General features: G+C 38.4%; 1 protein-coding gene, 1 long non-coding RNA gene and 1 pseudogene across 2 annotated transcripts; all 3 read right to left on the bottom strand.

Annotated features, from left to right (window-relative positions):
• Positions 1 to 5,715: 5,715 nt before the first annotated feature.
• LOC148803178 (uncharacterized) lies at positions 5,716 to 6,732 on the bottom strand. Its single transcript, XR_016081377.1, has 2 exons — positions 6,202 to 6,732; positions 5,716 to 6,077 (listed from the first exon to the last, which is right to left on the bottom strand). It is a non-coding gene; the product is annotated as an uncharacterized LOC148803178 (long non-coding RNA).
• Positions 6,733 to 34,426: 27,694 nt separating this feature from the next.
• On the bottom strand, positions 34,427 to 53,833 carry LOC148803177 (NADH dehydrogenase [ubiquinone] flavoprotein 1, mitochondrial-like; annotated as a pseudogene).
• A 4,981-nt stretch (positions 53,834 to 58,814) lies between these two features.
• LOC104590883 (uncharacterized) lies at positions 58,815 to 60,607 on the bottom strand. The gene is made up of 2 exons (XM_010249644.2): positions 59,901 to 60,607; positions 58,815 to 59,473 (listed from the first exon to the last, which is right to left on the bottom strand). The coding sequence occupies exons 1-2, from the start codon at positions 60,414 to 60,416 to the stop codon at positions 59,411 to 59,413; spliced, it is 579 nt and encodes a 192-aa protein (XP_010247946.2). The 5' UTR covers positions 60,417 to 60,607; the 3' UTR covers positions 58,815 to 59,410.
• Between the last annotated feature and the right edge of the window lie 11,482 nt (positions 60,608 to 72,089).

Raw genomic sequence — 72,089 nt, 5'->3', positions numbered from 1 at the left:
GTCTAGTCTGCTTGTAAAAGTGACATTCATCTGATGACTTGTCTCTCTTCTTCTTCTTTGGCTTACCTGCCTTCTTCTGAGGCCTCTTCTTACCCTTTCTCTTTCTCTTGCTAGATTTTCCACCTTCAACAAGCATGGCTACTGGCTTATCTTTCTTATTTAGTTCCTCATCCCTCTACAACATATTGATGAGTTCTTGCAAGCTAAAGGTTAGCTTGTTCATGTTATAGTTCATGACAAACTGATTGAAAGACGAGGGTAAAGAGTTTAGGATGGCATCAATTTTGGTGTCATCGTCAAGCTAGGAACCAAGAGGCTCCATTTCAATTATACCCCATTATCTGCATGACATGGTCATAAACTGGTTGGCTTTCGGTCATCCTGGTGGTCATCAACAGTTTAAGGACCTTTTGTCTGGTAGAACGATTCTGCTCTTCAAACATCGTCTTTAGGCTATCCAAAATATCCTTGCATATTTCAATATTATTGAATTGTCTATGGATAGAATTGTTTAAAGAGGCTACGATGTAACATCCGGCAAGATAGTTCTTCTCCTCCCATTCCTGATACTCCCTCCTCCGTGCTTCAGAAGCCTTGTCACTCGGACGTTCCAGTGCTGGGTTCTTGGCAACCTTGTCCAATTTCTCGGATGTGAGCACCAAATTAATGTTACGGTACCAGTTAGTATAATTAGGTCCTTTTAGTTTGTTGTCATCTAACAACTTAGCAAGCTATCCGTGTGCCATTTCTGATAAAATGCAACAATTATTAGTCTACGACCTGAAAATGTATCATGTTATCTTACATAGAATGATCTTTTATCTATGTTCCATCTCCATTTATTTATCTCTGAGATTTCCTTCCTATCTCAGTGATGAGGACATGGTGCATGTCCCTGGAAATGTAGGAAATCACATAGGTGCATGGGGCCAACTGTTTCAGCTGCATAACCCCACCACTTTCTATGAAGGATCAAATATCCACCCATCCAATGAGCTTTCCCTTTCTCCTCCATCAGACAAGATCCATCACCATTTTAGGTTAAACCTTTCTGTCTGGTAAGTGCTGACCCGTCATATTGTGGGCCCCAAGGTACCATGAAAGAGTCTTCTATTTTAGGATAGGCTTCTCCCACCTCGGTATATGATGCACCTATCATCTCATGAAACAATCCTACCGACTACATTAGCAAAATGGATAGCACAATTTTATGGTGCATCTCCACTCACCGATTCAGCCCGCTTTCATGCTAATGACAGAAGGACTTTAGAGAATTAATCCTATGATATTTCTTTTCTCATTGCACTTATATTAATCCAGAGGGAACGAGAAAATCAGTTCCTAGGTCCGATTTAGGCCATACCAAAGTGGCTCCCACTGACTTTCATAAAGTCAGATTCGAATGGGCCCATAATGGGCTAGGGTTCCGTGAGGTTCCTCTTGGGGAGGAAGCTGATCAGGGGCCCATCGGTTATGCCTGTGGTGTTGGATTTAGAATTTTGGGATCTATGTGCCTGTGGTGTTGAATTTCTTTTTTGATGTGAGATAAGGTTCAAGATCAAAATGATCCTAATTGGACAATCGGAACCGGTTAAGGTTTTGGTTCTTAAGATGAAGGGGTAAACTTTGTCAAATTTTAGTGATTTTGGTGTCATCATATTTGGATTTTTGGGTCTTAAGATGGTGTTGGATTTCTTTTTTGAGTTAAGATAAGGTTTAGGATCGAAATGATCCCAATCAGATAATCAAAATCGGTTCCAACTTTGGGTCTTAAGATGAAGGGTAAATGACATTGGGTTTGGGTGATCTTGGTGTCATAAAATCTGGATTTTTGGGCTCTATGTACCTATGGTATTGGATTTCTGATCAAAATGATCCCAACCAGACAATCATAATTGATTTTAGCTTCTAGTTTTAAGATGAAGGGATAAACGATGTTGGATTTTAGTGATTTGGGTGTCATTGGATTTGGATTTTTGGGCTCTACGTACCTATGGTCTTAGATACTTGAGGTCCTAACTTTTATAAGAATCCAAGAATGCCCCCGAGTTAGTTGAGAGATTATTGAAGCATGCTCGAAACTCAAACTACTACAAAAAGACTAAAGAGTGCAAAAATGGGGTGTCTACACATACAATCCTCCTAAGGGATGTGGTAACTTTATCTCTTTTTAAGGTTGGGAGACCCCCTTCTTATTAAAACTTATTGCTTTATTAGAAGAACAAAAGGCAAAAAATAAAATGAGACACCTAAGCAAAAACTTACATTAATGCAAAAGATAAGTTGTTTAATGATCATATTCCTTTCCAAGAAAACATTAAAGCAAAATGTGACTAGAGATTAGTCCAAATGCAACAAAATAAACACAATGAAAGCTTCTAATGAATTAGTTTCTTGGGCATTGGTGGCACCATGTTTGGAATTTCCTTGGTGGGATCAAATACACTCTCATCGATGAGGTCTTGGATAGCAAATTTCAGTGATCAACAATGATTGGTTGCATACCTGGGCCCCTAATGTTAAGTACAGAACACACTTTTGTTGTACTTATAAGGCTTCGGTTCTGGGGGTGATTTCCACGTTAATGGTCGGAGGTATCCCTCTAAAACAAGAAAAGGTGACAGTTGAGCATAAGAACAGGGTAATTGGTGAGTACCATTCTTTCTTTGTTCTAGGGTGGTTGGTTATGGCAAGTTGCTTGGGCTGAAGCAAGTGGTAATACTTGAGGTGTTGGATTAGATGACGAAGATGCACAGAGTGAAGTTGTTGGAGGTGGGATTGATATAACCAATGGTTTTTTGGCAATTACATGTTAGATAGTTTTGTATGCCCTTAGCTTCAATCAGAATGATGTACATTATGAGTTTATTGTAAATGAATAAAAGTACATGTTTGATCCATGTTCCTTTGGTATGTTTTTGTGTAATACCCTTAAACTGGACACTTAATGAGACTCGTGTTTAGAATGTTCACAGTCAGTGGGTCGGTCTGGGGAGACCTATCCTGATAAGGCTAACACTGTTGTGCCACCAAGTCGGTTGGGGTGGCCTGTCTCAGCTGCCAGGGTGAGACCCTAGGCACAAGTGTAGGATTAATTGAATCTTTGAACTGGTCTGGATTTCCAGTATTGCCCTGGACCTTGGAGATTAATGGGCAAAACTGGAAAGTTACACCCGACCCCTAGACTCGATTATGATACTGCACTAGGTGTCGGATTGGGCTGTCTTTGATGTACCAATCAGTGAGATCCTTAGCAGGGGTCAAAACCTGGGTATGTTGGGACAGTCTGAGAATTCATCTGAGTGGGTGATCATAGTGACAAGATCAGCCCCTTTGTCGGACAAAGGTAATGATCGGGGATGCACTCTCACTAATGGAAACCAAGACTGCCGGCAGCCAATTTCAATCGTTGAGATTTGTTTTACAAAGTATTTTTTATATGAGATATAAAAGTATATATATTATGGTTTCTAAAATTTTTGCAAAAGGTTTTAATTCCTGGGTTCCATATAAGCAGAGAGTGCAACACTGTTCCTTGCAGCCGAGGGAGAGGTCCTCTCTTGTCGGGCAGTGTTTGATCATTATGGGCTGAGAGGTTGAGTGTATGACCATTGAGGGCAATACCTGATGGGCTAATCTTGCATCTGCCCACAGTCCCTGGGTGTTACAAGGTGGCTTGGCCCAGGGACCACTTAGGGTAAGTGTTGGGCCCATAGAGCCCATTTAATGGGTTTCAGGGGGTGCACTGTCCATAGCAGTGTATTCGGCTAGGCCTTGTAGCAAAGGCTGGGCCGAACCCATGTGGCTGATGTATAAATCAATGTTTGGGTCCCATGCCATACAAGGAAGCCCAACTGGGCAGCAGTTTGGAAGGCTAAGTGAGCACACAACCTTAATGGGCCTAAAGCCCATTTCGAACTGGGTTGATTTGATCGGTTTAAATGAAGGGCGGATCTAGGATTAAATCAGTTGATAGGATTGGGCCTTGACCCTATCCACTCAGAGAGTCCAAGATCTAAATCTATTTAGATCTAGGAGCCTCCTAATAGGATTAGGAGAGGGCTGATCTAATCTACAAATAAGATAAGGGTTCTTCCTTATCACTTAAAGGGACTACTAATCCAAATATGATTTGGATCAGCAACTCCTAATGGGATTAGGAGCTGATCCCTTTAAGCCTATAAAAGGAGGAGGGGGTGGCAGCCTTTACACACAACAGACAACACAAGAGAGAAAAAGGTCTCTAGTCTTCAGAGCTGAAATCACGGAAGAAAGATTTCTATAATCTCTGCAAAAACTCTTTCTTGTCGCCTCCTTCCTACCGCCACCAGACCTCCAGTTCGATATCCAACTTTCTGGGAAAGATCAAGATTCGATCTTGATATCAGCCCTTTGTGAAAGGACTGATTGGAAGCAGTGCTCACATGCCATCCAGCTATTCTTACGAAGGATCAGGTTCTTGGAGAATGCTGATGATTCTACTCCATCTTGCACTGCGCCATCTTCAGTGGGAGCAGTCTTTGGATCCTTCCTTGGGCGTGAACACCTCAATTGAGAGATAATATTTCTCCGTATCAGGTATACCTCTCTCCTACTTCTTTTGGTTCAGATCTGGTTCAGTTGATGGTTCAAGATTAGTCCTTGAAAATGTGATTTTCTAAATAGGGAATGCGATTCCCAGTTGAAGGGAGAGAAAAATTTTTGAAATTCGCCCCCTTCATTCCGCAAGATTTGGGCGTCCATACGATGGATCTCTCATCCCTTCATTACAGATGCACCAAGTGAGCATACATGAATTGATGGTTTGTGGGATGGGGATGCTATTTGTGGAAGTGGCTTGAAGGTTGCGAGTGTAGGTATGGATATTGCAGATGCATATGGTGGAATTGTTGGAGTTGGGATTGATATGACAAACAGTTTGTTGGCCATTACAAATGCACCAGGTGAACATCTAGGAACCAATGGTTTATGTGATGGAGATGTTATTTGTGGTTGTGGCTTGGAGGTTGTGGATGTGGGTGTAGATGTTGCAAGGGCCGGTAGGAATAAGGGTACACCCAGTGGGGGAGTGTGAGGTGGGTTTGTCCCAATATGAGATATTAGTCAATCCACCTTGGAAACCAAGACAACCATCATTTTTTTAAGCTTGTTAAACTCTGAGTGAGTTACAAACTGATTGTCTACAGGAGAAGACATTTCTCTAAACAAACACTAGACCAAAGAAGTTGAACTTATTATGCAAAACGAAAAATGGATGAAAAAAAGGAGATGAAAAGATGATTTCATAACGACGCCTTTATTAAACAAAACTGAGTAATCCAAGAATTAGGTCACTTTTGCAATTATCTTTATGAAGCATTGGCAGCATGTCTAGAACATTCAGGTTAACCTCATCTTGTTTTAGCTTTTCTTTTACTTCTTCTCTCCCCCTTTTTATCTTAAGGGAGCACCAAACCTCAAGAGTGGAGAATTATATGCATGAAACAAAATATAGGGAAAAGACAGGAACATGCACATGTGTGTGTGCCGTTGGTGGCGTGTATGAAATGCAAGAAGGGATGCAAGGAATTTTTGAACTTTCTAACATTGCGACTGTCCTCTTCAACTCAGACGACAAAGGTAACCAGAAAATCTTGAATCCATTATCACAGTATCATGAAACTAAAACCAAAGAGACAATATGTTTCTAACAGATCCACTCAGCCAAGATGAATAAAAAGAGAAACAAAATAGTATACTTAGTCTAAACAGCAACTAGCAAAACACATCGGATCTTAGCTTCAGATCCCCAAACAAAACAAACATAATGATCCGCTAAGCTACCTTATTCAAATGGAATTAGGATTACAATGATTGAGAAAACTAAAACATAATAAAGCGAATAGTATTTTTATTGGCAATACATCCAGGTTGAAAATCCTAACAAAGAGATACCGAGGGTACTAGCTTTCTCTCTGAGTAGCTAAATGAAAATAAAATCAAGGCACAAGAAGAAAACTGCGGCATGTCTGTGTAGGCTCTGAAGACTTTAAAGAAGCCGATTTGGTAGAGGCTCCATTGCCAGCTTCGACAAACACCTAGATGTTCATTACTCCATAAAAAATGACAAGAAAGAAATAAAAAATAGAGGAAAAGAGTATGAGAAGATGACGTGATAATGTAAGAGGAGATTTTGTTTAAACTTGGTCATGGATCACTTGCCTTAAGTAACAGTTTTATCATTGCTGAAATTTATCCAGGATTGTGTCCAAGAGATTGATGAGAAGGAACGATTCTTTGTGTGTGAATTTTGCCCAATCAGATGAGAAAATATCCCGAGTGATAGCTGCTACTCTGTTTTGCCTAACTGACGAAGAACAGGGAAGGTTGATGAGTTGAGGGAGTTAAAGTTATGAGCCACCTATGTAGATTTTAGGGAATGAGAAGAATTGTGAAAACGGTGAGGGATCATCAAGACTTGAATGGAAACGTGATGGATGTGGCTGTTGTAATGATCGGAGTATAGTGGTAGAAAACGATTCAAAAATGGGTACCAACAAGAAGAAAGGAGGAGAAGAAGAAGAAGAAGAAGAAGAAGAAGAAGAAGAAGAAGAAGAAGAAAAAAGAATGAGATGGAAAAACCGTGGGTGGAGGGGCTACTATAGCCGCACTTTGTTCTTGTCGAGAGTTGGAAGATAAAAGTGCTAAAACTGGATTAGGTCGAATGATAACTTTGCTTTCAATTTATAATAGGTCATAATGATAATCTTGTAAATTTAGGTAAGTTTAGGGAGAGTTTGGTAATTTTGAGAAATTTGGGTTAAATCAGGTCTAAGTGCACCAAACCGGGATTCTGGATGGATAGTGTGAGCATTGGGAAACAGCTAACCTGGGCTGACTTGGAGTCACCACCCATCAGTTACGTGAAATGGAGGTGATGGGACCTTCGAGTATGGCATAAAAAATCATTTTCGTTTGTAGTGACTCCAAAGCCCGAGGCACTAGCTACACTACTCTAGCTAAGAATCAAATGGGAGAGAGAAGGGGTTAGGCACCCCACTCCCAGGTCCAATAGATGGGGCCCATATGGGGTTCCAAAGTAAGCACAAATAACAATTAATTAAGCAAACTAAAAAAAGCAAAGAAAACCACTAGAATAAATTTTTCCTATTTTTATTTTTTATTTTTTTACATTTATTTTTATTGCTATATTTTTATCATTTTTTCTCTTTTTTTTTTGTCTTCTCATGGCATACTACTTGTGTATTTATTATTTAATTGGTCACTAGCCTACTTTTTCTCCTCTAACCTTTCCAAACATGCCAATATATTTGAGGGTAAGTTTCTTAAACTACCCTTATGGTTTAGCTAATTCACTAAGTGTACCCTTACTTTTTAAAAATTGACTGACGCTACCCCTACTGTTTTTGACAATTGACTAATACTTTCCTTTCCATTAGCATCCGTTATCATTCCGTCAAACCCGTATACATGTGAGACCACGTGATGTTTAAAATTCTTTTAAAACCTAACATTACCCCCTCCCTCGTCCCAAATTCCTTTTCAAGAGAACCGGAAAAACATTGTTCATTGTCTCTTCCATTTCTCGGCACAGCGGCGGCGAACCGGTATTGACCCTCTCCACCTCCATCCAGGTCCCTTCCTCGATCTCTCTCTCCCTTCTTTCTCTCTCTTTCCCCCTCTTCTTCTTCGTGAAAATTCTACTAATTTCGTGGACTGTTTGTTTCTGTCTTTGGTTAATCTGAATCTGAAATTTCCCCATGAATCTGCTCAACAAGAAGAGACAAGGTAGAGAATGAAGCTCAACCTTGTCGTCCAACGTCATCAAGTCTCTGCTACTCCCCCTATCATAGACAACAAGGTTAAGGACAGTAAAGAGGAGGTTGGAGAGCCAAAGGAAAGTAGGCTAGATAGGGACCATGAGGAAGCCATTCTTGAGGTGAAGGGAAGAGAGATCCATCATATGGATGGCCGAACCCTGCAGAAAGGTAGGGCAAAAATTAAAAAATTTCTCTCTCCCACCTCCTCCTTTTGGATGGCTGAGCCATCCATCATATGGATGGCCAAACCATCCATCATATGGATGGCCAAACCCTGCAGTCACACTATTGCTGTCTTCTCTCTGTATGATTTGAGATCTGATCTCTGGGGTGTTGAGATATGATGGGATGAACTGAATGGTTCGCCCCCTCCTCCTTTTGTAGACTTAAAGAGATCAACTCCTAATCCCATTAGGAGTTTCCTTATTCAAATCCTTATTTGAATCTAGACTCTCTTTAAGTGATAAGGATAAATCCTTATCTTATCTGCAGATTAGATCAACTATCTCCTAATCTCATTAGGAGGTTTCCAGATCCAAATTCAGATCTGGACTCTCTGAGTGGATAGGGATAACTCCCTATCCTATTTGCTGATCCAATCCCAGATCCACCCCTCTCTTAAATTAGTTTAACTAAACCAGTTCGAAATGGGCTTTAGGCCCAATAAGTCTATGTGCTCATTAACCTTCCAAACTGTTGCCCAGTTGGGCTTCTCTGTATGGCGTGGGACCCAAACATTGATCTACACATCAGCCACATGGGTTCAGCCCAGCCTCTGTTACAAGGCTTGGCCGAATTCACTGGAAAGACAGTGAACCCCCTAAAGCCCATCACATGGGCTCTTAATGGGCCCAACACTTACACTAAGTGGTCCCTGGGCCAAGCCACCTTATAAAAACCCAGGGACTGTGGGCAGATGCAAGATTAGCCCATCAGGTATTACCCTCAATGGTCTTATACTTAACCTCTCAGCCCATAATGATCAAACACTGCCCGACAGTGTTGCACTCTCTACTCATAGGGATCCCGGGAATTAAAACCTTTTGCAAACATTTTGAAACCATAATATATATATATATGTATGTATATCCGTATATAAATATATTTTGCAAAACAAATTTCAACGATGGAAATCGGCTTCCGGCAGTCTTGGTTTCCATCAGAGAGAGTGCATCCTCGATCATTACCTTTGTCCGACAAATGGGCTGATCTTGTCACTATGATCACCCACTCAGATGAATTCTCGGATTGTCCCAACATACCGAGGTTTTGACCCCCGCTAAGGATCTCACTGATTGGCATATCAATGACAGCCCAATCCGACACCTAGTGCAGTATCATAATCGAGTCTAGAGGTCAGGTGTAACTTTCCAGTTTTGCCCATCAATCTCCAAGGTCTAGGGCAATACTGGAAATCTGGTCCGGTTCAGGTTTTCAAGTAAACCTACACTGCATGTACCTCGGGTCTCACTCTGGCAGCTGAGACAGGCTACCCCAACACTTGGCGGCACATCAGTGTCAGCCTTGGCAGGATAAATCTCCCTAGACTTATCCAACGGCTGTGAACATTCTAAACTAACACGAGTCTCATAAGTGTCTAGTTTAAGGGTATTACATAGAAACACACCATTATAACATGAATCAAATATGTACTTTATTCATTTACAATAAATGTCATAATGTACATCAATCTGATTGGAGCTAAGGGCATACACTGTCTAACAGCTCCCACTTGCACTTAGGTCCAATCTGGTATAAGCCGGAGTCCCAAACTTTCCACGTGTTTCTCAAACACTTTCTGTGTGAGTGGCTTATTCAATGGGTCTGCTACATTCTCCACTGACGCTACCTTCTGATTCAGGACGTCCCCTCTACCAACAATCTCCCACAGTACGTGGTACTTCCTCTCGATGTGCTTCGACTTCGAGTGGGCCCGTGGCTCCTTAGCCTGAGCGATAGCTCCATTGTTGTCACCCAACAACAGGATGGGTGATGTGCTGGATGGAACTACTCCCAATTCATGAATGAACTTTTTCATGCACACAGCTTCTTTGGCAGCTTCACTTGCGGCAATGTATTCGGCATCGGTTATGGAATCTGCCGTGGACCCCTATTTGCTGCTTTTCCAACAAACAACACTAATATTGCATCAGATCGAATACCTATACATTCAGTCTAATAAAAATAAAAAAAAATTATTTATAGACCAGAATGTAAAAATCTGCAAATCGCAGGTATCTTGCGCTAATCAAGATTTCGATCTCCATTTGTATGAACAGCCCATAAATCAAGAAAATAATAAAGAACAATTCTAAATAAATTCCAGATTTATAAAAATTAATTTCAGATCATTCCCCTTTATCTGGGAACCGATTTCCCAGAAAAACCCTAATCTGTGCAAATCGGGTAGAACGCCTTCTGCCCATTTGAGCAAGTTCAGATCTAGTCTATTTTGGTTCAAGATTTGAACCATGGCTTTGATACCACTAAAGCGATGAGAGATCCATCATATGGATGGCCGAACCCTGCGGGAAGGTAGGGCAAAATTTCAAAAATTTCTCTCTCTCCCACCTGGGAATCACATTCCATGTTTTAGAAAAACTGCATTTTTCAATGATCAATCTTGAACCAAGAACTAAACCAGATCTGAACCAAAATAGTAGGAGAGGGATATACCTGATACGAAGAAACAATATCATCCAATGAAGGTGTTCACGCCCAAAGAAGTCTCCAAAGACTGCTCCCACTGAAGATGACACAGTGTAGGGTGGAGAAGAATCAGCAGTGTTCTTCCCAAGAAGCGAACCCTTCTAACAGGAATTTGATGGAGGCTGTGAGCACGACTTCAGATCAGCCTTTCTCCAAAGACTGATATCAAGAACTATGCTTAATTGCTCCTACAAAACTGTGGATCGAACTGGCAGTAGGCGGCAACTGGAGGAGAACGTAGGGAGAAGATGGCACAGTCACACTATTGCTGTATTCTCTCTGTATGATCTGAGATCTGATCTCTGGGGTGTTGGGATATGATGGGATGAACTAAATGGTTCGCCCCCTCCTCCTTTTATAGACTTAAAGAGATAAGCTCCTAATCCCATTAGGAGTTTCCTGATTCAAATCCTTATTTGAATTTGGACTCTCTTTAAGTGATAAGGATAAATCCTTATCTTATCTACAAATTAGATCAGCTCTCTCCTAATCTCATTAGGAGGTTTCCAGATCCCAATTCAGATCTAGACTCTCTGAGTGGATAGGGATAACTCCCTATCCTATCTGCTAATCCAATCCCAGATCCGCCCCTCTCTTTAATTAGTCTAACTAAACCAGTTTGAAATGGGCTTTAGGCCCAATAAGTCTATGTGCTCATTAACCTTCCAAACTGCTGCCCAGTTGGGCTTCTCTATATGGCATGGGACCCAAACATTGATCTACACATCAGCCACATGGGTTCAGCCCAGCCTCTGTTACAAGGCTTGGCCGAATTCACTGAAAAGACAGTGAACCCCTGAAGCCCATCACATGGGCTCTTAATGGGCCCAACACTTACACTAAGTGGTTCCTGGGCCAAGCCACCTTATAAAAACCTAGGGACTGTGTGCAGATGGAAGATTAGCCCATCAGGTATTACCCTCAATGGTCTTACACTTAACCTCTCAGCCCATAATGATCAAACACTGCCCGACAAGAGAAGACCTCTCCCTCGGTTGCAAGGCACAGTGCTGCACTCTCTACTCACATGGATCCCAGGAATTAAAACCTTTTGCAAACATTTGGAAACCATAATATATATATGTATATCCGTATATAAATATATTTTGCAAAACAAATTAAAACAATTGAAATTGGTTGTCGACAGTCTTGGTTTCCATCAGAGAGAGTGCATCCCTGATCATTACCTTTGTCCGACAAAGGGGCTGATCCTGTCACTATGATCACCCACTCAGATGAATTCTCAGATTGTCCCAACATACCTAGGTTTTGACCCCTGCTAAGGATCTCACTGATTGGCATATCAAAGATAGCCCAATCCGACACCTAGTGCAGTATCATAATCGAGTCTAGGGGTTAGGTGTAACTTTCCCGTTTTGCCCACCAATCTCCAAGGTCAAGGGCAATACTGGAAATCTGGTCCGGTTTAGGGTTTCAAGTAAACCTACACTACATGTACCTCGGGTCTCACCCTAGCAATTGAGACAGGCTACCCCAACACTTAGTGGAACATCAGTGTCAGCCTTGGCAGGATAAATCTCCCCAGACTTATCCAACGGCTGTGAACATTCTAAACTAGGGCATACACTGTCTAACATGGGGATCTTTTGAATCTCTTATACTTTGGATCTCTATTTTAGTCTAGAAGGGAGTGAACTAGGGTGTCACCAACAACAATGGTGACCTCGGCGGCCTCAGAAGTCACAACTGATCCCATCCTGAATTTCATCAACAATCGTCTCTGAGCCCTCTAGAAGAAATACAACCAAATCCTTCAAATGAAGGGCATTTCTCCTAATCTATTGGATTTGTGACACAACAGAATTAGCTAGATAGCAAATAAACCCATAACTCATTCTCAACCAGCATGGACACATGGGGCGGGATTTGCCCCTCCTGGAATGAGAAGCTCAGCCTCCCATTGAGGTGCAATGCAACCTCTTTCTAGAATTAGAACTATAGGAACTGCCAACATTCCAGTCTTGGATTTCACCAGAGATTCTTATCCCATCCATCTCGCATCGCCAACCGAAAAAACTGGGTTTCTTATTTTTATTTTTTTCTAGGTAAGTGAGGTGAGATCACTAAGACTGAGATGAAGTTCCTAAAAATTCTTTCGGTATTGTCCTACTAGTTTCGCTGTTCATCTCTATTTTTGCTCAACCTTAATTCTCATTGAGCTTAAATGTCAAACCTAGAGCTCAAAAAGCTTTGAAATCATTAAGAGGTTTGAAGACGATGAATGTATTTGTCTCTTCCAGTTCTCGACATAGCGGTGGCAAACCGGCATTGACCCTCTCCACCTCCGACCAGGTCCCTTCCCTGATCTCTCTCTCTCTCTCCTCTTCCCTCTCTTCTTCTTCTCTTTCTCCTTCCTCCATCTTCACCTTTGTTCATCGTCTTCTTGACGGTGAACAAAGAACTACCACCGGCGAAACCATATTGGTAGTGTGCAGTGGAGTTGTACAGTTCATCTTTGTTGAAGATGACAGATATAGACCAGAGCGGTACAGTTCTTTCCCCTTTTTCCTATTTTAATTCATGGAAAATAGAACTATTGTAGACCAGAGCTGTATAGTTCTGTTGAAGAAGATGGAGTTGTACAGTTCTGTTTATCTCTGTTGGTAATGCATAGTGGAGTGCAGAGACTAACAATGTTTCTTCGGTTGTGTGCCGGAGTACAAGACCTCTACTACTCCAGTTCAAGCTCTAGTAGGTTCAACACTTGATGCTCCAGGCTCTAGCAGGCTCAATGCTCGACGCTCCAGGCTCCAATAGGGTTCGATGAATTAATGTTTATTTCTGATGAGACTTAGAAGAACCTTATTTTATCCCCTTAATTTCATCCTTTTTACACTACTTTAGCACTTAAATGCACTCATTACTCTTGTATTTCGATTCAGGGCAATAAAGAAGGCAATTGGAAGAAAACAGGCCAATTCGGGTGATTTTGCACAGTTTCGGCGATAGTCAGTGATCTGGGCCTAACTCACAGTTTCGGACTCCGAATTGGGCAATTCAAGAAGCATTAGAAAGAAAAAAGAAAGGCCCACAACTTTACTATTTTGGGTTTTGACTGATTCGGCCTGCATCAAGTACGAAACTGGGCCCGAAGTCGGAGCAAATTCACAGCCAGGCCCATTTAACAGCTGAAGCCCAACTCGCAGAAGAACCTGGAAGCAGCCCAAGTAGTAGAGAAGCCCAACTCGGATGCAAGAGTCTAGAGTCCTAATTCGAATGTAATCTCCCAAGAGGGAGAGAGTCTTATTAGATCTAAACTTTGAATGTAATCCTATAAGGATAAGAAGGTTGGGGATTAGATAAGAGATAGGATAGGATTAGTTCAAAGAAGATCAAGACTCCCTAAAGATAAGATGATCTCCTAGAAGGAGTTGGAAAACAGCCCTCTCCTTTGGCTATATAAAGAGGGGGGCGAACCAGCTCTAGCATCACTCATTCTAAGATCCAAGAGATCATCAAGAGGCCAAGAAGCTCAAGAAAGCAGTTCGACTATGGAGAAGAAAGGCATGGAGATTGCGCAGATCATGAGTAGCTAAGCTTCTTTTTCTGGTTCAAGGGGGGATGTTCAATTATGTCATTGTGAGGTTCTGTAGTTAATTTACTTTCTTGCTTTTTAATTCAAGTATTCATTGATTCTTGTGCATATTCTTATTGGATGTTGATGTTATTTAGTTTGACAAACTGAATTAATGTTGATATTCCTATTGCTATCCATGATTTCGGTGATCCGTAATTGTCACGAATAATGGTACAAGTAGCAATTAGGTTGATATCTTTTTGGGTCAATTGTTCGTGACAGCCTTTGACCAATGTTTTAACATGGTTCAACCTAAAGGAATCAATGGAACAAAATTCAGTAATTGCAGCTATCTCAATTATTGTTATTTTGGTTTAACTGTTTTCACAAATCTTAATGCTATCATTGTTTAACATGGAACGCTATCGTACCCAGTTGAGTGGTGATAAGTGTTGATCGAATGCTGGGTTTGGTCAACTGAATTAGGAAAACACAAGGTTTATTATGGCTATCCTAATAAATCTAAGGTTAAATGCTTGAATTGCAAGAATGCTGAAATGTACCTAGGATCGATGGCCAATCGATTCAACCCGAACCCTTGAACCAGAATTCGGTAAGACTGATTTTCTCTTGTTTGTTTAGTTTGTTATTCATTTAATTTTAGTTATTAAATTTTCCCACACAATTACTTTATCCATTCGGCTAAGAGATTACTGATTTGCTCCCTGTGGGATTCGACCTAGAACCACTTTTACTACAAATGTTTTATTGTGGGACTAGTACTAATTTTGAGGGCTTCGACAACCCGTCAATTTCCCTTTTTTCCTATTTTATTTTGAAAATTTGAAGAAGAATAAAGGGTAAAATAGTCTTTTTTGTCTTAATGTTAACGAACATTAACGGTAAGGGAAGTATTAGTCAATTGTCAGAAATAGTAGGGGTAATGTTAGTTAATTTTCAAACAGTAAGGGTACACTTAGTCAAATAGCTAAACCATAAGGGTAGTTTAAGAAATTTGGCCTATATTTTATCTGCCAAGCTAGCCATTCGGATTCATATATTAAATCCATTATCACATTTAACAAGGCGGGGGCATCAGGCTAGATAAAGTTCTAGCTTCCTACTCTACTTGTCCGAATGATGGCAAGTTGAAGGTACACTCGGCTAGGAAGTCGGCCAAGATGTGCACTTTTATTGTTGCACGCAGCTCTAATCGAATATCATATTCACTGAACTTGATTAACCCATTTAGTGAAACTTCCTGAGACCTCAAGCTTCAGGAGAACTTGTTTTAGGGGTTGGTCAGTTTATACCACTATTATGTGGGCTTGGAAATAGGGCCTTAACTTTTGTGCGGCTAGTAGCAATGCAAAGGCAAACTTCTCTATGTTAGGGTACCTTGTCTCGACAGCGTGGAGAACCCTATTGATATAATACATAGGTCAATGTACTTTGTCGACCTCCCTCAAAAGGACTGAGCTTATCACCTCATCACTTACAAAGAGGTAGAGCTTGAGCTCGTCTACCATCTCTGGCCTGGTTAACAGGGGTGGAGAGCTGAGGTATTGCTTCAGTTCGTCGAAGGCAAACTAGCATTCTTTAATCCACTCAAAGGCCTGGCTCTTTTTTATGGCCTTGAAAAAGGGGAGGCACTTCCCATCCGATTTAGACTTAAATCGGTTCAAGGCAGATATTCGTCCTGTTAGTGTCTGGGTTTTTTTAACCGACCTAGGTGGTCACATGTCTAGGATAGCTGGAATCTTCTCGGGGTTGGCCTCTATACCACGTTGACTGACGATGTAACCCAGGAATTTTCCAGAGGTTACATTGAACACACATTTTAAATTAGAAACTAGATCTTTTGAAAAAAGCATTTTTATAACCATGTTGTCGACATAACATTCGACTTTATTGCCAATCAACTCAGAAAAAACAAAGTTTACTAAATGTTGATATGTCACCCTAGCATTTTTCAAACAGAACGACATGACCTTGTAGCAGTATAAGCCTTTCTCGGTGGTGAAAGCGGTCTTCTCGCGGTCTTTTGGGTCCATTAGAATTTGATTGTAACTTGAATAGGTGTCCATGAAACTGAGTAGTTCATAGCCTAAGGTCACATCTACCAAGCGATCTATACTGGGTAGGGGAAGCTATCTTTTCTGTGGGTTTGGTTCAGGTTTGTAAAATCTATGCACATCCGCCATTTGTCGTTTGCTTTCTTTACTAGGACTGGATTGGCCACCCAACTCGGGTACTGAACTTCCTCAATGAAGTTCGCTGCTAACAGCTTCCCCACCTCTTCATTTACTATGTTCCACCTTTCTGGGGCAAGGTTTCTCTTCCTCTGCTGGATTGGTCTGACTGTAGGGTCCACATTAAGCTTATGAGTTATCTAACTAGGGTCTATAGTAGGAATTTCAATATCTGACCAGGCGAAAACGTCTAAATTATTTAATAGAAAGCTTAACAATTCAGATCGGAAGGGTTCCTTCAGGTGGGCTTCTATTTGGAGTGCTTTCTCACGCTCGGCTTTGGAGACCTGTACCACATCCGTTTCCTCGATTGGGCGAGCTCTTTCTTTTGCCTTCTCTGGTGGCGGTGTTAGACAGTGTACCCTTAGCTCCAATCAACATTATGTACATTATGACATTTATTGTAAATGAATAAAGTGCATATTTGATTCATGTTATTATGGTGTGTTTCTGTGTAATACACTTAAACTGGACACATATGAGACTCGTGTTAGTTTAGAATCTTCACAGCCATTGGATAGATGTAGGGAGATTTATCCTGTCAAGACTGACACTGGTGTATTACCAAGTTGGTTGAGGTGGCATGTCTCAACTGCTAGGGTGAGACCTGGGGTACATGCAGTGTGGGTTTTCTTAAAACCCTGAACCATACCAAAATTCCAGTATTGCCCTGGACCTTGGAAATAGATGGGCAAAACTGGAATGTTACACTTGACCCCTAGACTCGATTATGATAATGCATTAGGTGTCGGATTTGGCTATCTTTGATATGCCAATTAGTGAGATCCTTATAGGGGGTCAAAACCTGGGTATGTTGGGATAGTTCAAGAATTCATCTGAGTGGGTGATCATAGTGATAGGATCAGCCCCTTTGTTGGACAAAGTGAATGATCGGGGATGCACTCTCTCTGATGGAAACCTAAACTACTGGCAGTTGATTTCGACCATTGAAATTTGTTTTGCAAAATATGTTTATATAGAGATATACATTTATACATTATGGTTTCAAAATGTTTGCAAAATGTTTTAATTCTCGGGATCCATGTGAGTAGAGAATGCAACACTGTACCTTGCAACCAAGGTAAAGGTCCTCTCTTGTCGGGCATGTTTGATCATTATGGGCTGAGAGGTTAAGTGTAAGACCATTGAGGATTATACCTGATGGGCTAATCTAACATCTGCCCACAGTCCTTGGGCCTTCATAAGATGGTTGGACCCAAGGACCATTTAGTGTAAATGTTAGGCCCATTAAGAGCCCATAGTGATGAACTTAGGGGTTCACTACATTCAGCAGTGAATTCGGCCAGGCCTTGTAACAGAGGCTAGGCTTAACTCATGTGGTTGATGTGTAGATCAATGATAGGGTCCCACGCCATACAAAGAGAGCCAAGCTAGCGAACATTAAAGTGGAAGTAAGACTAAAAGCTTAATGGGCCTAAAAGCCCATGTCGAACTGGGTTAATTAGATTAATTAAATAGGGGTGGATCTAGGATTTGGATCAACAGATAAGATAAGGGGTTATCCTTATCCCCTTAAAGAGTCCAGATCCAAATAAAGATTTGGATCAAATGAACTCCTAATTTGATTAGGAATGCTAATCTTTATCTGCAGATAAGATAAGGGATTATCCTTATCACTTAAGGAGTCTAGATCCAAATAAAAGATTTGGCTAGGAAACTCCTAATGAGATTAGGAAATTTTCTCTTTAAGGTTATAAATAAGAGAGTAGGGCGAACCTCCAAAGACACATTCGCTAAATATAAAGAGAAGACAAACATAGTTAGACTGCTTATGCCTTCTGCTCTTTTTCTTCCTGCTCTTGTCGCCCCACCCCGTTCGATCTCCAGTTCTTGGATTCAATCAATATTGGATCTTGATAATGTTTCTTGCCAGAAGAAACAATTTAGAAGCTGTCTCACTATCCCATTTGATTCTTGCTAAAGAATCACAAGTTCTTTGTGAAGAACTACCTACTAATCTTGCCTCATCCTAAGCTATGTCATCTTCAATGGAGGGAGGATTTGGTACACTCTTTGGGCGTGAGCATCTACATTGGGAAGAGCATCCTTGCATGGTTTTCATATTAGGTATATCCCTCCTTAATTTTGGTTTTAGATTTGGTCCGGTTTAGTTACAAGAGCGAACCTTGAAAATGCAGTTTTCTAAATTGGGAATAGGATTCCCGAATGGGAGAAAAGAAATTTTTGAAATTTCGCCCAACCTTCCTACAGGGTTCGGCCATCCATATGATAGATCTCCCATCCCTTCAATGGTGTCAGATCCAGGTTCAAGTCTTGAATAGAATTGGATCAGACCTGAATCTACGCAAATGGGCAGAAGGCATTCTACCCGATTTGTGTAGTTAGCGTTTTTTCTAGGAATTGGTTCCCAGATTTTGGCCAGATGATCTGGAAAATAAATCTTTATTATTCTATGAAATTTATAGAATTGTTCTGTGAATTTTTCTTGAATTTTTGGGCTGCACATGTGATGGAGATTGAATCTTTATGGTGCCAAGGTTGGCACACCCTACGATTTCTATTCTATTCAATTCTAGTCTGTAAATAATTTTTTTTTTTATTTTTAGACAAATTGTATAGGAATTTGATGTGATGTAATAATAGAAAAATTAGGTTTTTCTATTTTTTTCCATTTGGAGATCGCTAGAGCATGCAATAGGGGAGAAACAAGTTCTGCGATCTGCGATTTTGTAGATATCGATTCTGCAATCTGCAATTAACTGTTCTTTGTAGGTTTGTAGGATATTCAAGAAAATCATAGTGCAGCCCTCTGATTTTTTGTTTCTTGATAATTTGATTATCTTGAAATAATTTATTTTTAGATCATTATTCTTGAATTAAATCTTGAACTGGACACCAAAACTTAGGCCGATTTACACCAGATTTCGTCCAAACTGGTTGCACCAAATTGTTGGTTCGATGGGGTTGGTTTTTTCTAACCATAATTCAATTCAGGCCAGAGGGTTGATAGCCCACTTTAAGTTTTAATTCGGCCCACCTCTGTAAAACTTAAATTTAATATGATAAAACTGAATCAGCCCTAATTTAGCTACATGGGCCGAACTGCTTTTTGTAGTACAACCCATGTACCTAGATAATGTTATATGATAACATTATGGGATCTGTTGGGCTGATACTGATTTAATCTAATTAATTAAGGTTTTTATAGATATTCTAATTGATTGGATCAATTCATTTCATGCATGTGATGTATGGATGTGTGATGTGCTACGTACATGGACCATAAGTACTTGGCCCATGATTATTTCGATAGTGGCTCTTATGTACATCATTTGATGATCTCCCCATTTTTTGGGCCCCACATCAGCTTCCTCCCCAAGAGGAACTATGCGAAACCCTAGCCGTTTAGGGCCCATTTAAATCTGGCTTTGAGAAAGTCAGTGGGAGCCACTTTGGTTTGACCTAAATAAAACTAGAGCGTAATATTTCGTTCCCTCCACTGAAATATGAGTGCATGTGATAGGGAGATTCATATGATAAACTCTCTAAAGGCCTTCCATCATTGACATGAAGATGGGTCCTTTAGTAATGAGGAAATTTACTATAAAATTGGGCTATTCATTTGCTGCTGGATCTGTTGGATTGTTTCATAACATGATAGGGGCGTCATAGACCGATGTGGGAGGGGCCTATCCTAAAATGGAAGACACTCTCACGGTACCTTGGTGTTCACAAATATGATGGGTAAATGCTCACTGGACAGAAAGGTTTAACCTAAAATGATAATGAACCTTGTTTGACAGAAGCCAAAGGGAAAGCTCATGAGACGAGTGGATGTGATCCTTCATAGAAGGTGGTGGGATTATCCAGCTAAAATAGTTGGCTCCATGCACCCTATGTGGTTTCTCACATTTCCAGAGACATAGTTTGCAATCACCGTCACTGAGATAGGAGGGAAATCTAAGAGATGAACAAATGGAAATGGAACATATATTAAAAGCCATATCTATGTAGAAAACATGAATCAAATCAGGTTGTGGACTAATATTTGCTTTGACTTTTATCAGAAATGGCAAACGGACAATTCGCCAAACTGTTGGACAACAATAAGCTTAATGGCCCAAATTACGTTGACTGGTATCGTAACCATATGTTAGTCCTGACATCCGAGAAATTGGACAAGGTTGTTAAGAACCCTGCTCCAGATTGTCTGGGTGATAGGGCTTCTAAGGCCCGTAGGAGGGAATATTAAGAATGGGAGGAGAAAAAATCTCTTGCCCGGTGCTATATCATAGCCTCCTTAGACAATCAAATACAACGACAATTCGATCAGATCGAAGTGTCCAAAGATATATTGAATAGTCTAAGGAAAATGTATGAAGAGCAAAATCGTTCTACTCGTTAGAAGGTCATAAAACGGTTTGTGACCACACAAATGTCTAGGAACCAACTATTTCATGACCATTGTCTTAAGATGATGGGTTACATCAATGAACTAGAAGCTCTTAGATCTGGGCTAGATCATGTCACCAAAGTTGATGCCATCCTGAACTCTTTGCCTCATTCCTTCAATCAGTTCATAATGAATTACAATATGAATAAGCTAAACGCCTTTAGGAACTCAGCAATATGTTGCAGAGGGCCAAAGAACTGATAAAGAAGGATGAGTCCATTGCCATACTTGTTGAAGGTGGCAAATCGGGCAAGAAGAAGAGGAAGGCAAAGAAGAAACCTCAAAAAAAACTAGCAAGCCTAAAAAGTAGAGGAAGGACAAGGCATCAGATGCTTGTCACTTCTGCAAACAGGCTGGCCACTGGAAGAGGAACTGTCCTCAGTACTTGGAGACCAAGAAACAACTTAATTTTGAATCCTTTGTCATAGAAACCAATATGTTGGTGACTTCTGCTTCCTGGTGTATTAACTCCAGGGCTTCTACTCATACATGTAACACATTGCAGGGGTTCAGGACAAGCAGAAGACTGAGTGATGGTGAAGTGGTTCTTTAATTGGGGAGTTCTACAAACATTGCAGCTACAACCATAGGAACTATAGAATTGTATTTCAGAGAAGGAACAATTACATTAAAAGATTGTCTTTATGTACCCAATTTTAGAAGAAATTTGATTTCTTTTTCAAAACTGTATGTGGATGGATATTCTATTTTCTTTAGTAATGTGATTACTATCAAAAAAAATAACAAATTCCTCGCATACGGAGAACTTGAGAATGGTATCTATGTTCTCTATCCTTTTCTAGAAACAAATATAACCGAAACTACGTCGGATAATAACCCCAAGAAAAGAACCTATGATACAGTTAATCCCACGTGCCTGTGGCATTACTGACTTGGCCACATTAGCATAGATCGTATCACAAGGTTGGTAAATGATGGTCCTTTAGATTTTCTAACTGTAGAAGATCTTCCAACCTATGAACCTTGCCTTTATGGTAAGATGATGAAACGACCATTTAACGGTAAGCCTAAAAGATCAACATACACACTTGACCTTATACATACTGATGTATGTGGTCCCATGAATGTTAGGACACGTAACCAATATGTTTGTTTCATAACATTTACCGATGATCACTCTCGATATGGTTACGTGTACCTAATAAGACACAAGTATGAATCCTTTGAAAAGTTCAAAGAGTTCAAGCAAGAGGTCAAGAAACAGTTGCAGAGACACATTAAGGTCCTTCGATCAGATCGAGGAGGTGAATATCTCTCTAAGAAATTCAGGGACTACTTAAAGGAAAATGGGATAGTATCACAATTAGCTTCTCCTGCTACACCACAATTAAACAGTGTGTTAGAAAGGAAGAACCAGACTTTATTGGATATGGTCCGATCAGTTCTTGTACACTCGGAATTAACATCCTTTTGGGGTTACGCATTATAGACTATGATATACGTGCTGAACCGGGTTCCAACCAAATCCGTTCCAAAGACTTCCTATGAGCTTTGGACCAGTAAGAAACCAAGTGTAAGACACTTAAAGATTTGGGGTTGTCCGATACATGTTAAAAGAACAACTACTGACAAATTAGAATCTAAGACCAGTCGTTGCCTATTTGTAGGTTACCTAAAAGGCTTTGTAGGGTATTTATTATATGACCCAGGAGAATAGAAGATGTTCTGTAGTCGAAATGCCCATTTCTTGGAGGAATATTACATCCTGAACAATCATCGTCAAGTTGTTCTTGATGAAGAGAGCTCAGGTGTAGTGGAAGATGTTCCACAAGTTCCAGTTAATAACCAACCTAGGAGATCTACCCGGGAATCCATGCCTCCAATTCGTTATGGCTATAACCAAGAGAGTTACTTGGTTGAAGCCACGACCAGTGAGGAGGATCCTGTGACTAATACGGAAGCTATGTTGGACATAGATTCCTTGTAGTGGGTAGATGCCATGAAAACTGAGATGGACTCAATGGAGACCAATGGAGTCTGGACTATGGTAGATCCAACCCTTGGGGTAAAAGCAATTGGTTGCAAATGAATCTATAAGAGGAAGAAGGGCCCCGATGGTAAGGTGGAAACCTACAAGCCTCGTCTTGTGGTGAAAGGGTACACTCAAAAAGAGGGAAAGATGAGCCCTATGTTTATAGGAAGATCAGTGGGGATAAGGTTATGTCTTGGTTCTGTATGTAGACGATATTCTACTCATTAGGAATGATGTAGGAATGTTGACTACGGTGAAAGTATGACTTTTATAGCAATTCTCCATGAAAGATCTTGGAGAAGTCTCTTATATCTTGGGACTTCGACTCTATAGAGATAGATCGAAGAGGATAATAGGATTATCACAATTTACTTATATTGACAAAATAGTCAAAAGATACAGTATGCAGAAATCCAAGAAAGGAAATGTTCCTTTCAGGTATGGACTCACTCTTTCCATGGGTATGTTTCCCAAAACACCTGAGGAGATTGAGGACATGAAGGAAGTTCCCTATGTTAGATTCCATTTGACCTCCATCAAACATGGTTCATTTCCATTTTAGGTTAAACCTTTCTGTTTGGTAAGTGTAGATCCATCATATTGTAAGCCCCAAGGTACCATGGAAGAGTCTTCCATTTTAGGATAGGCCCCTTTCACTAGTCTATGATGCCCCTATCATCTGATGAAGTAATCCCACTGACTGTCTCAGTGAAATGGATAGCCTAATTTTATGGTGCATCTCTACCCACCAATTCAGCCCATTTTCATGCTAATGACAGAAGGCCTCTAGAGAAATCATCCTATGATATTCGCTGTCTCATTGCACTTATATTAATCAGGAGGGAATGTGTATATCAGTCCCTATGTTAGATTTAGGTCATACCATAGTGGCTTCTACTGACTTTCATAAAGTCAAATTCAAATGGGCCCTTAATGGGCTAGGGTTCTCGCGAGGTTTCTCTTGGGAAGGAAGCTATTTAGGGGGCCCATTGAAAAAGGAGATCTTGCAATGATCTATGGCCATAACGGAAATGATGTGCATTCTGCCATGATGTCCGTAGAGAGTCACATAAATCAATACATGGGGCAAACACTTATGGCCCATGAACGAATCACATCCATTCAACACATCACATATACACACAAAATTGATCCAAATCAATTTAAAACTTGTAAAACCTATATCCATTTAGATTAACACATGATCAACCCATCAATGGACCAAAACATCTAATAATTTTATCTTGGTATATGGGCTAAACTACAAAAAGTAGTTCGACCCATATAAATGCTGAAATGGGTTAGTCTTGCTTTAATCTAACATAAAAGGGGTTTTCAAGTGAGGAACGAATTGGTCCATGCAATTGGCCATCAAATCCCTGGCCTAAAACCAATTTTGGATCACTTCAACCATGATCCAAGGGGCTGTGATAAGACCCCAAAAAACCATAGGTTTGACGCAATAACATTGGACCAAAAAATCGGCATAGAGTTTGGTGTCCAAAACATGCATCAGTTCACATAGGTAATGATCTGAAATTCCCATTTATGATTCATAATCAAAACACCAAATAAGCAACAAATAAACAAAAATAAAGGACTAGGGTTGATAGTGTGATGGTCCAAATCCAATCTGGACAAAAATTGCATCCCTACGAACTTGCAGTGTACAAATTGATACCCATTTCCAAACTGCAATCTCTATTAAGAGATAAGCCTTATCCTCTTAAGAGGATGGGTGCTCCATACCCATTTCCATACCCAGATTCACCCCATGTTACATGACAAAATTATGGGCTTTGGCCCATCAACTATAAGGCTCACGACCCAAGAGTGTTGCATGGCCAACTTAGGCCTAATTCATATGGCGTGGGACCCCACAATGAACTCACATAAGTTCACATGGGTTCTACCTAGCCTTTGTGAAAAGGCCTGGCCGAATTCAATGCTAAACACAACGAACCTCTGAGCACATCACTATGGGCTCGAAACGGGCCCAACATTTATACTTAAATGATCCTTGAATTCAACCATCCTATGAAAAGACCCAAGGATAATGGACTTAAGTAAGATAAAGCCCATCAAGTAATCAGCCTTGTAATGGTCTCTTACATTTTAACCTTTCGGTCCATACTGATCAAATACTACCCAACAGGAAAGAACCTCTCATCCGGTTGCAAGGTGCAGTGTCACACTCTCTGCTCAGATGAATCCTGGGAATGAAAACATTTTGCAAATATTTTTCATAAAACATAACATATATATATATATATATATATACAAAATCAAATCTCAAAACATAGTTGAGATCCACTACCGGCAGTTTAGGTTTCATCAAAGAGAGTGTAAGCCCAACCATTCACTTTGTCCGACAAAGGGGCCAATTGTATCACTATGATCATCCACTTAAGTGAATTCTCATACTACCCCAGCATACTCAGGTTTTGACCCTCAATGGATCTCACTGATTGGCTTATTAAAGACAGCCCAATCTGACACCTAGTGTAGTACCATAATCAAGTTTAGGAGTTGTGTGTAACTTTACAATTTTGACCATCAATCTCCAAGGTTCAGGGCATAACTGGAAAATGGTTCTGATTCAGTGTTTCAACCATACACATACTACATGTGCTAACCTTAGAAGCTGAGATAAGCTGCCCCAATTTCTTTGGTAGCACATCAGTGTCAGCCTTGGTAGGATAAACTCTCCAACTCTATCTAATGGCTGAAAACATTCTAAACTAACACGAGTCTCATAAGTGTCCACTTTAAGTGATAATTTCACAGAAACATACCAATATTAACATGAAATAATAATGTACTTTTATTCATTTACAATAAATGTATCTGTGCATCAATGATTGGAGCTAAGGACATACACTATCTAACAATGATCCCTGCTTTGTATGAAGGAAAATGAAAGTGGGAGGTAGGTATTTTTGTTTAGGAGGATTAAAATGAAAGTGGGAGGAGTATATTTTGCTTCAATGGGTGAAAATAATTTGTATCATGTTCAGCTTTGCACTACAAATAAATAGAGCCTTATTTTTTTCTGTTTAAATTATTTAAGAATTATTATGATTTCCCCTTTTTGCACTACCAACAAACAGAACCATATATATTCAATTTGTTTTTCAATTTTTCTCCCCCTGAATAAAATAATTATCTAAGAATTATTAAAACTTCCCTTTAGTTTTGGATATTTACTAAAACTTCTTCTATTAGTTGACAAACTTTACCTTTTCTGAAGAACTCTGTTAATGTTGCATTTTCATGAACTCACCTCACTTCGAAAAACTTTGGGAAGAAAAAACAAAACTATCCTTCAATAAAGTGACACTAAGTTAGAAAGACACATTTTCTGGCTGGAATGTGTTTTCTTTATAATCTGGATTTTGGTTATTATAAACAAGGGTCTTTCTTAGATGGGTTCTTCATTCTCATTTGGAGTTATTACTCTGGATCTCATATGAGTAGCTTTTAGTTTGTTGGAGGGTGTCGCTGATGTCGATCTGGAGGTTTCTGATCAACCCAATTAAACTTGTTATCATATACCACAGTATCTTTGGATCTGGATATTCTGGTAAGTGAGTATCTTTGTTTGTTTCTGCTGATTAGTGCTATAATTGATCCATTAGCCCAGTCAATGGTGGAGGTTTCAACAATATGGCATTGCTATATCCTAATATCCGTTTATTGTTTAGGAGGTATTTATCAATGTTGTTGTTTTTTCCTGGAGATTTTTCTTTTTCTTTCTTTTTTTAATTTGGAGAATTTGAGCCCCACGAAGTGTATATGTTGAGTCTTTTTCTCAAAACGTAAAATTTCAAAGCATTCTTTATTGGCTTGGATTTGTCATTTTCTTTATTGAGTCCCTCACATTATATCAACATATAGGGCTGAGATTGAGCCCTTATTTCTGAAGTTCAAAATTACTGCTTTAGAACAAGGAATATCCAAGGCTTACTCAACCCAGTCTTGATCCGATGTATTTGTGGTCAGCTACATGAATCTTGTCCCACCATCATGCTCTATCATGATTTCAAAATTTGAGTAATAAAAGTCATTGGTTCTTATGATATCTTTGAAGGGTTACCTGCCTGGAGTCCAACTTTCTAAAGAAGTTTGAATGACAGGGAAATAGAAGAGATGGCTTCTCTATTCAATTTGCTCAACATGTTTCTCTGGAGTCCTGATCTAGAGGATTCGAGGAGCTGGAAGTGGGAGAGTTCTGGAATATTCTTGGTCAAGTCCCTGTACAGGCAATTGCCTGTACAGGTGCTTAATCAGAGACAATTTGTACAATTTGTTAAGAAGAGGCATGGCAGTTCAATCTGATGCATGTATGTTCTGTGGAAGTAGCAGAGAAACTTCAGAGCATTTATTCTTGCGTTGCACAGAGGTGTTCAAGATTTATTCTCGTTTTTGTAATTTGCTGAATATCTCTTGGGTCAAATGTATCAACCTAGTTGTGATTTGATCTGTCCCCAGTATGTCCACAGCTCTCTTTCACCAAGGTCAACTATTTTTTATAGTGTTGAATCTCAACCTAGGGCTACAAAAGTAGGCCTATTCAGAGTCTGATCTTTCTTTCTTTAGGGTTGTAAGAGCCAAGAGGGGACTATTCAGAGCCCATTGACAAATCTCAATTCCCCAGTAAAGGCTACTAAAGTGCAACGTAGTCTCAAATTCTCAACCAATAGGACATGCCACATGAGAAAAGACCAGTCCATAGTCAACTCCAAGGAAGCTGAAAAAAAAATGTGCAGAATCCTGGCTTGTCTCATAGCATGTGGCTACACACAGCATTGCACCAGAATAGCATGTGGCTACATACAGCGTTGCACCAATCCATAGACCAGTCCATAGTCTGCCCCTCAAAAACGTACAAGATGCTGTGCAACCCACCACCTATCATTCAATCTAAAGCTTAAAAACAAAGCAGCAGCACCTTTAGTGACCTGTAGCTATGAAGTATTGCCAAGTGTCCAGTGACCATCATCATCGTATCAGTGCAACCATTAAAAAGGGTTAATTTATTGCTTTGAAAGAACTTAATTCTTTATAACTCTCATTGTTGGTTCTTTGAACGTAAACAGTGGCCCCTAAATTTTCTGCTTCTAAGGTGTTGGGAATTAGCGTAAGGAATCAAAATCTCTAAGGAAGCTAATAATAAACCTTAGAATGTGAGAGGGGTAATTAACATTTTGCAAGAATATCATAGATCAGTGTGATGAGAGGACCAAGTTACCAGGAGCTTCTAGAGTTGCCTTCTTCATTTTGAATAATTAATTAGTTGTTAGCATAATTACATCAATTTTGGTAAAACTCCAAGGAACCAAAGAAGTTGAAACTTCTCCATATACAACTTAGTTCTGAGTTCCAACAAGGTCCCTTGTGTTGTGGAGATTTCATGCAAGGCAAAATTGTTCCAATTCATTCAATTTAGAAAGAGTACATATACAAATACAGACAAAATAGAAGGTTTTCCACTCTATATAATTGTATTCGTATCTCTTATGCTCAATTTGGGAAGAGTACAAATACAAATAGTGCAAAACCTTATATATAGTATTTATAAACCTTGTATTTGCACTGTACATATTTGTAATTGCACTCTTTTCCAAACTTAGTCTTAAGAAAATGTTGTCTTCCTTTTTTTGGTAGTAATTCTGACTTACTTGGGAAAGACAGGTTTAACAAAATTTTCCGGTTCACATTTTCTACACATAGAAGCAAGATCAAGGCGATTTCTAATACCAGTAGAACAAGCTTACTTTCTTTATCCTTTTCTGCAGCTTCCTCAATTTTCTATACATAGAAGCAAAACAATAGACATGAAAATTAACTACATCAAATAGAAAGGCTCAAATAACTAGAAAATTACTCTGTATTTAAAACACAAGATTCAAGAGGCATGATAATGATGCAACTAGGATAAAGTAAGAAAATTTGTTTTATCCACGATTTTTTTATGTCCATAGCTACACTACAGTAGCTATAGACCCATTTTCTTGTAGTAAGCCCAACACAAAATTAGTTCCAATATGAAATTCATAAATTCAAACTCAAAGTGATTCATAAAATTAGAAAAGTTATCAAAATTAATTGTGGGAAAGCATGCCAAGCACACAACAGCCTTAGATTTTGGATAACGAGAATATGAGGTGGTAATAGTGAGCAAAGAATCTTCATAGTGAAGTTTGCTAGACCGTCGTTGTCAAAATTAGGAGCTCTACCTTTGGCTTGCTTCGTTTAAAATTAAGAAATTGCCATCTCATTACACCATAGCACCATAATAGATCAAAGGAAGATGGGGTTGTCCATACACACACATTGATCTACCTGCTGCTATGTGTCTTGCATTCTGGAAAGATGGGGCTCATATCCTCGGTTTGTGCTTTCGTCCTTTGTTTCTATCATTCTTCATTATCTTTGCTGTCATGTTTATCTTATTCTGTCCAATTGAGACAAGCAGCATCTCTGAGGGAGAAATTTTTGACAAATCAGGCAGACCCCCGATGACTATATAAAAGACATTTCTATTGATGTAAAATGTCCTAGAGGCTGAAAGGAATTTTTGACTTCTAATAAGTCACTTGAGAGGAAACATGGTGGGAGTGATGAATTGAAGACATGGTCAGACTATGTGTTATTGAACCTAAAGCATTAATAAATAAATGAACATTTTGTTAGACAGTTTTGTATGCTCTTAGCTTCAATCAGAATGATGTATTTTATGAGTTTATTGTAAATGAATAAAGGTACATATGTGATTCATGTTCCCTTGGTATGTTTCTGTGTAATACCCTTAAACTGGACATTTAATGAGACTCGTGTTAATTTAGAATGTTCACAGCCAGTGGGTCGGTCTGGGGAGACCTATCCTGACAAGGTTGACACTGTGGTGCCACCAAGTCGGTTGGGGTGGCCTGTCTCAGCTGCCAGGGTGAGACCCTAGGCACATACAGTGTAGGATTAATTGAATCTTTGAACTGGACCAGATTTCCAGTATTGCCCTGGACCTTGGAGACTGATGGGCAAAAATTGGAAAGTTACACCCGACCCTTAGACTCGATTATGATACTGCACTAGGTGTCGGATTGGGCTATCTTTGATGTACCAATCAGTGAGATCCTTAGCAGGGGTCAAAACCTGGGTATGTTGGGACAGTCCGAGATTTCATCTGAGTGGGTGATCATAGTGACAGGATCAACCCCTTTGTCGGACAAAGGTAATGATCAGGGATGCACTCTCACTGATGGAAACCAAGACTGCCGGCAGCCGATTTCAACCGTTGAGATTTGTTTTGCAAAATATATTTTATATAAGATATAAAAGTATATATATTATGGTTTCTAAAATGTTTGCAAGAAGGTTTTAATTCCCGGGATCCATATGAGTGGAGAGTGCAACACTGTTCCTTGCAGCCAAGGGAGAGGTCTTCTCTTGTCGGGCAGTGTATGATCATTATGGGCTGAGAGGTTAAGTGTAAGACCATTGAGGATAACACTTGATGGGCTAATCTTGCATCTGCCCACAGTCCCTGGGTGTTACAAGGTGGCTTGGCCCAAGTGAAAGAATGGTAGGATCCATCCAATGGACGCCATGAAGGTTGCAGAATGGGTGGGCGAATTTCAAAAATTTTCCTACCTTCTCCCAACTGGGAATCATATTCCCTAAATTTAGAATATAATATTCAAAGATCCTACTTGAACCATAATCAAACCAGATTTTTACCAAAAGACAAATGAGAGGAATATACCTGATCCGGAGAAGCACTATCTCCCAAAGTTGGTGTTCACGCCCAAAGAATGCTCCAAGATCCGTTCCTACTAAAGATGACACAGCTGTCGATGGAACAGAACCAATAGGGTGCGTCCTACACACTGGATCCTTCACAAGAATCCTCTGGAAGTACTAAACACTGAATCTTTTTCAGTCTTTCTTGCAAGACTGATGTCAAGAACAGATTTCTTGACTTTCTTTTTCTGCAAAGATCTAATCTTGCAAAGGCAGATGGCGGCGGCAGGAGAAGATCTCCAAAAACGAAAAGGGCTGAACTGCTTTTCTCTTTTTCTGGAGAGTATGAGATCTGATCTCAATTCGCAGGAACCTTTCTTCCGATTTATTTTGGTTCGAAATCTGTTGTTTTTCTCTTTCAATTGGTTAGGGTTTCTCCTCCTTTCTTCTTGATTAAGAAACCTCCTAAATCAGGAGTCATCCCAATCCAAATCAGTATTTGGATAGGGGATTATCTTAATCCTATCTGCAAATAGAGTTAGGTTACTCCTGATCTTATCAGGAGGTTACCAGATTCAAATCTAATTTGAATTTGGTCTCTAAGAGTGGATAAGGCTAAAGGCCCAATCCTTTTACTAACTTCAATCTCAAATTCGCCCCATGGATGGGTGATCATATCAGCCCACCTCGAAATGGGCTTTTGGCCCATTAAGTGTTCAATGTCTAATTACTTTCCAATCTGCTGCCCAGTTGGGCTTCTTTGTATGGCGTGGGACCCAAGCATTGATCTACACACCAGCCACATGGGTTTGGCCCAGCCTTTAATACAAGGCCTAGCCGAATTCACTGAAAAACTCAATGAACCCCTTGAGTCCATCATATGGACCCTATGGGCCCAACACTTACATTAAGTGGTCCCTGGGCCAAGCCATCTTATAAAAACCCAGGGACTGTGGGTAGGTGCAAGATTAGCCCATCAGGTATTATCCTAAATGGTCTTACACTTAACCTCTCAGCCCTTAATGATCAAGCACTGCCCGATAAGAGAGGACATCTCCCTCGGCTGCAAGGAATAGTGCCGCACTCCCCTCTCACATGGATCCCGGGAATTAAAACCATTTGCAAACATTTTGAAACCGTACATATAAATATAAGTATGTTAATTTTGCAAAACAAAATTCCAACGATTGAAATCAACTGTCGGCAGTTTGGTTTCCATCAGAGAGAGTGCATTCCCGATCATTACCCATTGTCCGACAAAGTGGCTGATTCTATCACTATGATCACTCACTCAGATGAATTCTCAAACTGCCCCAACATACCCAGGTTTTGATCCCCGCTAAGGATCTCATTGATTGGCATATCAAAGGCAGCCTGATCCAGCACCTAGTGAAGTGTCATAATCGAGTCTAGGGGTCAGGTGTAACTTTCCAGTTTTGCCCATCTATCTCCAAGGTCCAGGGCAAGACTGGAAATCTGGTCCGATTCAAGGATTCAAGTAATCCCATACTGCATGTGCCTCGGGTCTGACCCTAGTGGCTGAGATAGGCCATCCCAACACTTGGTGGCACACCAGCATCAGCCTTGGCAGGATAAATCTCCCCAGACTTATCCAACGGCTGTGAACATTTAAAACTAACATGAATCTCTATAAATGTCCAGTTTTAGGGTTTTACACAGAATTAAACCAAACAACATGAATCAAACATGCACTTTATTTATTTCCACTAAATAACAAAAGTACATCAAATCAGATTGAAGCTAAGGGCATACATAAACTGTCTAACACCAGGGACCACTTAGTGTAAGTGTTGGGCCCATAGAGCCCATTTGATGGGTTTCAGGGGGTACATTGTCTTCAGCAGTGCATTCGGCCAGGCCTTGTAACAAAGGCTGGGCTGAACCCATGTGGCTGATGTGTAGATCAATGCTTGGGTCCCACGCCATACAAGGAAGCCCAACTGGGCAGCAGATTGGAAGGCTTTTGAGTACATAACCTTAAATGAGCCTTAAGCCCATTTCGAACTAGGCCGATTTGATCAGTCATTTAAAGGGGGCAAATTCTGAAGTGGGTCAGCTAAAAGGATTGGGCTTAGACCCTATCCACTCAGAGAGTCCAAGATCTAAATGAGATTTAGATCTGGAAACCTCCTAATTAGATTAGGAGATAGCTGATCTGATCTGGAGATAAGATAAGGATTATCCCTTATCACTAAGGGACTTCTAACCCAAATATGATTTGGATTAGCAACTCCTAATCTAATTAGGAGCTGATTCCTTTGAGATTATAAAAGGGGAAGGGGGCGGCAGCCTTTTACATGATCAACAGCATTATTCTCTTTGAAGAAAGAGAGATTGAGAGATTTCCTGCATACTGTGAATTCTCTCCTGCCGCCACCTTCCTGCCATTGCCATTCCTTCAGTTCGATCTCCAGTTCCTGGGAGCAATCAAGATTTGATCTTGATCTCAATCTTTTGGGAAAAGATTGGTTGGAGCTGTACTCACAAGCCGTCCAGTTGATTCTTGCGAAGGGTCAAGTTCTTTTGAAGAACGTTGTTGATTCTGCTCCATCCTTCACTGCGCCATCTTCAATGGGAGCAGATTTTGGATCCTTCCTTGGGCGTGAACACCTCCTTTGGGAGATAGTATTTCTCCGTATCAGGTATAATCCTCTCCCACTCCTTTTGATTCAGATTTAGTTCAGTTTATGGTTCAAGATTGATCCTTGAAAATATGATTTTCTAAATAGGGAATACGATTCCCAGTTGAAGGGAGAGATAAATTTTTGAAATTCGCCCCTTATTCCGCAATCTTTGGGCGTCCAGAAGATGGATTTCTCATCCCTTCACATTTCCATGGTAAGGGACCACTCTGAGAAGAATCCAAACAAGTTCTCTTTCTCAAAACAATTAAACTAAAGAATAGATGGTTCAGCCAATCAGCCCTTGTTGTTAATGAGTTCCTTTAGATGGCATTTATTGAATATTCATTAAGCTCTAGATGGTTCAGTCCTTGCTGTCATTTTGACTTTAATCAGAACTTCTATGAGAGATGGGGAGAGATGTTCTATCACTGCTAGGGTTTGTTGAAACTTTAGCCCTGCCAATCCAACGCAGACTTGTTCTTACGTGATAACCCTAACAATCTCATATGGTTTAAGTTACAGATTATATTTATCATGAACTAACATTCCTTTTTCCATCAATTCGTCATCACTAATATAAAGAAAAATATAGAAATTCTAAAGTTTAATTCAAAAACCATTATACCCCCTGAAACAAGTGCATGATTTGAAAAAGAAATCAAATAAGATAAGTGGTCAAAATCATTGCTAGAAAACTAGTACTCACTGGTAAAAGGGATGATTTACATCTGGAATTTATTAAATTAATAACCATCAAACTAGTATTCAATGGTAAAAAAAATCAAACATTTGGCAGTTTTGGCTTGATTGATACTAATTAAATAACAATAGAATTAAATCTTTTATTCTAGATGCATGAATTTTACTAATGATTTTCTTAAAATATTTGAACTTTTAAGCCGACCCTCCACCCCTCTCTTTTTTTTTTTACAATTTATCCTTTCTTTTGCAGGAACTAGGCATAAGATGGGACTGGACTATTTTATTTTATATCTTCCAATTGATCAATGGCATAGGTAGTAAATAGTCTAGTTTCAGGTCTCTAATTAAGTCTATAAAAAAAGTAGTGCTTAAACAAGTAGAAGGAACAGATAAATTCTTGGCCATTTGGCGTTCCACACTGTTTTCAAGCTTGCTTGTCCAAATCTATACTTAGGATGGAAAAGCATTTGTGTGCCCGAATCACAACATGGATATAAAATTGAAAGCAACAAATATTAACCTGGGTGAAAAATAACTTAAGACAGAAAATCTCCAATTGATTGAGTGAGATTACCTTCTAAGGAAAATCTCAGGGGTAAGCCAATGAAGTCGCACCTTTGTCCTTTAGCACTGATCGAACAAGCCCTTGTATCTGATATGTCCCACAAACTTGACATACAAATTTCAGACACAGAGCAGAATTCATACAACTAGAACATCAATAAAGGAATTGGTATTCATTCAGAAGAAAAGAAGAACATTAACAGCTGGTCAGTTCTTCGAGAGACCGCCCGCTCTCCCAATCACTCACAGTATTCTTCACTCAATAATAGCCTCCCTCCCCCATCCCCCAAAGCCCCTTCTTATATTCTTCTTACAGCATAACTGACTCCCTCAATAAATGCCCAACTGGCTAAGATATAAATGCCCACACTCTTCTTATTCCTAACTGACATAGCTATAAATGCCTCAAGACTCTCCTTATTCCCTCCAGCCATAATTGCCCTCATGTTCAATTATTTCCCCCCTTAGCCGAAAGCTGACCTTTCCCCTTCCTGGCATACGTAAGGTTAATTGGGGGCCTATCGTTACCCGCCACCCAAAGTCTAACCTTGTCCTCAAGGTTAAAATGAGGAAATTGGTCTCGAAGCAAGCCAAAAGGCTCCCAAGAATCTTCAAAATCAGGTAGGCCCTGCCAATGAATAAGTATTTCCAAACCAGTAACTCCGGGCATAGTGGATGGACGCACACCGCGCACTGATATGTCCCTACACAGGCCAAGCAGCAGCATTGCCCAATGCACAGATGGTGTGTCTGCTTTGTCACCTCTTGAAGCATGTCTATTTCCTCCAGCTTCGCATTTCCAACCTTCAGCCTCTCCATGATCATCCACAGCCATCCTGTCCCCTCCCTGCATGGTGTGCACTGCCCACAACTTACATGCTTATAGAAGTAAGAGAGCCTAGCAATTGCCTCCACAATATGAGTTGACTTGTCCATCACAATTACAGCAGCTGTCCCTAAACCCATTTGGACAACTTTGAGTGCATCATAATCCATCAACACATCATCACATATGTGCTTTGGAATCAGTGGAACAAAAGAACCCCCTAGTATCACTGTAAGAAAATTATCCCATCAACCTCTAACTTCTCCACAGTGCCTCTCTATCAGCTCCTTCAATGGAATACTCATCTCCCCTCAACTGTACAAGGCTTATTCACGTGGCCTGAGACCCAGAATAGCTTTGTCCCATTGATATATCGCAGAATTGTTCTTCCTACCAAAACTAGCAAACCATTCAGGATCATGCCTTAAAATGATGGGGGAAACGGCCACAGTTTCAACATTTGTAACAGTTGTTGGGCATCCGTATAGCCCTGCATTAGTTGGAAAAGGAGGCTTCAACCTTGGTTTTCCTTGTTTTCCTTCAAGGCTTTCCATCAATGTCGTCTCTTCTCCACAAATGTAAGCATCAGCTCCATAGTGGATATGAACATCAAAATCATATCCAGATCCACATGCATTTTTTCCCAAAAGTCCAGCTTGATAAGCTTCCCTCCTTGCCTTCTCAAGGTTTTTCTGCTCATTTACATACTCTCCCCTTATGTAGATATAAGCAACAGTGGCCCGCATACCAACCCCTGCAATCAAGCAACCCTCTAGTAGCTTATGTGGGTCATGGCGCATAATTTCTATGTCCTTACATGTTCCTGGCTCACTCTCATCAGCATTGACAACAAGATAAGAAGGACGGCCATCAGAAACTTTTGGCATGAAAGACCACTTCAGGCCAAATGGAAAACCAGCTCCACCACGGCCTCGAAGACTAGATTTCTTCATTTCATTGACAATCCAATCAGAGCCCTTAGGTACCAAGTCTTTGGTTCTATACCAGTCACCCCGCTTCATGGCACCATTCAGGAAAGGGTCGTGCAACCCATTAACAAATGCTGCTTCAAGGACTGATTCTGGTAGGTCACGTAAGGGGGCGAAGAGCACCACGATTTGGCGACGATATTCCTTAACAGTAGTGGATTGACGTAATGATAGAAGCTGTTCCTGCAAGTTTCCCTCCTGAGTTGACCAAAAACGTTCAAGGAGGAGTTCCTTGAATTCTGCCCAACTACGAAAAGGTCACCGACCATCCTCCCAATAATACCACGCCAATACATCACCCTCTAAACAGACAACTGCAGCTCGCAGACGCTCTGCTGGAAGCAATCCATTAATCTCAAAATAACGCTCCGCACGAAAAAAAAAGTCGTCTGGATTTTTCCCATCAAAATTAGGTAACTCCAATTTCCGAGGAAGTGAATCAGGAGTATGTTCCGGCACCGGCATCGAGGAAGATGTCGGAAATGCCGCACTCTTCCCTTTGTCAGCCGCACAACTCGATGCGACTAAAGGAGGAGCAATGTCAGTCGTAGACAAAGGAGCTGAATAGGCCTGTTGCTAAAGCAACAGATCAAAACGTCTCACCAGATCTTGAACGCTTCCTTCCAGAGACGAGATCTTCGAAAGTCCAGCTGTTATCTCATCACGCAAGCCATCCACTTCAGAATGCAGAGAAGTCAAGTGTTCTTCAAAACCCTCCACCTGTGATGCCACTTCCTTAGCTATCACCATGGCCGAGGAAAGATGCGCTCTTGTACCACTGATATGCCCCAGAAACTTGACACACAAATCTCAGACACACAGCAGAATTCACACAACTAGAACATCAACAAAGGAACTGGTATTCATTCAGAAGAAAAGAAGAACATTAACAGTTGGTCGGTTCTTCGAGAGACCGCCGGCTCTCCCAATCACTCATAGTATTCTTCACTCAATAATAGCCTCCCTCCCCCATCCCCCAAAGCCCCTTCTTATACTCTTCTTACAGCATAGCTGACTCCCTAAATAAATGCCCAGCTGGCCAAGATATAAATGCCCACACTCTTCTTATTCCTAATTGACATAGCTATAAATGCCTCAAGACTCTCCTTATTCCCTCCAGCCATAATTACCCCCATGTTCAATTATTTACCCCCTTAGCCGAAAGCTGACCTTTCCCCTTCCTGGCATACGTAAGGTTAATTGGGGGCCTATCAGTATCTAGAGAAACAAAAAATCTTTTCTTCATCATAAAACAAAGAATATGTTACAGTTTTTTCGTGAGAGATGGAGAGAGAGAAAGAAAGGAATTCATACTTGAAACTATTGCTTGTTGGTTACCTAAATCATGACCAATGGATTGTTGATGGGTGCTAGCTGTGGAACCTTAGCATAATGGAGGACTATGTGGGTCAGCTAAATGGAGAAGAAGAGGGTTTTGTGGGAGGTAGGAAACAAATAAGAAACAAGGAACAAAGAATACTCCAAAGGGGTTCAAGGCAATGGAGGGCTTTAGCTTGCAGGTTGGTGGGGAAGAGTGTTTAGAGTGGAATAGGGCAATATAGGACTTTAACCGATAGGCCTGTTGGGTTGATTGATGGAGAGGAAAGAGTTCCAAAATGAAAGGTAAGAGAAAGAAAGAAATAGTGAAAGAGAAGCATAGATTGGTTTAGTGGGTGGGAGGGAAAGAGAAAATACAAAGGTGGGAATTTTTTGAACGCGTTAACAAATTCTAAAATTTACAATTAAGTTTAGAAAATAATTAAATGATTAGTTATAGTTAGGACTTACTACAAATATTAATAATCATATTCATTATAAATTATGTTTATATTAATTAATAAATAATAATAAATCTAACATTTTAAAAATAATTAATAATTTTATTAATAAAATTCAATAACTTATAAAGTTATATTTAAATTGATTAATATAACAAAATTAGTAACAATTTAGTATTCATTTCATTTTAATTTAAAATTGTTAATTTAATAAAAATAAAATTAACTAATAAAAATTTGACAATTTTGATAATTACAATAGTATTATAATTAATTGAGAAAATCATAGTTCTCCATTCTTGAGTTGACTTTGGATTGGCTCAGCTCAATTGGGAAAACTAGACTGAAGAAAGAGAGTCGAGTGTAGGGGTGCTTACGAACCGTGGGCATATTTTTGAAACTAAACTGGTCCACTGGTTTTTGTTTTTTTTATATTTATAATATTATCATAAAGAAATATATAAATATGTAAAATATAATATATTATAAATATGTATATTATATAGGTAATATAATGATGTATTTTAAATATTTACCAAACTGTTTGCTTCACTTAGTTGGATTTTTTTGTTCAATTTCCTCAGTTTTATTCAGTTTTTTATTTTTTTATGAGCACCCCTAGTCAGGTGATGGTTCGAGCAGTTTGACTATTTGGGTCAATGGTAGACTGAAAAACATTGATAAATAGGCTTTTAGTCAACGACCTGTTGACCAGTAATGGCCGAATTGAACCATTACTCATTTGACCTGGACAACGATTTTAGGCCATTTTTTATTTTTAAATTGTCACATCCAATCTGTTTGGACTGGATAGTCGAACCAATGACTTGGAAACTAGTGATTAAAGTAGTTTCAATTCTAGGTTGGTTTTTAAAACCTTGGATGATATAACATAAATTAACATATGTATATATGTATACATTATCTATAATTTGTGGTCAATGGAAAACTTAAAGTATTAGCTTATGCTTGGTCCTAAAATTTGTGGCCCTAATTCAGGCCTAGGACCCATAAATATATTCTACTATAATATATATTTTTTATTATATTTTTAAAATTTCAATGTAAAAATTAGGATTTGAGGCCAAAAAAAGGTGTTTTAATAAAAAATAGCGAGCAGATAAGGTGACTTTAGCACTTTAGAACACGTAGATGGAAAAAAGGTTATGCAAAATAAAAAAGGAAAAAAGGAAAAGGAACATCCAATAGGACTAGTTCATTAGTTCCCATGTTGCACCAAGAAAGTGGATAGTTTTGGCCAATTATTTGGAGAAAATAGAGTTAGGGGTATGACTGAATTGGGCAAGGGTTGGTCAACAAGTTTTGACTTGTTCTTGTATTCAGAACCATACTTATATGACTTAGGAGTTAGTTTGGTTGTGCTGAAATTAGCATTGAATTGCTAAAAAGTTATGAAAAAACACTAAAGAACTTTTTGCAATGGATTAGATTGGGCATTATAATTCTACGACTACCCTTGATATGGTCATCTCCATAACATGACCATATTAATTATTAATTATTAATATTAAATCCACACTTAATTATTAATTATTGATTTTTATTTATATTTTATAACTATTAATTTATCAATCATTTATTTATGAAATTGCTAATAATTTAGTTTAATTATATTTAACTAATTAATAATAAATTGTATTTTCTCATTAATAATTAACTATTAGTTTACTATTAATTAATTAATTATAAATGAGGAGTCATATATAATTTATTATCAAATAATTATCTGATACTCATTAATAATTTATTTAAATAATTAAATTAATTTTTATGATTATTTTTTAATTAGTTACATAATAATTGAAATATGCATTTGTATTTTTATAAGTTATTATCTTTAGTTATTATGAAATAGTAACCATTAATTATTATTGTTTTCATTAGTAATGAATTAATAATATTTTATTAATTATTAGTCATGTATATTTATTTTAATAATTTCTCAACTATTAATAGTAATTAGTAAATACTTAGTATCTTTAATCAATAATATATCATTATTATTTATTAGTTTTTCATACATTACATTTTTAACCATTACAATAAATATTTGCTAGTTTACTATTTTTTATCAATTTATTCATTATTTAATATTTAATATATTTCTTATTTCTTAAATATTGTATACTATTTTATAATCAATTTATTGAATAGTTTCCAAATATATTTTGTTCCTCAAGGGTATGGTTGTTAAACATTTATGGTATCATATTTATATGACCTTATAGCTACTCATAATTAAAATCCGTGGCTATAGCTATAAATAGCTTTTAGCCGCAACAAGTGTTATTTAGCCATGAATAAGATTGTTGTAGTTAAAGATCAATTTCATAGTTATAACCATGGATAACTACAATTTGTGGCTATAGCTATAAGTAGCTTTTAGCCACAAAGAAAGTGGTATTTAACCATGAACAAAAAACCGTAGTAATAGGTCAGCTTAACTTGTAACCACAGATGCCTAAAAATCGTGGTTGTAGGTAGCTATTAGCTACGGACAAACTGCTTTTAACTACGGACAGAATGACCGCAGCTAAAGCTCAACTTTTTGCCACGGATAGGAAGATGTCCATGGCTATAGCCCAACTTTTAGGTATGGTTTTGATGTCCGTAGCTAAAGTACAGTAGCTATAGCCCCATTTTCCTGCAGTGTTTCTTTTGGGTGATGTTGGAATGCAAGTCCATCATATACTTTTAGTGTGATGTCTAACAGATCTCCTATGAGGAAGGTGTTCTGGGAGCATTATCACTTGTTTTATATACATTAATCCTGATACCTCTGATCAAGTTTGTCTTTGTTCCTTGGGTCATTGACGATGTTGATAGTGATGCATTTGCTTTATACTCATTATTTGGAAGGCATGTAAATGTTAGTCTTCCTTTCAAATCAGCTCCCATCTACTTCCCGCATATCGAGTCAGGCTTAAAGTGTCATTCCTAGAACTTGAGAAGTCATTAAATATTAGGGAGAATGACTGTTCAGCACATGCTAAGAATTCTTAGCCCCACTATACAGTTAGGGTAGGTGTCAGCTCAGAATTGATGCCAACTCACGAGTAGGTATTGATGCTTTAGGGTGGGAGTGTTTATCATTTTGAATTGTGTAGGGTTGTTGTGGAGTTCAAAGTTTTGGAATTGGCTGCAATGTACTTTTTCCTTTCTTCTGATGTTAGTTATACTTTGTACTTCAATGGTGATAGTTGATGGAGTTATTACCCGGCAATGTCAAATATGTAGAATGTAGGCGGTCTGGCAAGTCTTGTTGGCTATGGTGGTGTAATCAACTTGACCTCAACATGCAGCGTAAGCCCTTCATCACATGCAATTCATGGAAATAAATGGGCAACAATTGCGAGATTGCTGCAAGGGAGGACAAATAATGCAAAGAAGAGAACCACGGGGATTTTAACTAAAGATGCAAGTGCATGGAGATCGACATAAAAACAATTCAATATAGATTAACCAAACTACAACTTTGAAATCCCAAACTTCCCCAAGGATATTCTAAAGTCCATAATCAATAACTTGACAAAATTTTATAAATCAAGAATAGGTGATGCCTAAATGACCATGATACCAAGACTCCATTTTCAATTTAAACTTTCTTTCCTCCACTTACTTACTCCCAAACCTTACCCCCTTCCCCATTTGCTTTTCTTTTGTTCTATTTTTTCAAAGTATTCAATTGGCTTCTTCACTATCCTTTCCCTCCAAAAAAGGATAAGGCCAAAAGATTTCTCAATTTCCATTAGTCAATCTGTAAGCCGATCAATATTCGCTTTCCCTAGTCAATGTTATCTTCTCATAAAACATCTTTAACTCCACTCCCCATCGACTCTCTTTTCCTTTGTCCTTGACCTACTTCCACATCCACAAATTTCTTCAAGTCTTCCATCTTTCACCTTTCCCCACTCTCTCAACAATCACCTTTGCATTTCACTTCGTCTGAATTTGGTGCATGTTATCTTTCTTAAAATGTCTAGCATTATAAAGAAATATCTAAATTTGAAAAACACAACTGAAATTAAAGAAACTTGAAATCAATATTGTAACCTCCATGCAATCTATTTTCCACCTTTCTCATAAAGTAGTTAAACAAGCACACCAAACTCAATTAGAAATTCAAAATTTATTTTGCATTGACAAACTACTAATGAATTTTATTACGTAGTTTCCTTCACTTTTTGCATATTTAATTAGACCATCAAAATAATCTTTGTTCTGACTTTTGTTTGTTTTTCTTTGTAGGTTAAGCATGCAATGAATGACTCTTAAAGCTTGTTGGAGAGAGTGGATACTTCTTTTATTATAGACTTTAACATGTATTGAGGAAAATTTGACATTTGTAATACATTTTAAACAATGAATATATTTCTTTTTTGTAGAACAATGGATGTATTCAAATTATACATTGAATATAATTTCTTATAATAGTAATATAACCATTTATTAAAAATTATTATATAATTTACATGTGATGTATGAATGAAACAGGTATTGCTTTAAGGTGGTGGTTCCAATTAGCACTAATTTATTATTTTAATCTGAACAACTAGCTATGGGGTATGTATGAATGAAACAAGTATTTTATCGCTATTTTTTTCAAAAAATTCGTTGCTATAGATTGAATAGATTTCAGATTTTAGCCACGGTTTATCAAAAACTGTAGTTATAAGTTGATGCATTTAGCTTCGGCTTTATTGGAATCGTGGCTATAGATTGAATATATCTAACTACGGTTTTGCTACAAACGTGGCCATAGATCATACATTTTAGTCACAATTTGTCAAAAACCATAGATATAGGTTAAAGTATTTAGCTCCGATTATGCCAAAAAAAAAATCGTGGCTATAAGTGGCATATTTAGCTTTGGTTTTGCAACATATTGTAGCTCTATATTGCACATTTTAGCTACAGTTTTTCAAAAACCATAGCTATAAGTTGAAGTATTTAGCTTCGGTTTTGCAGAAAAAAACATGGTTATAGGTGGTGCATTTAGCTATGGTTTGCAACAAATTGTAGCTATAAATAAAAGATTTTAGCTATGGTTTACGAAAAATATGTGGTTATAGATTTGAATAATAGCTACGATTTACAAAAAACCATGGCTATATGCATCTTTTAGCTACAGTTTGTTCCATGGCTAAAGGCTCATATGGTTTGCATCCATCCTCTATTCATGGACAACTACAGTAGCTATAGATGTGCTATAACCACAGATTTGTTTAACTGTAGTTGTAGGCTATAGCCACGTGAACATAGGCTATAGTTTTTTGTTTGTAGCTAAACCATAGCTATATAGCTAGCTACGATTTTTCTAACATTCAACTATGGTTTTGTTTGTAGCTAAAAGTCATATTTCTTGTAGTGAGATTTAGATCAACATCAGGTGTCATGTTGGAAGAAGACAACCTTGATAAGGCCGAAACATCCTCTGGAGAAACATTGTAATATGGCGACCTCAATTCATTTAAGTGCTTTGGTATCTAGCTAAAGAAAGTCGACAGTTGTTGTTGAGGTCCTTGAAGGGCCAACAATATTTCAAGATGTCTAGGGTCAACCAAGGCAATTAAGATATAAAAAAAAAAGAGTAGGAATAACAACAACAACAACAACAACAACAATAATAATAATAGGGAATAGATGGAAAAATGAAAATACCTAAAAGAAAAAAATGAAAAAATCCAAGAAAAAGCAAGAGAATAGAGGAGTTCCCCAAGAGAATAAGTCTTTTAGGCAAGCTAGAATCAACAAACCAAAAAAAATCAATAAAAATGAGAGAAAATATCAACAAAAAATATAAAGAAAATGAAATAAAAGTTAAAATAAAGAAAAAGAAGATGTATGCAAGGGAAAATAAGAAAGTCAAACCAAGAAAAATATTAAAAAAAAGAAAATAGAGAAATTAAAATAATAATAATAATAATATACAAATGGAGAAAAAAGAAGGAAAGAAGGAAAGAAGAAAAAATAGAAAAAAAAAAAGAGAGAAAAAGAAGATGCCTAAGGTAGGTCATAGAATAATAAGCAAAATATGAGATTATGATGTGTGATGATCTAATTAAGGTCCCTTTTTAAGAAGTGTTATTCTCGAAGATTTGGAATTTCGAAAGCTTTGCGGTTCAACCCATATTCTTTACCATGTCTCAAATCCTTCCTAAGGCTGATTGCATCACCTAAGTGACAGTCCCACCAAATTCAGAGACAACAGTACCGACTCATGTCCCTTAAAGTGGCTACCTCCATCTCTAAGAAAAATTGAATGATATGTCTGTTAAGTTGGCTAATTTGCAAGCTAAGAAATCCCAAACTACTCAATTTGCTCCCGTCATGGGAACCCAAGCATTATTCTATCTTGCATCATATGCCTTTGGACCCTCTTCAACCCAAAATTCTACACCTATGCTAGGAACAACATACTGGTTGTCTCCCTTTATCTATACTATGGGAACCAAACAGGCTCATTAGTCGAGGAAAGAATTTGAATATGACTGCCATTTAGTCACCACTCCAAGATTTCCTAATGATTGAATTAGAGTAGATGAAAGATGAGTTGAAGAGGCTGAAAGAGGTTTGGAACTTGGGAGTTACAGATTTCAAAGAGTTGTGTCTGTACCCTAATGCAAAGTTGCTTGTTAAATTTAAGATGCCAGACCTTGAAAAGTATGATAGAAAGGGATGCCCACGAACCCATCTGAAGATCTTTTGTGGTGACATGTTTTAATACGGCTTAAATGAAAAGTTATTCATTCAGATGTTCCAAAAGAGACTTATAGGGAGTGCTAGAACTTGGTTTGCAAATTTGGTAGATGAAAAGAAAAGGACTTGGAAAGGTGTTTCAGAATCATTCTTAGACCAGTTTTCTTACAACATGGAGTTTGCACTTGATCGATCAGATTTTATGTCTCTTACTCAGAAGTCAGGAGAAAGTTTCTTGGATTATGTATATCGATGATGTGAAATGATAGCTAGGTTATGGCACCTAATGCCAAAGGAAGAGATGGTGAGGTTGTTCATTAAGACATTGAAGGATCCATATCATACCTTATTGATTGTACAAGGTCGAATTAATCCGATGATGATCTCGGGAAATTTATCATTGCTTGGAAAACCCCCTCTTAATCATCAAGAAGAGAATGAAGTACAAACTATATCTACTTTTGACTCTGAGATGCCTCAAGCCCATTATCCAAAAAGTATCAAAGTTGTAGCCTATCCTGGATCTTCTCAAATCAGTTAGACTGCCCCCAAGTAGACATATAATCCCTTACCCGCACAAGCACAAACATATCATCTGCCTACTATAACCCCAATCACTCAGTAGTCTCCTTGAAACGAAAAAAGAAAGCTTTCCCCTTTGCCATGTCCTCATTCTCAACTACTCCCTACTTTAGTTCAAGGAGGATTTTTGTAGTTCCTTATATGGAGACCTCCACGAGAGCCCAAGCCTATAAATTATGATGAAAATGCTTACTGTAATTATACTTAAGGGCCCAGTCACACCACCGACCATTATTGGCAGTTAAAGTTTGCATTTCAAGATTTGATTGATAGCAACATTCTTACTTACTGAGACCTATTGCAAATGCAGGGGAAAAATTCGATACTTCCATTAATTTCCTGGGTGAACAAAAGGAATTTTGTGATCCTAGCATTTTCATTACTCCTATTGGAACTCCACCAACTATTAGAGAGTGTATGCCCTTAGCTCCAATTAGATTGATGTACAAATACATTTATTGTAAATAAATGAAAGTCCATTATTATTTCATGTTGATATTGGTATGTTTTTGTGTAATTACACTTTAAATTAAACACTTATGAGACTCGTCTTAGTTTAAAATGTTCTCAGCCGTTGGATAGATTTGGGGAATTAATTCTTCCAAGGTTGACACTGATGTGCTACCAAAGAAATTGGGGCAGCTTGTCTCAACTGTTAGGGTTACACCTAAAGCACATATAATGTGTGCTTGGATGAAACACTGAACCCAAATAATTTGATATTGGATTGGACTATTTTGATATGGTATTGCACTAGGTATTGGATTGAGCTATTTTGATATGCCAATCAGTGAGATCCATTAAGGATCAAAACATGGGTATGTTGGGGCAGTCTAAGAATTCATCTAAGTGGGTGATCATAGTGATAGGATCGACCCCTTTCTGAAATAAAGTGAATAATAGAACTTACACTCTCTTTGATGGAAACCTAAACTGCCGACAATGGATTTCAATTATGTTTGAGATTTGGTTTTGCAAAGTATATTTATACGATATATATTATGTTTTATGAAAAAATTTTGCAAAAGATTTTAATTTTCAGGATCCATTCAAGCAAAGAGCGTGACACTGTATCTTGCAGCCAGGGGAAAGGTTCTTTCCTATCGGGCAGTGTTTGATTATTATGGGATGAGAGGTTAAGTGTAAGAGACCATTACAAAATTGAATACCTGATGGGATTTATCTTACTTAAGTTTATTTCCTTGGGTCTTCATAGGATAGCTAAATTCAAGAATCATTTAGGTGTAAATGTTGGGACCATATTGAACCCAAAGTGATGTGCTCTGGGGTTCACTGTGATTAGCAATAAATTCAACTAAGCCTTTTCATAGAGGTTGGGATGAACCCAAGTGGACTTATTTGAGGTTATTGTGTAGTCCCGCGCCACTCAAATAAAGCCTATATATTGGGTCATTAGACTTTAAAGGAAATTGGCCTAATGCCCATAATTAATAAGATTAAGAAAACTGTCAAGTTGTCATGTGCTCTATGTCAAATCTGGGTTTGGAAATGGGTATGGAGCACCCATCCTCTTAAGAGGATAAGGCTTTTCTCTTAATAGAGTTCAGATCCAAATTAGATCTGGATAATCTCCTAATTTGATTAGGAGAGTGGTCCATAAGGAGATAAAAGAAGAAGAGGGAAAACCAGACTAGAAAACCACTCTTTTGTTTTCTCTTCTTCTCTTTTGTCTTCTAGGAAACCCTATCACGACCTAGGCTTTCAAGGATTGATAGAGATCAGTTTTCTTCTAATTTTTGCAAGAAAAATTCATAGGAATTTCAGTCTCACCTTCTTAGTTCGATTCAAGCAGTTGGGTTGTAGTTTTGTTGAAAACTCTGTTGTTGAATCTATTAGACAGCGTATGCCCTTATCTCCAATCAGATTGATGTACAGATATATTTATTGTAAATGAATAAAAGTACATAATTATTTCATGTTGTCATTGGTATGTTTCTATGAAAATTACCCCTTAAACTGGACACTTAGGGGACTCATGTTAGTTAGAATGTTCTTAGCCGTTGGATAGACTTGGAGAGTTTATCCTACCAAGAATGACAATAATGTGTTGCCAAATAAGTTGGAGCAGCTTGTCTCAACTGCTAAGGATAGACCTGAAGCACACGCAGTGTGTGTTTGATTGAAGAAATAAACCTTAACCATTTTCCATTTATGCCCTGGACCTTGTAGACTGATGAGAAAAACTAGAAACTTGCACATAACCCCTGGACTTGATTGCGATATTGCACTGGGTGTCAGATCCGACTATCTTTGATATGCCAATCAGTGAGATCCTTTGGGGGTCAAAACCTAGGTATGTTGGAGCAGTTTGGAATTCACTTTAGGGGGTAATCATAGTAATAGGATCAGCCCCTTTGTCGGACAAAGTGAATGATCGGGACTCCACTCTTTCTGATGGAAACCAAAACTGCCAGCAGTGGATTTCAACCATGTTTAAGATTTATTTTGCAAAATATATTTATCATATATATACATATATATATCATATTTTAAAAAAAAGTTTGCAAAAAGGTTTTAATTCCTGGGACCCATCTGAGCAGAGAGTGCAACACTGCACCTTGCAATTAGGGAAGAGGTCCTTCCTTGTCGAGTAGTGTTTGATCATTGTGCGCTGGGAGGTTAAGTGTAAGAGACCATTAAGGGCTATTTACTTGATGGGTTATATCTTACTTAAGTCCATTATCCTTGGGCCTTCATAGGATGGTTGAACTCAGGGATCATTTAAATGTTGGGCCAATTTTGAGCCTATACTGATGAACTCTCTACTTTCAGTTCTCTCTCTGCTCTTGTCACCCAGAAACCCTAGATCAATCTCCAATTCTTGGGACTGATTTTGATCAGTTCTTTCACTGAATTTTGCAAGAAAATTGCAGAGAAAAACTGTGCTCATCTCCCTTGTTCGATCCATACAGTTGGATTGCAGTTTTGTGAAAACTGCATTGCTGAACCGGCTTCATTCCAAGCTATGCCATCTTTAGTGAAAGCTGGTTTTGGGATTTGATTTGGGCGTGAACTACCACTTTGTGAGCTACATCTGTGGAATTCGTATCAGGTATACATCTTCCTCCTTTTGGTTTCAAATCTGATTTGATTTCGGTACAAGAACGATCCTAGAAAAATGCAGTTTTTTTCTGAAACTAGCATGGTTCAGCCATCCATATGATGAATTTCACCTTCCTTCAGTGGTATTAGAGACAAAGGTTCAATCTTGAACCGAAAAGATTAAATCTGAACCAAGGCTCAATCGATAGAACTAGTCTAGCCGATTTGAGCAGTTTGTAGTTTTTTGAGAAATCAGTTCTCAGTTTTTGGGTGAATTATATGAAATTTTTATGATTATATTCTGATATAATTTAGAATTGTTCTACCATGATTTCTTTGGTTCTTGGGCTGATTGTGTGATGGAGATCGAATTCTTTTATGGTGACAAAATCTGTGCACCTGGGAAATTTATTATTTGATGTTTTGGTCTGTAATAATTTTTTCTTTTTAGAAAAATGTATTAGGTTTTTTTTTATTTAAGTAATAGAAAATTAGGGTTTTCTATTTTTTTTACATCAGAAGACTTGTTGGAGTGCGCAGAGGAAAATGTTTTGTAGAAAAATTGCAATCTGCGATTAACAGTTTTTTGCAGGGTTGTAGTTCGTCCAGATCAGATTCAGACCATCACACTTTCAGCCCTAACTTGTTATTTGTTTTTATCTGTTGTGTTGGTTATCAATTTTGGCTGAAAATTTTCAGATCATTTTCTTGTGAATTGTTGCATGTTTGGGACACCAAACCCTTTGACCTAGTTTGGTCCAAATTAGTTGGGCCGAACCTATGGTTTGATGAGGTTTGATAACAACCCCATGGGTCATGTTTTGGTGGCTCAAAATCGGTTTTGGGCCAAGGGTTTGATGGCCCATTACATGGAACAATTCGACCCTCCCTTGAAATCCCTATTTGTGTTAAGTTAAAGCAAAATCAACCCATTTCAGCATGGATTGCTATGTGGGCTGAACTGCTTTTTGTGATTTAGCCTATATGCCAAGATGAAATTATTGGATAATTTTGGACCTTTAATGGGATGATTGTGTGTTAACCTAAATTAATTAGGGTTGTACAAGCTTTGATTGATTTGGATAAATTTATGTGTTTGTGCTTGTGATGTGCTGAATGAATGAAATTCGTTCATGGGCCATAAGTACTTGGCCCATGTCTAGACTTATGTGGCTCTCTGCGAACATCATGGCTGAATGCACATCATTGCCATGATGCCCTTAGATCATTGCATGATCTCCCTTTCTGATGGGCCCCTGATCAGCTTCTTTTTTGACATCTCTCTATCATGCTAAGTTGAAAACTTGAAAGGGCAGCTCAAGTAGAAGATAGAGCACAAAACAAGGAAGAAGCCAAAAAAACAAAAGAAAAAAAAAGCCTATTGGATGAAAACCTGAAAGGGCATCCAACCAAAATATGTGGTATAAAAAAGCAAATGGCATGATCAATGAAGGAAGAAAGTTAATATCCTTAGATCACAAAGTAGAAGTTATACAAGCTACAAATAACTGAGGAAGAAAATCCAAGGGTGTGACTTATGATGAGCTTTGGTACGTGATCCAAAATCAAAGAGATCATGAATTACTAATCGTATGACAAGACCTAGACCTAGGCAGATTTGGGTGACACATATGTCTTAAGAATGACTAAACTTCTATGTCAATAATTTGGATCAATTCTTTGTATGCAACATGCTGATAGCAATTCAATAACTTATGTAGTGCTTTTAAGGCAAGAAAGTCCTAACAACAAAAACAAAAACAATCATTTTTAACAAGTCAACATCTCATACAGTCCATCACCACCATCTATTCCATCATACATCTCCAAGGCATATCCATTACAATCAACAACATCAATATAAATACCGAGTTTCAACGCAGGTAAGCACTATGTATGCAATCATCAATTATCTCATGCAAATCATGCATCTTTTCATTAGTAATGCAATCATCAACTATCTCATCTTTTACATTACAAATCATACATCTCTTTGTTACAATTGCATTGTCTCATCTTCATCAACATCATCATCATCATGGCACTACATCCACTACGGGAGTTCTGAGTTTGAATACACCCCCAATCCTCATATTAGGTGGTTGACCCACTCCCAACAAGAAAGCATATTTTAGACTTCAAAGCCAAATGCCCAAAGATCCAAGCTGTTAGCACCCAATTTTTGCTCGGTCCCTTCAACTTACCTCTTTGTACCCTCCTCTCAGACCCCAAAATCTTGGAAACACAACCAAGTTAGTATGAAACTTTCTAAAACACGAAATACCTTCCTTTGACACAACCCACGGGATGAATAAGAACTTTGAGATCAACATCAACGTCCGATCAGACATCATCCCCAGACTTAGAAAACTATAACTTAGTCACACATTAGTTTTCATGACTAAACTTCAAAGATTCACTTTCTTCCCAATAGCCCCAATTTATGCAATATTCAAATTCCAACTCCTCCAAAATCAAATCCAACATATACATACCCCAAGATCACTAGGAAACAATCAGCTAGTGAATCCTAATACGAATCTTTGACAACCAACTATAAAACATTAAGATCCCATTCTGATGGCCCTGAAATGATTACCAAGCTCAGCCATATCTTTCTTAGATCAGAACCATCCACTTGACTCCTCACCCTAATCCACACCTACCTACTAAATTTCATCCCAAAATTTCCCCGTTTAACCCTTCATCAAACAATGATTCTATTTTAGCAAATCTCATTAATTAAAGCTTACCATCCGTCATCCCAACTTCATGACCTTTCAGACCCTATCATTGTATTCAGAGACCCAAAAAAACCCCAACACGTCAAGTTTCACAACCAAACACCTCCATTTGAACATTAAAAAAGTAAGATTCCATATCTGGCCCTCTCGTTGATTGAAAAACCATAAGCTAAGACCATGATCTAAACTGAATCAGTCAATCTACACCTTTGATCAAAGATACATCACTTCCATCAAATTCGGGAAGATAAAAAATTCTTACCCACCAAATTTCATACCAAAATTCCTCGTTTAACCCTTCATCAAATAAAGATTATATTTCAGTAAATCTTATTGATCTGAACTTGTCAGCCATAGATTTCAATCATCCTGACCCTATTTGTCCAATCAAAACCACTGTGTTTAGAGACCCAAAAAAACCCTAGTACACCAAATTTCATGACCAAATTAATCCGTTTGACCATTAAACTAGAAAGATACCATTTCGGCGTACCAGATTAAATTCCCATATCATTTGTTCCAACATGAAGCCTCAAAAGGGTGATGGCTGATGTCAGACTCATTCTTGACTCATTAGTACATTTGGACCAATAAAACAGAGCCTAATAGACCAAAAAAGCCTAAAACCCCCAAAATATCCCTACTTAAAACCAAGAAAAGACAAAATAACATTTAAAAGTTCATCAAATTTACATTTTCTGCCACTGACAACCCCAAATACGAGACTGCCATGACAGGCACACCCCAAGCTCCCATTGGATGCACAAAACCCATGATAACCACCCCCAAATAAAAGAAAAGGTTTCACCAAATAGGAAAGCTTGACTGAGCATCTATTTCTTTGAATAATCTTTGCATATTTGTGTGAAAAAAACTCTGTTGAATCCCAATCACTGTAGCTGAACAAATTCAAACCTGACCCCCTCTCTTTCTCTATAAATACTAATCTAATTCGACCTCAAAAGGGGAAGGGGGCGGAAACCTGAGGGAGGCCTCCAGAGAGAGAAAGAAAAAAAGAATGAGAGGAGAAAACCAAAAAGAGAGAGATCTAAAAAGAAGAAGAAGATAAAAGAGCATTTTTCCTAACCTCTATAATCCCAAAGTCCTTGAAGATCAAACTTAAAATCCGCCAATCTGTTTCACCTGCAAGATTTGAAACCAAAAAGCACACCATCCATCCTAGTATCTCATTCAAGATTCTTTGAACTTACTCTCACTGCTGGAAAGTTCCCGTCAAGGTACATACGAAAGCTCCCACTGCTGGAAAGTTCTCGTAATGTCCATTCTTTTTTAAGTTTTTCTGGGTTGCTTGAGGTTCTGAAATGTTGGACAATCATTGTTTGCAATTTCTTATTGACTGAGAACAGAGGCAGAGAGGCGAGGGTCTTAGGGAAATCAATACCTAAGCCCCGATAACATCACTTCAAAATCAGTCTTAGGAGAAGTTGAAAGCATGTTCCCCTAGATTTAAGAAATTCCTACAGCCATTTCTATTTTTCTCTAAAAGAAATTGAGCCTGAATAACTCTTGTATTGGGCTGCTACAACACCTTGGAGAGAGGGGTGCCTAATTCCTTCCCTCTCCCAACCCTTGAGACCCAAAATCTCTAAGTTGTGTGCCTTTTCCATAGACAATGGAGTCACTATCAAAGACTTAAATCGAACTTTTCAAATCCGAAAATAAGGGCCCATTTCCTCTAAAAAATGGGTGGCGACTCCATATTTTTGAGTAGGCCATGAGCTTCCTAGAGTTCATAGCTGGTGAATCCACTAGGGAAATTTAAGGACCTTTATAGGGAGACGTTTGGGCTCAAGTTCGCACTTAGTTGTTGTGCGTTGTAAGGCTTAAAAATTAAAAGTTGTTGGATTGTGATTCAAAAATCACACCTTAAGAAGGTTGGGCATGATAGACCCTCTTAGCGCAATCACCCAAAGCCATTCCCATTCCAAAATCACAGCTGAAGCTTCACCTAGAACCACACCTTTGTCAAAATCGCAACTCAAGTCCCATTATAGCCTAGAACTTTAAAATCACAGCCTCTTGCAACTTCATCGCAACCCAAAAATCCAAATTATGCCTCTTTATAGTCTCATCACAACCCAGAAGTCCAAAATAGCACCTCCTTAGAGCCTCATCGCAACCTAGAAGTCCCAAATTGCACCTCCTTAGAGCCTCATCGCAACCCAAAAGTCCAAAATCACACCTCCTCTTAATCCCATCGCAACCCAGAACTGCAAAATCACACTTGAGTTTAGTTTTATTACAGCCCAGAGCATCAAAATCACCTCTTTCAAAGCTTCATCATCCTCCCATAGCAGCTCAAAACCCTCCCATCGCAGCTCAAAACACTCTCATCGCAACTTAGAACCTCTCCATCGCACCTCAGAACCTTCTTATCACGCTCACGTTTAACTCATCGCACCTCAAAACATGTACATCGCACCCAAAATCCTGTTCATCGAACCTCAGAACATGTTCATCACACCTCAAAACATGTTCGTCGCACCTGAAAAATTGTTCATCACACTTGAAAACTTGTTCATCGCACCTTAGAACTTGTTCATTACACCTGAAAACTTGTTGATCGCACCTCAGAACTTGTTCATCGCACCTGAAAACTTGCTAATTGCACCTCAAAACATGTTTATCACACCCGAAAACTTGCTCATCACACTTGAAAACTTGCTCATAACACCAGAACATGTTCATCACACCTGAAATCTTGCTCATCGCACACCAGAACGTCAACAGCTCACCTAACAATGCCTACATCACACCTGAAATCGCCCTGTCTATCTTTCTCACACCCTGTTATCGCACCATATACTCCACCACAACACATTGGGTGTATTCTTTCCCTTTTTTGTTTTTTTTCTCCCCCCCCCCCCCCCCCCCTTTTCCTTTGGTAATCTCTCAAAATTTGTAGTTTTTGATTTCTTTATAATTGAATATGATTAGCCTTGTTTTGGGTAGGAGTAAATTGTATTTGTTTCTCGTTCTGCTCTTTCCTCTCCTTTGTTTTAGTTGAAAAAAAAAACACACACACACATTAAGAGAACTTAGCTTCTATTAGATCCCCAAGTGTGACCACCTGGAGACTTGTAGGATTTCTTGTAAAATTGAACATGTAGTTGCATTCTCCCCTTGTTCTTTGTTGCTTTCCTATTCATTTTTCTTGCATGTTTGAACACTCACAATTCATACACAATCTCATGTAAATAGAATTAGTCTCATTTTACCTATTAGGGGAATGATAGTAAGTGTCTGCCTCTGGACTTTGGTTCTCAAAGGCTCTACCAAAATATTCAAACTAGCCACCAACCAAAATAGTCCACTTGTCCATGGGTGAAGGTTTGAAGGCTAGCAACTCGACTAAAACTTCTGATTCTTGAACCCACCTAAAAACTCCATGCATCACACCTAAAATACTCATACATAGAAGCCTTAGATGAAAGTAGGATAGATGAACTTTAGTGTAATTATGACTAGCACACCATGAGTGTTACACTATGTGGTTGTCATCTTTAGAAGTAAGATAAAAAAATGAAGCCTGAACTCTTTTAACCCAAACAACAAAAAAGAAGATTTGATATTCCATTAAAATACACTAAAACACCCTAAGGTCACCGAAGGCAACACCTAGGCCCAGATTTCCAAATGTTATCCAAGTCTAATCTAGATCCCAAGTAAGATTCAAAATCTTGAATCAAAGTCAAATAACAATAATAGTGTAAGATAAAAAAATAAAAACCAATTAAATAAAAAAAAACAAATCAAATCAAATCTACAAGTTTCATCTAAGATTCAAACTACAATAATAAAAAATTAAGGATAAAAAATATAGGAATTAAGATCAAAATCAAAACTACAATTATTAGAATCTGAAACTCTCAACTAAAATGACTATCTTCTGACTCTAGGTTTTTGTTCCCCTATCTTGGCTAAGTAGATGCATGACTCTATGAGCTCAGTTCTTGAGAGGTAGCATCAAAAGGCCATTTTGACCCCTTTCATTATCTGTCCTATGTCTATCTCTTGACTAAGTAGATGCATGACTTTATGAGCTCAACTCTTGAGAAGTAGCATCAAAAGGCCATTTTGACCCTTTCATTATCTGTCATATGTTTATCTCTTGGTTAAGTAGATGCATGACTCTATGAGCTCAGCTCCGAAGAAGTAGCATCAAAAGGCAATTTTTTTTTTTTTGCCTCTTCTATCTTGTGTCCATCTCTTGGCTAAGTAGGTACCTAACTCTATCAAAACGCCACCTTGGTCCATTCTAAGTATTTAAACTCCGAGAGGATCTAGTAGATATATATGGTAAGGGTCTAACCCTCTCCCTTGACCAGTATCAAAGGATGCTTCATTCCCTCAACTAAACTTATACCAAGTAGATGTTTGACTCTATGAATTACTCTTGAGAAATAACATTAAAAGGCCACTTGGACCTTCATGCCTTCAAAACACTGTAATATCAAATAGGTACACATATGGTATAGGGATTGATATTCCCTTAATCAGTATAAAAAAGACATTCTCATGATTCTTCATAAACCTTAAAGCTCAAATTTCTTTCTTACTCTTCTCCAAACTAATTAGATGTTTGACCCAATGAGTCTGCTCAAATATCTTTCTTGTTGTTTCATACACATTGTGCAGGAACTAATTACTCTCGACATTTCCTTCTAGTCTTAACCTTTTTTATATTCTAGAACTAAAAGTATTTTCTAAACATGAAACAATAATGTACTTTTATTCATTTACAATGAATGTATCAGTACATCAATCTGATTGGAGCTAAGGGCATACACTATCTAACAGTTGATAGAGGTATAAATCGGGCCTTGTCGCCTGCGGCTTGACACGATTTTGAGATGACCTGACATGACAGAACGTGGGTCGTACCAGGCCTAAGATTTCAGGTCCATGTGTGTGTTGTGTGGCCCGCATGCCAGCGTGACCCAACATGCGAAAAATTCATATAAAATAAAATTTAAGACTTTTTTTAATTTTTGTCTATTTTGTTAATTTACATTAAATTTTTATTATTTATTTCAATTTTTAAAAAATATACATATCATGCCTTGGCCCAATCTACAACTCAACTTGGCCCAAGGCTTAGCCTACGGACCAACCAGGTCCACGACATGACACGGCACAGACCCACGTGGGCTCAAACCGTGGGTCGTGTCGAGCAAACCCCCCCAAAATATCCCAGGAAAGGGAAGCACGACCCAGCTCGGTCTGCAAGCCAACAAGACCCAACTCGCCAAAAGCATGGGTCATACCGAGTCGTACTTTCCAATCATCCTTTGTTCTTGATTCATGGCATCGAAATGTAATGCCCTTCTTTGTATGCCCATAAAAGCAAAGCACCTCTCACCCCTCAATCAAATCGAAGGTTCCCTCGTCCCCCATTACCACCGAGACCAGAGGCCAAAAACCCTTTCCCTTGTCTTTATCTTTTGCTTCTTCCACCTTTGCAAGCAGTTGTGTAGTATCCAACATATGGGCGTATGTGACGAAGGGATGGACAGTTTGAGGGAGATTCTTGTGTGAGCCATGACCAATACAATTCGGAGAAAAAAATTTTGTAGTGGCAACCTCAACAAAATAGAGAAGTGAAGGGAAATAAACATTGAAGGTGATTCACAATGGTGAAGAATGATGCAAAGTGGGGACCTATTGCCCTCACCCCGTCCTTTTAGTGGCACATCACATGTGCCAAAATACCACGTGGAAGAAGTCCCAAAAGCCCATGTCATGTCGGTTTTCAAACATAATCCCTAATTTATAAAAAGGCAAATTTCTTAAACTATCCTTATGATTTAGTTAATTGACTAATTTTATCATTATTGTTTAACTATTGTCTTGCACCATCCTTAATATTATTTCTAACAATTGCCTAAAACCTCCCTTACCATTAACACTCTATACAGAAACCGTTCACATGCGATATCACATGACTGTTATATTTTTCAAAAATCCATAACTTACCCATTTTATGGATGAAAATGCCATTTTTGGTTTGGACAAGACAATTCTCCTCTTTCTATCTCTTCCTTTTTTATTTTTTTTTCTTACATTGTTTTTATCTTCCCCATGCCAAACTGCCACTGCAACTCCAGTAACGGCACTGCTTTCATCTCTTTTCTCATGCTCTCCCTCATCCCTCCCACTCCCTTCCATCATTTCTCTCCTCCTCATCACCTTCAAGTAGAACGAGAAAGAAAGAGAATTGTCGTCGGTTTTATGCAGAAGCAAAATAACGATGGCATCTTATTAGGCTGGAAGGAGAGTTTAGAAATATGCAAGAACAAGAAAAGGTAAAAGGACATAGAGGACAACTAAGAAAGGAAGCCAATTTTTCAACAATTTTAATAACCAATCTGGGTTCTCTTCAGATATGCATACTTTGTCGCATAGTCAAAAACATGGGCATATAGCTGATCAATCTCTATTCTTCCTACCCTAGCAATTGGGATGTCAAACTAAATTTCTTGTTATTTATCTTGATAATGACATTGCAGAGTTGAAGTTGTTACGCACTGGTATCTGATTAATACCAATTATTTTGAAATCATCCTTTCAAAGTAGGCTCCCACTACAGAAGATGGAAAAGAGAACACTTCCCTGGATGAGATGCAGCAGGAAAAGTCCTTTATGGTATCCATGGCTTCAAACCAGCCCGATCTACCTTCCAAAATATCCAACTGAACAGCATAGTACAGAGGTGTCCTGAAAAAACTGTGGCTGAAAATAGATATTCCCCTTGAGTCAGATGACCGTGTGGCACCACAATGGCCTGAAGCTTCATCCAAGAGAGTCCTACATTTACAAAAATACAGCTGGAAACTTCCATGTTGACTTGACACACTAAAAGCACTTGTAGAACTACCATTCACATTTGAAATATGAAAATACCTCTGCTATGTACTGTGATTATATATATTAGATGGCAGTCTTGAAAGGAAAAAAAAAAAAAAAAAACAGAAAAAGAGATATATTACCTCATTTGCAGTGTAAAATTAATTCATACATAAATAACTGTTGTGCAAGCACATTTATATTATTGATTTTACATACATACAATGTCTTAATTCCTAAATAACATGCATGGAGCCAATAAAGAACAAACCCCTGTTATTGTATTGGGTTTTACCTTAAGTACCCATCTGGGAAATTAATAGAATATCCAGGATATATTTTCCTCCATATATAGATCTCACCGACTGGTCTGATACTATGCAATTAAAACAGATTCAACTCTGCCACAAGAAATTCAGGATTTCAAACACCATCTGTACCAACTGCGGTATTGACAATATGTTCATACTGCAATAACACACCAATAAACAAATTCATCTCTCCAGAAATCACTGAGACTTTCAGTTGGTTTTCCATATTTGTTACTCTTTTGACACACTTCAATAGCTTAAGAAATGCCCAACAACCAAAATTACACACCGAGAAACATTCCTCCTTTTACAGACAAAACCAACTGACCACTTGACAAACCCAATTGATATATGGAAGAAATTTGCTACATAGACCAAATCAAAAGGGAAGAAATCAGTTCAATTCATCATTGCCTTTGAAACTCCACTGTACCACTATTTTCCGCTTGTAAAGCACAATCATCACTGCATCATTTCCTTGATTTCATATCCCAAACTGCGATTAAAACCCAAAACCAAAACACAAACAGAAGCAAGAAAAGTAGACACTATTGGAGAAGAAATTGCAAGTTAATAAAAGAGTAGCATCAGCAAATGCTGTAATGTATGACTCATAGAAATACAAAAAAAAAAAAAAAAAAGAAAAGAACAAACAAAATTGAAAGCTGTTTCTTTTGTCAATGAAATGTTCTTACCTCAATCTAAGACATTCACTGATAATACAAACAGACAAATACCTGCATTTACAGAGACTTTGGTCGAGCACCCATATCTATATAAATGTAATAATAGGATCACAAAGAGTAAAGCAGCATTCTAACAGATTTATCATCAAAATCACCTCAACGCAAAATCCTGATTCTTCCTCCTCTTCTATATATAAGGCCCTTCACCCACAATCCTCTCAACTCCTCATTTCATTACTTCTCTCCTCCGTCAAAAATTGTTTTCTCCTCCCCGTGCAGATAGAAGCAGCGGGCCCGATTAGTCTGTACTATACTGCAAGCAAGCACACACCATGGACGCATAAGACCTGCCAAACCAGACTCTGAGACAGTCTCTTAAGGGAAAGGAAACCCACAATAAGTTGATTGATCTATTGTGAAATTTGAATCGTCCTTGTTTCAGTCTACAGAACAGCCCTCTGAAAATTTCCCTGATCAAGTTCATAGCGAAGCTTTCCGGATTGACTCTGCAATTGATTAGAAGGGATTTGTAGGAAAATTAATAGCAGCTAATACCAACGCCATCCCAATTAAACATAACAAAATTAATAACTGAAAATGAAAGCAAAAATCAAATCAAGCAGATGAACATAGATCAAGAAACAAAACTGGATTGCTCTCTGATAAAAACGATAGCTAAGAATAAAAACCAAACATGAAGAAATTATGCATTCTTTGTTTCTCCGTAAACGGAATGGAATCAATCCCATTAAACAGTTTTGTCTCCATCAAAAATCAACCAGACTACCCAGAAAAAGAAAAAACGAAACAAAAAGAAAGAACGAAAGAAATGAAAGTCTCCACCTAACTAAACAATCGAACACAAGGATTACAATGCCCACATAGATCAAACTAAAAGGAAATGAACTAATAACAAAAAGGGATGAATTGAACCTTAGAAACTGCTGCAGCAATGGCACGGCCTTCGCGAAGAAGGGCATCAGGTGGACCATCAGCAACGGCCTTACAGTCAGGTGGCGTTTCGAACAAAGAAAGCGAGAATTGCTTGTAAATAACACCAACGTCGAAGTAAATGAGGCCAGAGCTGGGGATGTCAACTCGAATACCCTTCACTGGGAACCAGAGAAAGAGCTCCTGAGCGGATATGCCCGAGAGAGCTCCGATCTGGCCATAGCTAATAGTCCCAGAAACGTTTCGATCGTAATGCACCTCATTCTCGAATTTGGCGTTGCAGGCCTGATCAAGATGAACTTCAAACCTTCCCTTCTCATCTATGATGAATTGGGTAACCCCTTTTGGAAGCAAACCTATTGGAAGCCCGTGAGACCGCAAAACATCGTATATTGAAGATGAAGACGGTTCTTCCGACGAAAAAGACGGAGATATTGAGGTGGAGATGATGATACGGAATAGAAGTACAACACAAAGGAGACGAAGCGAATGGATCATGACTATCTCTTATTGATCCTCACATGAAAGAAGAAAAAGGTTTAATCTGAATCTCAAGAATTACTTCTTTCTGCTTTTTCTGATTTGAGATCTTGAAGCTAAACCTAAGGTTTTTGCGAACAGAGGAGAAAGAAGGAAATGGAGAACAAGAAGAAGACAGAGGTGCCAGCGAAAATACAGAACGATTAAGATGTAGAGGAGTAGAATAAACAATTATTGGAGGGTGGATGTGGGTCCTGTGGGGCCCTGATGACTCCTCCATCCCTTCTACCTTTCACGATTCTTTGGGTAAATTATCGTGACAAATTGAGAGAGAGAGAGAAATCTTTACAGCACAACACGTGAAAGACTGAAAGGGGAGAGAGAGGTTAATGGAGTTCTGGGGTCTGGTAAGAGAAGGAGATGGGTTGGTTGGTTGGTTTTTTTTGTTTTTTTTTTTTCCTTGAGCATTTATCGATGATTCATGGGTGTGGTTAGATTTTTTTGTTGGAAAAAGAATTGATTAAGACTAAGGAAAAACAGACCGGAGCCATACAATCCAAATAAAACCAAAAAAAAAGCAAAGAGACCAACACAAACTAAGAAAACACAAACGAAGGAATATCCAAACAGGCTGAAGAACCTCCAAAGAGGAGAAGCATCAGTCCAAGTTTCAGCTCAATGTGGTTAGATTTTTAAGGAGTTAAAATGAAGTGATTGGAGTTGGGGATGGAGGGTTTTGTTTGGATCCGGTGAAGGTGAAAATGGTGGGTGTGAATGATTGAGAATAATTGGAGATGGAGAGGGGGAGAGAGAGATGTTTGAGAGTGACAAGAATAAGCAGCATGTGAAAGGGAGGGTGTTTCATGCCAATAATGGTTTCTTCTTGTTGAGAGGAGAGAAGTAATATTCTTACTTCTCTAGAGTCTTAAGAGTCTTAATCTCGCAATCTCTCATACATTCTCTGATTCTCCAATTCTCAACTTTATTGATGTTTCAACAAGAAGAAGGCTTGTTTAACAGCTCAAGTATCTTAACTCTCAAGTTAGCAATTTGAGAGGCTTGGACTCTTGGAGTTGAAAGGCTTCAACCATTGAAATCAAGTTGGGGTTCCGAACCGGCAATCCGGGTAAGTGCAATTAAATTAATTTTTATTTTTTCAGAATTTAAAAAATGGTTGAATCCTCCCAAAACTAATTCCCCACCATGTTCAATGTCGACGATATTCAATCACAACATGGTAATATTAGCACTGACATGGATGCTAATGATATTGATGGAACTTCCACCCCTAGAATTGATACTAGGGGAAAGAAAAAGAAGGCCACTAAGTTGATTAGCCCGGTTTGAAAATATTTAAAATAGAGGAAGTTCAGGGGAAGGTAAAAAAAGTTGTTTGCCAAAAATGTAGGAAAGACTTTAGTTATTGTAGCAAGGGTGGTACTAGCCATTTGGGTAGACATTTGCTCACCCATGAGAAAGAAGAAGAAGAAGAAGAAGAAGAAGAAGGGAGAGAAACAACACAAATACAAATTGGGTGGGGGGGTTTGGTACTTTAGAAAATTCTCAAGAAAAAATGAGGCAAGAATTGGCAAAATACATTGTACATGATGAACAACCATTTTTGTTAGCTGAAGTTACTAAACTTGAAAAATGGTTATGTAATTCTATAAATCCACAATTTTAAATTAAAAATTTTTTATTCATATAAACAAAATTTAATTTATATGTTATCAAATCTTAATTCAAAAGTTGTAATTACTTCTAATATTTGGACTTCTAAATTTAACATAAGTTATATTTGTGTTACGGTCATTTTATTGATGAAAATTGACTTTTAAATAAAAGAATTTTAAGTTTTACTAGGCTTGAATGGCCACATACTGGCCCAACTATTGGAGCAAGTATTTTAAATACTTTACATACTTATAGAATTGACAATAAATTATTTTTTATTAGTTTTGATAATGCTAGTAATAATGATTCAGCAATAAATATTTTAAAATCTTAATTAAAACCATGTTTAAATGGTAAATTATTTCATATATCATATGTGCATATCACGTCTTAAATTTATGTAAGTTCTAGAGCAAGAAAACAAGAATTTAAATATTTATATCAAAATTATGGTTTAAAATATAAACATTTTATATTAGATGTTAAACATAGATGAAACTCTACCTATGCTATGTTAGAAAGTTGTATTTCTCACAAACAAATTCTTAGTGATTTTTATAATGCAAAAATGCCTACTGATATTATATTTGAGGAAGATGGAAAATGGAAATTTGTATAAGAGATTTTTAAAAACATTTTTATGATACAACTAATGAATTATTGGGAATTTATTATCCAACTACTTGTAGTTTACCTTATCAATTAATGATGATTAATGATTGTTCTACAAAATATAGAAAGAATCCACAATTTAAAAGTATTGTTAAAATAATGGAAAATTAATTTAAAAATATTGGGAGAACATTTCTCCTTTTTATTGCTTAGCTACAATATTAGATCCTAGGATAAGGAAAGATGGTTTAGATATTTTACTTAAAACATATTGTGAAAATATGAATATTGAAATTGGAATAAAAAAGAATAAATTAATAGTTTATTATTTGAAATGTATAATTTATATGAATCTGAAGTAATAGGGAATAATAAAAATTCTATAACTTGTGCAGTTGCATCTTCTACTTCTAAACTTGAGTCCAGTAGTGGAAGAAAAAAACTTTTTTATTTAATAAGTAAGAGGCAGAAATCCATTGCCTTGACAATAAGTTCATTTACTGAACTTAATTTTTATTTACAAGCAATTTTTTCTACTTTAGGTGATTCTTTCTTCACCTCGATGGGAACAAATAATTTTGATATTTTAGCTTGGTGGAGTGAATATGCAAAAAATTACCCAGTTCTCACCGCCATGGCATGTGATCTACTAACCCCTTCGATGTCTACAGTTCCATCAAAGTCTTCTTTTAGTGCAGGTACTAAGGTGTTGGACGATAAGAGAAGTTGTATGAATGATGAAAGTCTAGAGATATGCATCTACTTTAAAGATTGGTTGGATGTTGAAGATAGATTACAAGACAAAGAAGGGCATGATATTACACCTGATGTTTCACCTGAAGCTGATGATCAAAGTCAAGAACAATAGGAAAAAATGATGAAGTCAATATTTTTTGTATACTCAATAGTTGTATAGCATTTTTCAAATTATTGTAAATTTTGTTTTAATTTTATTTAATTTATTTGATATTTTTTAATAACATAATTTTTATTTTCAATTTGTAACTATATTATTTTCCATATTTAATTAATTTATTCCAATTTTCATATTTCATTCATCCAACTATTGTATGCTTTGTTATTCACTTTGAGTCTTTGTCTCTTTGACTTCTTATTTGGTTAAGTATTTTTTTTTTCATTTCTTTGTTAGATTTCTTATTTTTCAAATAGTTCCCAAAGATGAATCAAATGTTTCGGAGGGTGGCCACCTATGTTATAAAATCAAATGAGTGAGGTCGGCTCTTAGTATATGGAATCGACAAGTCTTTGGTAATGTTTCCCATCAAATAGAGGAAAAGTGAAGGGAATTGGAGACACTCTAGTCGAGATATCCTACTACTGAAGTTTTACAAAGAGAGATGGAATTCAAAAGAGAGAAGGATGAATTATTAGAGCGCGAGGAGACCTTTTGGCGACAACGTTTAAGAGAAAATTGGTTGCGATTAGGTGATAGAAACATGAAGTATTTCCTTTTTTCTACTATTATTCATAGAAGGAGGATGGCAATTGATAGATTGAAGAAGGATGATGGCAGTTGGATTGAGAATGAAGGAGAAATCAAAGATATTTTTGTGAATACTTCTCAGGCATCTTTACTTCTACCAACTCGGTCATGCCATTTGCAATCAAAGAGTGGTTACACCCACACATTACACCAGAAGAAAACGAGGAGCTATGTAGAGTCCCCACATACAAGGAGGTTAGAGATGTGATCTTCCAACTGGGTCCACTTAAAGCTCCTGGCCTTGATGGTATGTCAGCTATTTTTTTCCATAAAACTTGGCATGTTATTGGTTTTGATATAGTTGCCTTAGTCCAATCTCTTTTTAATGGTGAAAATTTATATCCGGAAATTAACTTTACTAATATAGATCTGATTCCAAAGGTGAAATTTCTGGATTCAGTGCATCACTTTCGGCCTATTAGTCTTTGTAATATAATTTATAATTTTTTTTCAAAACTACTTGCAAATAGACTAAGAGTGATGCTTCATAAAGTTATTTCTCCTTCGCAAACTGCTTTTGTTCCAAGGCGACAAATAACTAATAATGTCATAATTGGCCATGAGGTTGTTTACTACATGAAGAAGAAAAAAGGCAAATATGGAGTTTTTGCACTTAAAGTGGACAAGGCTAAGGTTTATGATAAAATGGAATGGGGATTTTTGCATGGAGTTATGAAGGGTTTGGGGTTTCCATCAAATTGGATTAGATTAATCCGAATGTGCATCTCAACTACAAGATTGGTTGTTCTTATCAATGGGGTGGAGTCCCATGGTTTTGAATCAACCAGAGGTCTCTGTCAAGGTGATTCATTATCCTCGTATCTCTTTATATTGGGGATGCATGTACTCCTTAATGATAGACGAAGCTATTGCAGTGGGAAAGTTGCATAGAGTACGAATTGGTAGATGATGTCTGGAGGTATCTCACCTATTATTTGCGAATGATCTTCTATTATTTGGACGGGCTTCTCTATTAGAGATGAATGAGGTGATCAACATTTTGGATAAGTTTGGGAGATGTTCAGGACAAGAGGTTAATTATGGAAAGTTTGGTATTTTATTTAGTAAGATACTTGGGGATGCCTCTTTGTATTGGAAAACGAAGAACTAAAAGCTACCAAGAAGTTGTGGATAGGGTAAAGACAAGACTGACTGGTTGGAGGGCAAATTGTTTATCACAAATGGGAAGAATAGTGTCAGCTTTGCCTACATATACTATGTCAATTCATTCCTTGCCAACCCGGACCTGTTCTAACATTGAAACCACCATGAAATCATTCTTTTGGAATGGGCATTCAGGTCCAGGTACAGATCTGCTACAGAAAGCTTGTAGGCCAAAGAGAAGTGGGGGATTGGGTATTCAAAAAATTAAATTATTCAATAATGAGTTGTTGGCCAAAGTTGGTTGGATACTTATGATAGAGGAGTCCTTCTGGAGTAAACTATCAACAAAGAAATATGTGAAAAGCGCTGATTTCCTAACCGTCTCTATGGGGAGTATATGGATGGCCGAACCCTGCAGGAAGGTTGGGAAAAATTTCAAACATTTCTTTCACTCTCATCCGGGAATCATATTCCCTAATTTAGAAAATTGTATTTTCAAAGTTCGTTCTTAAAACCAAAACCGGACCAGATCTGAAACCAACAAGAAAATTAGGGATATACCTAACACGAAGTAGCAATAACTCCCAACGCAGGTGTTCACGCCCAAAGAGAAGACCAAAACCCGCCTCTACTGAAGATGACACAGTGTGTACTGAAGCTGGATCAGCAGGATGGTTCTTCAGCAAGAATTGGGTAAGGGGTGGTAAGCACGACTTCAGATTGTTTCTTCTACAAAGAAACAATATCAAGAACACTTCTTGATCGGATCCACAAGTGGAGATCGAACTGGGTAGGGGCGGCAATAACTGGGGAAGAATTCTGCAGTTAGCTATTGTGTTTTTAATCTGAAAATTCGCCCCCTATTTATAGCCTTCTTGGGATCAGCCTCCTAACCTAATTAGGAGAGAGTTTCCTAATCCAAATCTTATATTTGTATCTAGACTCTTAAATGGATAAAAATTATCTTATCCTTCAACTAATCCTAATAAGTTTAAAACTGCGCCCCTTTTAATTAACTAACTTAAGCCCAGTTCGCATTGGGCCTTAGGCCCATTAAGCTTATATGCTCACTTACTCTTTAACCTGTGGCCCAGTTGGCTCTCTTTGTATGGTGTGGGACCCATACATTGATTTATGAAGGGATGAGAGATCCATCATATAGATGGCCGAACCCTGCAAGAAGGTAGGGTGAAATTTCAAAAATTTCTCTCTCTTCCATCTGGGAATCGCATTCCCTATTTTAGAAAACTGCATTTTCAAGGATTAATCTTGAACCAAACCAGACCAGATCTAAAACCAAGAGGGAGAAGAGGGATATACCTGATACAAAGTAGCACTAACTCCCAATGAATGTGTTCACGCCCAAGGAAAAAACCAAAACCCACTTCCACTGAAGATGACACAGTGTGTGGTGAACTAGGATCAATAGGACGGCTCTCAACAAGAATGGAGTGGAGAGCTGGTGAGCACGACTTCAAATTGCTTCTTCTACCAAAAAGCAATATCAAGAACAATTCTTAATCACTCTCACAAGTGGAGATCGAAATGGGTAGGGGCGGCAAGAACAGGGAAGAACTTTGCAGATTGTTGTGTTGTCTAAGTGAGGAATTCACCCCCTTTATTTAAAGCCTTCGCAGGATCAACCACCTAATTCAATTAGGAGAGAGTTCCTTAATCCAAATCTAATATTTGGATCTCAACTCTTGAATGGATAAAACTTATCTTATCCTTCAGCTAATCCTAATCAGATTATAAATCCTATCTTGCCTCCTTTTAATTAACTGACTTAAGCCCAGTTCGAATTGGGCTTTATGCCCATTAAGTTAATGTGCTCACTCAACCTCTTAATCTACTTCCCACTTGGCTCTCTTTGTATGGCGTGGGACCCAAACATTGATCTACACATCAGTCACATGGGTTCAGTCCAGCCTTTGTTACAAGGTCTGGCCAAATTCACTATAGGACACAATGAACCCCTGAGTTCATCACTATGTACTCTTAGTGGGACCAACATTTACACTAAACAGTCATTGGATCCAACACCTTATGAAAACCCAAGGACTGTGGGTAAATGCAAGATTAGCCCATTAGGTATTATCCTCAATGGTCTTACACTTAACCTATCAGCCCATAATGATCAAACACTGCTCGACAAGAGAGGACCTCTCCCTCGGCTGCAAGGAACAGTACTGCACTCTCTACTCACATGGATCCCGGGAATTAAAACATTTTGCAAACATTTTGAAACCATAACATATATATGTATATCTCTATATAAATATATTTTGCAAAACAAATTTCAACGATTGATATCAACTGCCGGCAGTTTAGGTTTCCATCAGAGAGAGTGCATTCCCTGATCATTCATTTTGTCTGACGAAGGGGCTGATCCTGTCACTATGATCACCCACTCAGGTGAATTCTTAGACTGTTCCAACTCACCTAGGTTTTGACACCCTCTAAGGATCTCACTGATTAGCATATCAAAGATAGCCCAATCTGACACCTAATGCAGTACCATAATCGAGTCTAGGGGTCAGGTGTAACATTCCAATTTTGCCCATCTATCTCCAAGGTCCAAGGCAATATTGGAATTTTGGTCCAATTTAGGGTTTCAAGAAAACCCACACTACGTGTACCTCAGGTCTCACCCTAGCAGTTGAGATAAGCCACCCCAACCAACTTAGCGGCACATCAGTGTCAGCCTTGGCAGGATAAATCTCCCTAGATCTATCCAACAACTGTGAAGATTCTAAACTAACACGAGTCTCATAAGTGTCTAGTTTAAGGGTATTACATAGAAACACACCACAATGACATGAATCAATTATGTATTTTTATTCATTTACAAAAAATGTTATCAAGTACATCAATCCTATTAGACCTAAGGGCATACACTGTCTAACAACTCCCACTTGCAGTTAGGTCCAATCGGGTATAAGTCGGAGTTCCATACTTTCCACGTGTTTCTCAAACACTTTCTGTGTTAGTGTCTTAATTAATGGGTCTGCTACATTTTCAGCTAATGCTACCTTCTGAATCAGGGCGTCCCCTCTTCAAACTATCTTCCGCAGTACATGGTACTTCCTCTCGGTGTGCTTCAAGTGGGCTCGTGGCTCCTTAGCCTGAGTAGTGGCTCCAGTGTTGTCGTACAGTAATGGAATGGGTGATGTGCTAGATGGAACTACTCCTAATTCCTGAATGAACTTCATCCAAATGGCTTCCTTGGCAGCTTCACTTGCGGCAATGTACTCGGCCTCGGTTGTGGAATCTGTAGTGGACCCCTATTTGCTGCTTTTCCAGCTAACATCACACGATTCTATCGTGAAGATATAACCAGATGTAGACTTTCTATCATCTGGACCCGATTGGAAATCGGCATCAGTATACCCCTGGAAATGTAGTGAACTACCATCGAATACTAGACAAAACTTTTTTATCCTTCGAAGGTATTTTAGTATGTTTTTCACAGCGGTCCAATGCTCCTGCCCTAGGTTAGATTGGTATCTGCTTACCACACTCACTGCTTGAGAAATGTCAGGACGAGTGTACAGTATGGCATACATGATGCTCCCTATAGGTGAGGCATAGGGAATCTCTTTCATGCCCTCAATCTCTTCGTGAGTCTTGGGAGACATACCCTTGGAGAGAGTGACCCCGTGTTTGAAATGAACATTTCCTTTCTTGGAGTTCTCCATACTGTATCTTTTGACAATCTTGTCAATGTAAGCAAACTGGGATAATCCTATTATCCTCTTTGATCTATCTCTATAAAGACGAAGACCCAATATGTAGGAGGCTTCTCAAAGATCTTTCATGGAGAATTGCTGTGAAAGCCACATTTTCACCGTAGTTAATATTCCTACATCATTCCCAATGAGTAGAATGTCATCTACATATAAAACTAAGAACGTAACCTTATCCCCATTGGTCTTCCTATAAAAACAGGGCTAATCCGGATTTTGCTCAAAGTCAAACTGTTTGACGATAGAGTCAAACCGGATGTTCCAACTCCAAGAAGCTTGCTTAAGTCCATATATGGATCGTTTGAGTTTACGTACCATGTGTTACTGACCTACAGCTATGAAACCTTGCAGTTGTTGCATATAGATATCTTCAGTAAGATCTCCATTCAAGAACGTGGTTTTGACATCCATTTACCAAATCTCGTAGTCATGGTACATTGCTACAACTAGCAGGATCCTAATGGATTTAAGCATGGCCACAGGCGAAAAGGTTTCCTCATAATCGATTCCCTCTTTGTGAGTGTACCATTTCATCACAAGACAAGCCTTGTAGGTCTCAACTTTACCATTGGGGCCCTTCCTCCTCTTATAGATCCATTTGCAACTAATTGCCTTTACCCTAGGAGGTGGATCTACTAGAGTCCAGACTTCATTGGTCTCCATTGAGCCCATCTTAGCTCTCATGGAATCTACCCACTTCAAGGAATCTATGTCCAACATAGCTTTCGAATAAGTCATGGGGTCCTCCTCACTGGTTGTGGCTTCCACCAAGTAACTTTATTGGTCATTGTCGTAACGAACGGGAGGCCTAGAAACCCGGGTGGATCTTCTAGGTTGGATATTTTCTGGACTTTCCTCATCAAGAACAACTTCTTGATGATGATTATCCAGGATGTAATCTTCCTCTAAAAAGTCAGCATTTCGACTGCAAAACACCTTTCGCTCTTTTGGATCATAGAACAAGTAACCTATAGAACCTTTGGGGTAACCTACAAATAGGCAACGACTTGTCTTGGACTCCAATTTGTCAGAACTAGTTCTTCTAACATGTGCTGGACAACCCCAAATCATCAAGTGTCTTGCACTTGATTTCCTACCTGTCCATAGTTCATATGGAGTCTTAGGAAAAGATTTGGTTGAACCTGGTTCAGCACGTAAATTAAAGTCTCTAAGTAGACGAAAAGTGATCGGGCCATATCTAGTAGAGTCTGATTTCTCCTTTCTGACACACCGTTTAACTTTGGTGTAGTAGGAGGAGCTAGTTGTGATACTATCCCATTGTCCTTTAACAAGTCCCTGAATTCGTCAGAGAAATACTCATCGTCTCAATTTGATCGAAGGGTCTTAATTTCTCTCCTTAACTCTTTCTCGACTTATTGTCTGAATTCTTTGAACTTTTTAAAAGTTTCAGCTGCAAAACCCCACCACTTTCTGTGAAGGATCTCATCCACTCATCTTATGAGCTTTCCGATTGGCCTCTACCAGACAAGGTTCATAGCCATTTTAGGTTAAACATTTCTGTTTAGTAAATGCTCACTCATTATGTCTGTGAACACCAAGGTATCGTGAGAGAGTTCCATTTTAGGATAGGCCCCTCCCACATTGGTCTTTGATGCCCCTATCATCTCATGAAGCAATCCAACCAACTGCGTTAGCAGATGGATAGCCCAATTTTATGGTGCATCTCCACCCACCAATACATCCAACCTTCATACTAATGATGGAAGGCCTTTAGAGAATTCATCATATGAAATTCTCTATCACATGCACTTATATTTAATGGAGGGAACAAAAACCCCCTAGATCTGATTTAGGTCAAACTAAGGTGGCTCCCACTGGCTTTCAAAAAGCTAGAGTCAAAATGGACCCAAAACGGCTAGGGTTCCGGGGTGTTCCTCTTGGGGAGAAATTGAAGTGGGCCCCACTAAGAAAGGGAGATCATCCAATGATCTTAAGGGAACTATGGCAATGATGTGCATTCAGCCATGGTGTTCGAAAGAGCCACTATCGAATCAGCATGGGCCAAGCGCTTATGGACCCATGGATGTAGCACATCACACATCCATACATCACATGCATGAAATCCATAATTGATCAAATCAATTAAATAACTGTAAAACCCATAAATAAAGCCCATTTAATTCCATAATATTACCAATTAATATTATCTAGGTATATGGGCTGAACTACAAAGAGCAATTAGGCTTACATCAGAGAGGATGCATTCCCAAATCATTCACTTTGTCCAACAAAGGGGCTGATCCTATCACTATGATTACCCACTCAGGTGAATTCTCAAACTGACCCAACATACCCAAGTTTTTACCCCCTCTATGGATCTCACTGATTGGCATATCAAAGATAGCTCAATTCGACACTTAGTGCAGTACCATAATCGAGTCTAGGGGTCAGGTGTAACATTCCAGTTTTGCCCATCTATCTCCAAGGTCTAAGGCAATACTGGAATTTTGGTCCGGCTCAGAGTTTCAAGAAACCCACACTACATGTACCTCAGGTCTCACCCTAGCAGCTAAGATAAGCCACCCCAACCAATTTGGTGGCACATCAGTGTCAGCCTTGGCAGGATAAATCTCCCCAGATTTATCCAATGGCTGTGAAGATTCTACACTAACACGAGTCTCATAAGTGTCCAGTTTAAGGGTATTACACAGAAACACACCACAATGACATGAATCAATTATGTACTTTTATTCATTTACAATAAATGTTATTAAGTACATCACTCTGATTGGAGCTAAGGGCATATACTCTCTAACAATTTATACATCAACCACATGGGTTCAGCCCAACCTTTGTTACAAGGCTTGGCCGAATTCACTAAAGGAGACAGTTAACCCCTGTGTCCATCACTGTGGGCTCTTAATGGGCCCAACATTTACAATAAATGGTTCTTGGTTCCAGCCACCTTATGAAAACCCAAGAACTGTAGGCAGATGCAAGATTAGACCATTAGGTATTACCCTCGATGATCTTACACTTAACCTCTCAGCCCATAATGATCAAACACTGCCCAACAAGAGAGGACCTCTC

This window comes from Nelumbo nucifera, chromosome 1 (genome assembly GCF_055504915.1).
Source record: "Nelumbo nucifera cultivar China Antique chromosome 1, China Antique-T2T, whole genome shotgun sequence".
Taxonomy (NCBI): Eukaryota; Viridiplantae; Streptophyta; class Magnoliopsida; order Proteales; family Nelumbonaceae; genus Nelumbo; species Nelumbo nucifera.
This window is presented reverse-complemented; position numbering and strand designations above follow the sequence as displayed.

Coding starts and splice junctions, on each gene's coding strand:
- LOC104590883 (XM_010249644.2), bottom strand. CDS start 60,416: ATGATCCATTCGCTTCGTCTCCTTTGTGTTGTACTTCTATTCCGTATC. Junction 59,474..59,900: donor TTGCTGCAGCAGTTTCTAAG/GTTCAATTCATC, acceptor AATCAATTGCAG/AGTCAATCCGGAAAGCTTCG.